This window comes from Clarias gariepinus, chromosome 5, assembly GCF_024256425.1.
Source record: "Clarias gariepinus isolate MV-2021 ecotype Netherlands chromosome 5, CGAR_prim_01v2, whole genome shotgun sequence".
Lineage (NCBI taxonomy): Eukaryota > Metazoa > Chordata > Actinopteri > Siluriformes > Clariidae > Clarias > Clarias gariepinus.
In genome coordinates, this window is record NC_071104.1 from 997,501 (window position 1) to 1,065,000 (window position 67,500).

Genomic DNA, 67,500 nt, shown 5'->3' on the forward strand with positions numbered 1-67,500 from the left:
CAGAGACAGCCGCGCTGGATAAAGTGGGAAACAACCTTCTACTGGCCTGGGTTTCTGCATCTGAGTTTTTATCAGGAGAAAGATTCGCACCTCACAAGCCGAGACGAGACACCGCGCGTGATTAAAAGGACCCGGGAGGGACAGAAGACAAGACCATACGCGTTAGCTCGAAACATGAGCACGGTGAAGTGACCGCCTGAGGGGGAAAATATACACATATACTTTTTCTCTTGAACATTGATTGGAGTGGTTTATAGTTTCGGAACTGATACATATACATCAGGGTCATGATGCAAATCTCTGGACGCTTCAATATAACAGCAACACAAAAGTCAACAATATAAAACTTGACTAATCATGCTAATGCTAACTCTTCTGTCCAAAATCCTCAACAACCTCAACACTCAGTATTTTAAAACTGCCAAGCGTGCTAAATCGTGCTAACAATAAAGCTAACGCTAAAGCTTAAGGCTAGCTGAAGGAACGAAGCAAAAGGAGCGGAAGTAACACTTCCGCTCGCTTCAGTTATTCTGGTCGACTGTGACTTCCTCTCATCTTACTGTGTGTGTGTGTGTGTGTGTGTGTGTGACATGCCTTTCACATTTGCTACATTAGTCTAAATGCTAACTTCCTCTTTTTGCACAGAAGCTGGGTGCTGAGAAAAAACATGAGCGATGTTCGTCTAACACAGGCGGAAATAAACGTAGAGAAACTTTAGATAAACGATATTTAATCATTACTTATTACGTGAATATGAAACGTGTTTGTAGAAATAACTAGCAGATAATTATGAAGCGCAGCAGTGTGTGTGTGTGTGTGTGTGTGAAAATTGTTTTTAGACAAATTCATAAATAACTATTTAAACCAGTGTGTGTGTGTGTGTGTGTGTGTGTGTGTGTGTGTGTGTGTGTGTGTGTGTGACAGCTCTGCCAGATGGCTGCACAATACACAAAGGCCAAATTTTTAACAATTATTGCTCTGTAACACACACACACACACACACACACACAGACACACAAATCTATTGTTTTAACAGCACTCTGTTTAAATAAAGTGATTTATGATTATGATTCATATTCATCTCCCTAATTTCTTTGGATTCTGTAAAGCTGATTTGTGACAATGACCGTTGTTAAAAACACTGAAAATAAAACTGAATTGAATTAGCATCTAGCATGAAACCTAGCAGTGTCTCACACACTGTGCACACTCCACACACTTTCATACAATCTTCTGCTCATCATGTGCTGCATACATTATATTTAAAGGTGTCTAAAGAGACTCGTGGAGGATTTGGACGAGAGTCCTGACGGTGCAGCGCCGTGTCCAGAGCGTGGAAATCCCGACGGAGTAAAGTCCTCTTCAATAACTGTCTACTTTAGCATTAGCTAGCTCGAGCAATGTTAACTGTCCTGACTGGGAGCTCACATCAGGTGTGTCACGTCACGTGTTAATCTTCAGCCCTCAAAAGAAGATGGAGGGGGAAACTATCGCTGAGGCTAGCAAGGAAGATGCTCTAACACTAGACCCATGTTTATGGAGAACTGTCTCATGCTGGGGCGCGCCATCGGCGCCTAAAGAGCGCTAATTGACAATAAAGTGTGCAGTTGGCTTTACAGGTAAGAATGACCAAATGGAAAGCGAAAAGGGTCATGAACTTTTATAACGAGATAGAAACCAGATAGAATCCCATGTTAGAACACAGACGCTGCTCAGGAGGGAACAGAAGAAAAGTGTCATCAAACAATACAAAAATAGCACCAGGACATCATGCAATGGCTGAGCTCTGGGCAATGGGTGGGAATTGAACCCAGGCCTTCCTGAATAATAATAATAATAATAATAATTATTATTATTATTATTATAATAATTATTAATATTTAATTAAAAAGATTTTTTACTAAATTGTAAACAATAATAAAGCAGATACACTGGTGCTGTGCATCTAAATACGTGCTGCTTATCATACAAAACTAATAAGCAGAAACTCATAATAAGGACAAAATGCTACATACAAACTTATATTTATTTATTTACTTACTTATTTATTTATTTATTACAAATGTAATAAATGAAATGTATAGGAAGGTCTTGTTTAAATAAATGCTGTGTGTGTGGGTGCGTGCGTGTGTGTGTGTGTGTGTGTGTGTGTGTGTGTGTGGCTCATAATGAAAGTACTGAATAACCACAACCAACAGGAAGTAAGAGACAGCGCTGCATGAGATATAAATGTCAAAAATGTCATTACTGCAGGACAAACAGATGATGTGGTGAATGTGCTGACGTCCAGCGCTTTGCCTGTGTGTGTGTGTGTGTGTGTGTGTGCTTGTGTGCATGTTTGTCTTTACCATCACACATAAAAGGAGGGGAGGACATTAATAAATGTGTCAAAAACATATGAAATGTCTTTGGTGCATGTCACCAAGCCAAGGTCAAGGTCAAACTTGAACGGTGTTATATATTGTAGTGTATATATACAGTATAAATATATATAAAACCTCAGCACTTAGGGTCAGTTAAACTCGGTGGATGATGATTAACTTTGTTAAACTGTGGATGGCATTAATTTTGCATTTAGATAAAATACACATGAGGAAACATAATCATGAGTACCAAGGCATATGTTCATAAGGTCTTCATTTTAAAGTCTCTGTATATTGTAAATACTATCTAAACACTTTTACCTCTTTTTAGTCACCAACGATGTACAAAATGTTATATCTATTATATGATACATTATACGTACATTATATAAAATATTACAACATAAAAAACGAAATATGCCACGATTTAAAAGACAAAAGCCGATATTCCGCTGATTAGCTCTTTTATTTTTAAACAATGTTGTGTAACTGTCCTGAGGAAGTACTGCTCACTGTTACACTTAGATAGGAAGTCCAATACAGCTCCGGGACTGAATGGCGTCCAGTCAAAGTGTACAGTAAACACTATGTAGCGTCGTCCTCCCCCAACGTCTTCCCGGCTTCCCTTTAAACCAAGTCAGCTAACACCGCCGCGTCCCCGGGATCCCCCTCGCGATTTGGAGGTGCAGTCTTGCGAGAAGAGAATGCGCAACTAAATCACCACATCTGTGTGTTTGTTTTTAATGCTTTACATTGTATACTTGTGTCAAAGATTTTGTCGGAGTTACTCAGTGCTCTCGGAACGGAACTCGTTCGTAAGTCAGGGATCTTATTGTACGTGGAGTTATCATTACACGTACTGCAGGGAAAATGGGAACTGCAACAAGCACTAAGGAATGAGGCCCACTGGGGCAGGGCTCACGCTGCCCCGCAATCCCACTGCGAATGATTTCATCTGAGGAGGACGAGCAGACAGAACAAGTGAGGACAAACTGACATGAACGGGATCCATTTCTACAAACAAAGTGTAAAGACTGCAAGACTGAAAAGAGTCCGAAGTGTCTGGACATCAGAAATGTGTGTGTGTGTGTGCCACAGTGACACGTTTCCTCACACGTAAAAAGGAAGTAAAACCTGTATCCTTCTTCCAACACTCGAATCCTTTCACTAGTTTTACACAGAGTACGACAAAAGTGGAACTGAAAGGGAACTAGCGGAGAGTGACCTCTGGGCTTCGGTGGACTCAGCACGACTCGGTTCTCTTTCGGGACATGTTTTTAGCACTGATGAGATTTCAGACCACTTGTTCTTCACACCATAACGCCTACAGGGTATCGTGGTGGAAGTGCTAAATGACGCTGCATCATGGGTACCATGGCCTCCAAAATGGCCGCTTGGTTAAAGAGACGATCCACATGTCAAGCTTGCACTGTTTTACAGGCTCCCGGGTTTATTTCTTATTGCACAAAATACACTGCGAGTCATGCAGAGAGTGAACGTTTAATAAAAGAATGATGATTGATAAGTTAGATGACATTGGTTAAGCTCCAGAAAGCCAGCTTCTGTTCCAGTGTGATCCAGCTGAGCTCTTTATATACCGGCCTCGCTGCGTCTTAAACCTCACCAGCACACTCACAAGGAAATGAATGCGTTATAAGAGAAATCTCACACTAAATTATTTGTAATTAAAAACCCCAGCTTTAGTGAAAATGGAGGTTTTATTTATCCACCAGGATTAACAAATAATTCTAAACTGTTTTTTTTTAAATCCATCTTTTACATCTAAGAAAAAACTGAAACCTTCACAAAAATTAACAGGTTTTTCTTTTCTTTTTTATTTGCATAAACAAAATATTGTGCATTCCAAGGTTTGAACTTTAGATTACAAAATAATCTTAAACATTAAATTTTAAGGAGAAAAAAAAATAAAAAACACTGCATGATTTTCAACATCTGACACCAATCAGCCCAGGTCTGGATAGTAAACGTCCCAGGAAGCTGTCAATCAAACCCTCGGCCCCGCCCTGAGGCTGAAGCTCCGCCTCCTCTTCCTCCTCTTCATGACCTCCCACGTCCATCGTTCTTCGCAGTGGTGCGTTTTCGTTCATTTCAAATAACCAAACAAAAATGAAATGGAGGTACGGGCCATTGGATGGTGGTTTTGTTTCGTCCAATCAGAACGCATCTTAGGGTTGGTTTTGTTTTAACAAATTAAACTTTTTTTTTTTTAAGAAAAAGATAAGGTGAAAAGATGAAGGCAGTGCAGTGCATAGTGGAGTCTCGAGAGGAAGTTTCATGACGAGCTTGCCTGCTTTTCCTGTTCAATAGCTGAGGAGAGAAAAAAAAAGTGTCAGTATATTAATAATAAGAATGTGGAGGTTTGTTCTTAAATAATGCGTGGGAGATTTATGATCTCTGTAGTGTATATATTATATTATGTAGTAGAAAATGTTTTAATGGATTCTTTAATTATCTACATGCAAGCACACAATATAAATTAAATTTATTTATAATTTCTCTTTTCCTTACTCTCTGCAGACGGCAGAGGATTTTTCTCCTGCGTCTCCGTCTTCTTCAGCTTGGACTTGTCAAATTTTTCCACTTCCCCCAGATCAGGTTTGTCTGACATGTTTGTGGTTGATTTCTAAAACACACAGAGACAAACAACAATGTTATCGTTATATTGCTTAGCATCGGCATGTAGCCTTTAATAACCTTAATAATAATTTTGCTATTTCATTATTAGTTTCTAAATTTTTCCTGCTGATGTCTGAAACCCGGAAATGGCCCCAAAAAAATAAAATAAATAAAAATCTTAACCTGACGTCTTGCACGATGAATTCTCATATTGCGATATATTTTTTAAATAATATTCTTTAAGGTATCATTGTATTTTATTTAGCAAGACAACTGCATTGTGACCCTGTCTTGCAAACGGCACCGCCCTATGAGCACTGTCTAGACGTTCAGTTATTGTCCATTAATTATTATTATTATCATTATTATTATTATCGTCATCGTTATTAATCCACATCTCCATTTTATTTATTGACCCATCTAATAATCTGTGCATCACTTCGTTCTGCATCACACAGACAGGGATCTGAACAAAGAGCGCTCGGCGTCTGCTGCTGCTCTGTGCCATGTAGTCAGGTCACACTGTTAATTCATTAGAGCTATAACACTGTTATAACCTGCTATAACCAACAGAAACACGGCAACGTCGGTTTAGTGGGATTTTACAAGATCATGCAGAATAAAGGCCGAAAAGTGAAAATAATATTTATAATAATAACAACACTGTGATTTTTTTTTCTGCATCACTATGAAATAATAAAGCAGTTTACTGACAGAGAGTCTGGTGAATAATTAAGAACAGAATGATGAGAATATAAAGATGTTGAATTAAACATACTCACCGGAGCTGAGATCAGAGAGACAGATGTGAGGAACACAAGGCGCTGTGACGCCGAGCGCGCGGGCTCTGCCTTTTATACGCCCCGTGCCAATGACGTCACGGCGCTGATTAGCGCACAGCCAATGAGAACACAGCAAGCCAACGCCCTAGAAAAGCCGCGCGAGCGCGACATCTGGTGGACATTGTGTGCATAACAATATTATTATATTCTTAACTGCTGCATTAATAATCCACGACTAACAAAATGTTTTTTTTCCACTTATTTAACAGCAAAAATTATTTTTCAATTAGCAGATATTATTATAATATTTATGAATTAATTATTATGCTAATTTATTTATTTTAAAACATGTATTTGGGTTGTAGGTGGCACAGAGCTGTAGTGGTTCGGCCTGTCGGGTGAGTGTGTGTGTGTGTGTGTGTGTGTGCCCTGCAATAGATTGACACCCCGTCCAGGGGTCTAAGTCTAAGACTCCGGGTCCCCCCGTGACTCTGTACACAGGATTAAGTGGTATGGACGATGATTGAGTGAGAGAGGGAGTGACTGTAGGGGTCGAGGGGTGAGTGAATCCAAGGTGGACCCGGACTGGAGCATGTCCCAGGAAACACAGGGTACTGTAAAGGACTCAGCCCACACGGCCCAGAGTACACAGAGGAAACACACCATGCACGGGGAGAACGTGAAACACACGTGATTCGAACCTCCAACCCTGGTGGTGTGAGATCGCAACATACTGTACAGTGTCTCCTGCTTTTATAATATTATATACCGTATAATACAGTAGTTAGATCTGAATGATATCTTAAAAAGAACAACAAAAACAACAATAAAAAGAATGATGAAAACAAGTCAAAAGGAATAAACAACAAAAAGTAAGAAGAATATATTAATAAAAAAATAATAATTCAAGCAAACAAGTTGTAATGTAAACAAATTCTAAAATTTTATTAAGAGCAAAAAGAACAAATGTTAATGATATCAGCTAAAAAACAAAAAACTATTAAACATACAAAAACATTTTCATTTGAATGAGATTCTCAGAGTTATTATGTAAAAGTGTGTAAACTCTCACTATCACTGATCACACATCTGGTAGAATGTTTTCACACATCGCATTAAATTCAGAGAACCATTATTTAATACAATACACACACATACACACACACACATACACACACACACACACTGTTTACAATCCCAACCACATTGGAAACAAACCTTTCCCAGTACAGTACAGCGTTCCTTCTGATAGCACGGTGTAGAGAAACAACACGCTGCTGAGAGAGAAGGGCTTTAAAGCCACATTTCAGCAACACGTTCACAATGTTTGGTTGATTTCAAACAAAGTCCAGCCAAGACACACATCATGTCTGAAGGTTGGATTTTTTTACAGCAAGTTGTGGAAGCCCAGAACCCCACTAGCACATCGGCTAAAACTTCCAAAAAGCAGCTGGAATATAACACTTAGCAACAACATAGCAACCATCTACAACACCCTGGCAACAACTGTACTATCATAGCTAGCAACTAACTAAATACCAGCACAATCCACTGGACAATATCATATCATACCATATTGACTAGTTAGCAACAGTCTAGCAACCATCTGGGAGAGCAACACCCTAGGAACCAACTTGCAAAAGCTCTACTATATAAAACATAGATATAACACATCTGTTAACTGGAAAGGGAATATAAAATACATGAATCTGAATGTATTTTTTGTCGTTCATTGTTTCTCTCGCGGCCTCTTTTTGATAGTAAAGTATCTGGAGTAGATGTTGTTGTACATGACTTTGTTCTCGACCCGAATTGCGTTTCTCAGACACTGCCAGAACCAGGGCTCTGCGGCGGGCGTCCGGGGCCACTCCAGCACGCTGTGGCTGCAAAGACGCCTCCGTAGACGCAGGAAATGCGAGTTCTGTAAAACGGGCTCAAGTAGCAGCAAGACGATCACATCATCACTTTCGTCCAGGAGCCGCTGGTGCGCCAGGTACATGGCCATCTTGAACGAGCCGCTGTCCACGTAGGAATTTGTGAGGACAAAGACCGTCTTGCGGCTCTGGCGGATGCTTCGGGTCAGGCTGTCCAGAATGGGGCAGCCAGGCAGCCAGTCACGTTCTTCCAAACAGACTGGAAGGAAGTGATCACCTTGTTCCTCCAGTTGAACCCGGAGATGGTTCAGGACCCAATCAGACACCTGCGGGTCTTTGGTGTCATAGGTAACAAAGGCATCGTAGACATTGTCTCTAGAGCTCAGGTGCTGGTAGCCTTTAACTTTAGCCCTTGTGTAGTAGAACACGTATGAGAGGTCCCAGTAAAACAAGTGCATCAAGGTGGCTACAAAAGTGACGCACACAATGAACAAAGTGGTGACAATGTAGATACAGGCAACGTTAGGGTCAAGGCACTGTTTGATGTCAAATTCTATCAGCCTGCGACCTTTGATCCCTTCAGGGATGTTGCATTTCAATGAAGTGTACAGTTTGGGGATTTTCACCTTGCTATACTTAATCCAAAGGATAAAGTCCAACATGTCACATGTGCAGTGATAGGGGTTGTTATGAAGGCACAATGTTTCCAAATGAAGTGCCTCATTGGATGGGAAGGTTGAATTTCTAATGATGCTTATTTTATTAAAACTCAGATCCAGCTCTTTAAGATTAAGAGCATTTTCAAGAAACCGATCTGCCAGCTGATAGATCTTGTTATAGCTCAGGTCAAGGTAACGTAATGATGGAATATTCAGGGTTATGTCTTCAGAGACAGAGCTCATGATGTTGTGGCTGAGTATGAGCTCTTCGAGGTGTATGAAGTTCCTCATCAACGTCCAGTTGAGACTCTTCAGATTATTGTGGCTCAGGCTGAATCTTTTCAAAGTGACAGGCAAGTATTTGTAAACGTTTGTACGTATCGTCCAGATGTAGTTCGACGATATATCAAGATTTGTCAGATTTGTTAAGTTCCAGAAAAGTTTCTCGTACTTCTCATCTTTCCAAAGCTTCCCAAGTTGATTGTCCTGGAACTGGAGCTCGGCAAGTGAGTCGCTGCACATGTACCTGGTCGTCAGGGTGAAAATGCCGTTGGAGCTCATGTTTAGTACCCTCAGCTTAGGTAGATTCTGTATGAAAAACAAATTATGCGTCACCCCAGGCACTGTGAAGTAATGGGAGTTACTGCTGATGTCAAGCACCTCCAGCTCCCTTAATTCTTCAAAAGCATAATTGTAGGCCAAATCAATCTTATTGTAAGACAAGTCTAAATATTTTAGGTAAGGCAGTGTTGTGAATTCTGTCCCATTTAACGCTGATGCAAAGCCGTTTCTGGACAGGTTGAGGCAGGAAATGTTTTCATAACCTTCAAATTGCTTTGGGGAAATAAAAAACAGATTATTTCTGCTCAGGTCCAAGACGCGGCCAGCAGCGTAGCACTCTGGTTTGATGAGCCTCGGGATAGGCTTAGTAAAAGGATCTGGTTGTTGTTGAGAACTAGAATCCATCAGCCCCGGGAGGTTGAAGCGTGGCGGCTTCACGTTATTGTCTGCCGTTCTAACCTCAGAGTTAGTGATAGGATAGAGACGGTTTTCTGACAGATACAGCAGCTTTAAATGATGAAACTGCTTAAAGACATCTGGATCCACATGCACGATAAAATTTATTCCTAGATCTAATGTGGACAGATTCTGCAAACCATAAAGATGTTGCAGAGAGTCTTTTTCAATCTTTTTGAAAACCAAACCTTGCATGTGCAGCGTGCGAAGACTGGACAAGTTGGCAAAGGACGAGGAAAGGTTCACTGTTTCTGGATAAGATTGTAATCCATAATTAAATGAGAGATCGAGTTTTCTCAAAAAACCTAAATTATTCAAAAAAGTTTCATTTCCGATCTGATTGCTTAAAAAATTGTAGGAAAGGTAGAGTTCCCTCAGATTAGGGAGGTTATTAAACCATTCTTTATTAATGAAAGAAATAGAATTTCCAGCAAGATGCAATAACGTAAGGTTCCTAAGGTGGTCGAAAGCTCGTTCGTGAATATCGATAGAGCCATTTGCACATGGAACGCAGGGATACGGAGCATTGTGGCAGCGTGGACAATTTCCCTGGATTTTAAGAGTTTTGAGGTTTGAGAGCTCTTTGAAATCATCTTCTCCGATGAACGATATCATGTTGGAAGCGAGGTCGAGTGTTATTAGAGAGACAGGTAAGTCTCTGGGAACATGGGAAAGGTTATTATATGACAAGCTCAGATGTTCCAACCTGTCCAAGCTGGAAAAAGTTCTGTTCTCAATCTTAAAGCTCCTGAAACAGCTATTAAAATAATAACAGTTTTTGGACATGTAAAGATGGGTCAGCTCTCTTAATCGTGAAAAGTTTCTGGAACTTAATGAGATTATTTTGTTCCTGTCCAGTCTCAGTTCTCTCAGGGTTCTTGGGAGTTCTGTAGGCACCTTGGACAGGCCCAGGTCATTAAGCGTTAAAACTTTCAGTTTTGTCAAATTGGCAAAAACCCCCTCAGCGATGGTTACATTCCGATTTTTGCTTATCCTGTCTAGTTTGAGAATTTCCAGTTGTTTACAGTCTTTTAGCGAGTCCACTGTTAGGTTGTTGATTTCATTGTATGATGCATTGAGAATGGTGGTGTTCGGAAAAATGTCTGGGATGGAACGCAAACTTCGGCCACTGCAGTAGAACGTTACTATCCCGGTAGTGTAATTCTCTTGCATGTCACATGGATGGAACCTCAGTTGTATTTTATCTGTGCAGATCGCTAAGCTGATGGGAAGCGTGGTCATCACCCAGCATCCTAGCAGAAGCCAATGTTTGCTAGTCTCCTGTAAAATAAAAAAGATTGCAAATATTTCAATATTATTTTGATAATATCTGTAAATCTCTCTAATTTACACACACACACACACACACACACACACACACAAAAGTGACTTCACTCCTCTATTTTCAGCAAACATTCGAATATATATTTTTGAAGGACAATACTATAGAACTGAAACTTGGATATATTTTAGAGTGGTCAGTTAGAGTTTAGAGTGTCAAAATAGATGACAACAAAGGGGTGAGTGCACCCTAAGTGATAACAGCTGTACATCTTTAACCATGCGAAGTCACATGACCTATTCATCATGTTCGTGTGTTTGTCAGTGGACGAGTCTGTCTCCAGACCCGAGCCCTATTGAGGGACGTCCTCAAGCGGAAGGTGGCAAAGTGCTATGTGTGTCTACCGTCCAGGAGCTCTGTGATGTCATTATGGAGGATTGGAAGAAGATCCCAGGAACAACATGTGCAGCTCTGGTGAAGTCCAGGTCCAGGAGGATTAAAGCCGTGATACAGTAGATACCAACAGAGCTCACACACAATACTGACACTTTGGACACAGTTTTGACATGTTCACTCAGTGTCTACTCACTTTGCCAGTTTTTTTTAATCTAAAATGCTGGTCAATATTATTGGCACCCCTGATTAAGATATGTTCATAGGCTTATTATAAATAAATTTTTTTTTTTATTTAAATTTTTTTCCATATAGAGCCACAATGCAAAAAGAGAAGAAAAAAAAAAATCCAACCCTTAATTGATGTACAATTTCAATGGAGAAAAAAATTACCATATTAAGATTTTTTTTTTAACGTAAAATCATGTGTGCCACAATTATTGGCACCCCTGATTTTAATACTAACCCTAAGACAGCACTGAATCCCCTCCTACCACATTTCACAAGATTGGAGAATACAGATAGAGGGACCTTTGAACATTCCTCTTTGCACAATCTTTCTAGATCATCCAGAGTCCTGGGTCCTCTCTTATGCACTCTCATCTTCAGCTCACCCCACAGGTTTTCGGTTGGGTTGAGGTCTGGGGTCTGAGATGTTCATGAGAGGAGCTTGATTTTGTTTCTGCTGGACCATTTCTGTGTAGACTTCACAACATGTTTTGGACCCAGCCGAAAGACCCAATGAGTTCATGTTCAAGTTCAAGTAGGCTTTATTGTCACTTCAACCATATACTGTTAGTACACAGTGAAACGAAACAAAGTTCCACCAGGACCAAGGTGCTACATGCAACATAAATTTACAACATAAATTAACAGAAAAACTAACTAGCCAAGGAAGACACCATAAAGTGCACGTGCAAATGTGCAAACAAAAGCAACAAAGTGACAGTGCGACAACATAACATAATAAGGTGTTGAGGTGATGACACCTTATTAACGACCCATCTTCAGCTTTCTGACAGAGACCATCAGGTTTTGATTTAAAATTTCCTGGTATTTCAGAGAGTTCATGATGCCGTGCACCCTAACAAGGTTCCCAGGGCCTTTGGAAGAGAAACAGACCCACAGCATCACAAATCCTCCACCAGACTTCGCAGTGTGCATGTGCTTCCAAAAAGCTCCATCTTAGTCTCATCTGACCACAGCACATGGTCTCAGTTTTAGTCCCAGCAAACGGCAGGCGGTTATGTTTGTGATTGAAGGTGAGAAAAGGTTTTTTTTCCTTGCCTGCTTGTTTGCATATAGATAACATCTGATGGTTGTTATGGAGAATTTGTGATGCCAAGATGCCACTTTCTGACACAGTTCTCTAACAGTGACTGTAGATATGGTTGAGTTTAGGCAAGCGGCTATTTTCTATCCATTTCCTGGCTTATAAAGGTCGACACACATCTGCCTCGCTCGAATGGGGTGTTCTCCTGTCTTTCCCATGTTGAGGAGTGAATAAGAGAAATAGGCCTCTGAGTCATGTCATATTTATACCATAGGAAAACAGGAAGTCATGAATTATTAATGAAAACTTTTTAGATACTCTGATCAACTTTATGCCCCAATTACATTTATTTTATCTGAACTGTTAGGGGTGCCAATAATACTGAACAGGTGATTTTATAAAAAAAAAAAATTAAAATATGGATTTTTTTCTTATTCACTTGAGTTAAAGGTTAGATTCTTCTGCAATTTTCACTGTAAGATTTTGCTTCCATAATAAAAAATAAATTCATTAGAAGCCTAAGAACACATCTTAACCAGGGGTGCCAATAATTGTGACCACATGAAAAGTTTTCAGACTAAATAATGACCAAGTTTTCTCCTTTTTTTATGTTTTACACTCATTAAAATCTTTTTTTTTTCTACAAAGTAGAAACAGGTGTTTGGGATGTTTTTTTAAAATTTCTTGAAAAATAAAGACAGAAACATGGAATTTCCATAAGAATTCAGACTCTCTGTTACAACACATGTAGTTGAGCTCTGGTGCACCCTGCTCTTATCAGGGCTCCTTGAGATGCTTCTGGAGTCCACCTGTGTCGTAGGATTATTCCAACAATCTAGAATAATCAACAGTCCACCCTGACCTCTCCACTGGGTCGAACTGAGTTACGGGTAAACTCTAACTCTCCATATATATACGGGTCACATTTTTAATGAATAAATTGCAGGATTTTTCCAGGACTTCAAACTAAATGATCAAGACTTGATTAAAAATACGTGTTTTGTTTCACCCAGTCAGGGGAAGCGATGTACAGGGTGATGTGATGTTCACTTCCCGACACCGTTACACACGTCCACCCCATGTGGAGGCTGTGGCTTTTACTGCATATAACGTTACAGATATTTATATTTATTTTGTATTTCCTTCAGATACACAATATTAATAAAGCTGCATGGTTTCTTTTTTCATCTGGTCTGATCATAATGAGCTGGACGAACCTGGTTTAGATTATCTGCTCTAAACAACTGCATTCGATTTTTTCTTGTTTTAAAAAAAAACAATTACAATTTCACAAATCAAATCAGTTCTCTAAAAAAAAAAACTCATTTAACATTTTGTAGTAAAATTAAAACTGAGAGTTGATACACATGGGTTTGAGATTTTATTTTTGCAGGAGTTGTGTAAACGCAGCACCACTAAAACTACTGCTGTGGCTTTTTTTTCATTTTTTTTTTTTTTAGCATCCAAGCTAACATCGTTATCCAGTTATTAAGCGCACAGAGACCACAAGAAACACCCGAGTCCACAACGTGTCCACCACGTCCACAGGTCAAACTGAGCAGCCTACACCGAACCAAAAGGTTTGGAGCCTGTTAGTTATTTGAGGTAGTGAAGATGATCGGCGGCGTAACACACACACACACACACACACACACACACACACACACACACACACACACACACACACAGAGGTACAGGAATGTAATATTACACACAGAAAAGTGATCATCATTATTAAAACACAAAATGTTAATTGAAAAACTAATCAAATTTTTTTTTTTATTCCAAAACTTATTTATTTTTTTTCAGCTCTGGAAAATGTGATTTCTACTCTCCAGGATTTTCACGAGCGTATGAACCCTGATAAAGCTTCTCTTTGTTAAATCTGCTACTAAAGAGCAATACATAATAAACAAATAATAATTATAATAGAACTAGAGAAACAACTGTGTAACACAATACAGGTTATAAATGACAGAAGTGTGCATGTAACTCTGATTAAGAAGAGCGATTCTCTTATTAGGTGTAAATCTGTCTCTCACCATGTTAGCGATTCCATATATAGTTCCTTTACGAGCCGTCAGCTGAATGAGTGATGTGAAGAGATTCATACACAGCTGCATCTGTGGGAAAAAAGGAAGTTTTGCTCAAACTGCCAACCAGCACTCTTTCTCCTGCGGTGTGTGTATGTGTGTGTGTGTGTATTAATAGGAGGTGAGATTTTCCCCATGAACATTGTGTTTGGTTTTCCCCAAAGCTCCTTCACTGCTTAAAGCTGTTCCATCAGACCAAATCAATGCATGTATTTTGCCGTAGCTGAGCTACAGTATAGACTATAGGGTTTTATTTTTTACATCTCTGTGTCTATGGAGGAAGTGCTGAGAATTCACTTCCCTTTTCTCTCTGTTATTTGGTTAGTCAGATATAAACCAGATAAAATAAGAAAATAAAGACACCCTTTTGTTGTGCAACCTGATTCACATTTAAAAATGTAAAGGTACAAAAGAATCAACAGTACACTTTACACTGTTTACACAGTAGAACAACAAGCACGATTACGGAGAACATGATGTAGCTGAGATAGAGGAACAGTGAGAGCCATAATTCATGCATCATAATGATTCTGCTGACACTTTCACTTTTATTGTGGGGATTTTAGAGGTTTAGAGGTAAAATAAAATAATCACAATAAAAATAATGAATAAAATAAATAAAGGTTTAGGCTTTGCTGGACTCCAACGTACACAATATTGTCTTATCTAACCTGTTCTGCTAATTTTAAAACATCTTAGTACTATTTAACATGATTGGAAGCAAGTTTAAAGGAAGTAGCAGATTTTATTTTTACCAAAACAATGACTAATTAATAGATGTGTTGAAGAAGCATGAAACAAGACAAATTCTTATGCTGTAATTTAAACCCTGTTGATACTAGTGATGGGAAGTTTGGATCATTTTATTTTTTGGTTCTTTGAATCTCGTATATAAAAAAATAAACAAATCTTTTTTTCAATCAATCTGTTCTTGATTGTGTTTTGTCAGAAGGCATTCAGTATTAATACTGCTCTTCTTATTGTTTCTATAATGACAGATCATATTTTTTCATCAGTAATTATTGATATTTAACATTGATGACTTTAACATTTAACTACCTTCGCTAATGTTAAAAGTAAAAATTAATTGAATAAAAAAATGATGTCCTTCTTTAAAACAATACTATACACTATATAAACATGTTTTAGGATATCATAAACAATAATCAGGATTGGTTATAGAAAATAATCTTATGGTGATAACAGCAGTTGCAAGACATTTGGAAAGCATTTAAAATAAAACAAAACAAAAAACATGACACTCTGAGCCCAAGTCTTTATACACACACGACTGGTCATAAACCAGGGATCTTTTTTTCTTAAAAAAAAAAAAAAAAACTCTATTCAACAGGGCAGTCTAAGCATGCCAAACAGAATCCTGAAGAAAAAAATAAGTTCAAGTATTTCACTTGTCTTACATGCCGAAAATGGGTTCTCAAAAAAAGTACATATCTTCACTTTAGAAAAAGTTTTCCAAAATGTCCATTTTTTTCAGTGACCTTATTTTCTAAAAACACCTGTGTACATGATGATAAGCAAAAACCCCATCGTGACTGTTACAGGGTCTCCTGGAAGAGCTTGTTGTAGTGCTGCTGGCTTTCAGTGGCCATGACGCTCCTGAGAGAAAACCAGAAATATTGCTGCGCTTGAGGGTTCCTTGGCCACTCAAGCACAGATCTTCTGTACAATCTCTTCCTGAGTCTAAGGTACTTGGAGTGACTGGAGGAAAATCTCTCCAGGAAAATCAGGATGATGACATCGTCTTTCTCATCCATGAGCCTCTGGTGTGCCAGGTAGAATGCGGTTTTGAACTGACCGCTCCGGATAAAGTGAGTGGTCAGGATGAATATGGTACGCTTGCTAAGCTGAATGCTTTGAGAAAGGTTCTCAATGAGAGGGCAACCTGGAACCCAGTCACGATCTTCCAAGCAAAGATTGAGTCTTCGTTCACCACGGTCCTCCAGCTGAACACGGAGCTCCTGCATCACCCAGTCACTGACTGCTGAGTCGGTTTTATCGTAGACTATAAAGGCATCATAGACCATGCTTTCTGAAATTAGGCGTCGATAGCCCTTGATTTTGGCAAGGCAGAAATGGTAGATGTACCACACATCCCAGAGAAAGAGATGGCTGGAGATGGACAGGGTGAGGACACTCAGGATTACAGATGTACTCAGGATACTGATAATGATGGACAGAGAGTTATACTGGCAGGCTTGGAGGTTGAGAGAAATCACACTCTGGCCTCGCTGCGTGCCAGGAGAAGCACAGTTGACGTCGGTGGCTAGTCGAGGAATGTTCACAGACGTGCGATTGATCCATCGGACGAACCACGTGGCGTTGCATGAGCACACAAACCGGTTGTTGTTTAAGAACAGAACCTCCAGCTTGTCTATGATGCCTTCAGGGAAGCTTGACTCTTCAATGTACTTGATTTGATTGTAACTCAGATCGAGTTTCTTTAGGCTAAATGCATCTTGGAGGAACTCTGTGCTTAGGCGCGAGATTTGATTCTTGCGCAAAACCAGTGTCTCGATAGATTTCGAACAGTTGGAAAGCTTTAGAGGAACGCTTGTTAACTGGTTACCACTAAGATCTAACACCATCAGGTTTGGAAGAAACCTAAGACCATCCCAGTAGAATGATTTCAACTTGTTGTTTGTGATGTTGAATTCTTCAAGTGTTTCCGGAAGGTTTTGGAAAACTTGATTGGGAATAAAGTTAAGATTGTTGTGAGAGATGTCGAGCGATTTTAAGGCCATCAATTTTTTAAAATAGCTGTGATACCTTGTATCGCCATCTCTCCATAACAGATCAAGGCGGTTGCCTTTAAATTCCATATATTCCAGAGATAAACTCTGCATCTCCATGTTGGTGGACGTGGATATTTGATTGTGGTTCATTATTAACTTGGTCAGTTTGTTAAGATTTTGGGTAAAATTTAGCATGTGTGTCAACCCCTCGGCTTCGAAGTAGTAGTTGTTGTGACTGATGTCCAGCACGACTAAATTGCTCAGTTCTTTAAAGGCTGAGGAGAACATTAAATCCAGGCGATTGTGAGAGAAGTCAAGGTATTTCAGATTTTTAAGATAAATAAATTCAGAACCATTTAAAGCTTGGCTCATGGCATTTCCTGATAGATTGAGACACCGGAGCTCACCGAGATTCAAGAACCTTGAATGTAAAAAAAAAATGTTGTTTCTGCTGAGATCTAATGTTTTTCCAAATGAGCTACATTGTGTGTTGAAAGGACTCAAAATCCCAAGTTCTTTATCTTTACTTTTGCAGCTTCGTGCATATTCATCGTATCTAAAATAGTGAATCTCTCTCACTTCTCCACTTTGGTACTGAGCGCCTCGTGACATTGGGGAAGTGCCGTCCTGCTTGGGAAAGCCACGTGCCATCGACAGCGCAGCTGCATGTTCGGCCTCCGACGGCGAAGAGATTTTGTTGTCTGATAAATTGATGATGTGGAAACTTTTCAGCCCTGTGAGGATGCTAAGATTAGTTAACTTGATGAAGTTTGTGCCAAGGTCGATCATTTCGAGATTCTCCAAAAGAGTCAAAGGATGAACATCTTCTTGTTTGAGTTCCTGGAACACAAAGCCCCTGATTCTCAGGATCCTGAGATACTTTAGTTTGGAGAAAGCCCGAGACAGATTCAGTGATGAAGGATACCGCTGGAGCTCATAATTAAAAGAGAGATCTAGTTCTTCTAGGAAAGGCAATGAACCAGGAAAGGAGGTGTGTGTTATATCTTTTGCTAAAAAGTTGCTTGAGAGGTCCAACACTTGAAGTTTTTTGCAGCCCTGAAACCAATTTGGTTGCACGGTAGTGAGAGAGTTGCTGTGAAGCCGCAGAATCTTAAGTTTGGTCAAACTGAGGAAGGTGTTTTTGTCAATCTGTAGAGGAGAATTGTTAGGACAGGGAACGCATGGAAAGGGTGCGTTATAGCAGCGGGGACAATTTCCACTCAAATCCAGGATCTCTAACTCGGTCAAGTTGTGAAAATCCTCAAGTGTTACCTTCTGTATGTTATTGTTGTATAAATACAGCTCCTTAAGACTCGACGGTAGTTTGTGAGGCACATAAGACAAATTGTTTGACTTAAGCGACAGCAAAGTGAGTTTGTTAAGCTGCAAAAAAGCGCCCTCCTCGACATGATACGACCTGTTGCACGGGTTTCGGAAGTAACAATTCTGGCCAAGGTACAGTATCTTGATGTTGGAAAGCTCTGTGAGATTTTCCTTCAAAATTGAGAAAATGCTGTTGACCTCAAGGCTGAGGAGCATGATGTTTGGAGGGAGACCTTTAGGAATGCTGGGCAGCTGATTACCGTCCAGGTAAAGTGATTTAAGAGTCTTGAGCTGCCAGAAACTTCCATTGTCGACTTGAACACTTTTTGTGCACACCTGGTCTTTCGGGCCGATCTTGATGGGCACGCAGTTGCAGCGCAGGTCGATCTCAGTTATGTTGTTCAGACCGAGGAAAGAGGTTTCATTGATGTGAGGGATATGGTTGATGGTAAGCGTCAGGTTGGTGGTATTGGATGGAATTCCTCTTGGAATTGAAGTTAATCCTCTACTGGTGCAGTCCACCTTCACTTCAGTGTCGTTGCTAATTCTAGTCACATCACATTGCAGACTTTTCGGGTACCATGCAGATTCTGAGCATACAGATGGACAGAAAAGGAGAAGGGCGGCTATTTTAAGGAGGAAGATCCTTCTTCCCATCTACAGTAAGAGGAACAATCTTTGTATTAATGGTTGCAAAATATTAACAAGCTGTGAAACCAGCATCAGGAATTAACTGGACTGCAACATGCTGGAACTAGGAAACTTTAAACAGACTAATATTTGGAAGGTAAAACTTAAAGAAAAAGATACAATGAATAACTATGCTGAGGATAATACATATTTAAAACTTACCTTCATATTGCGCTCTGGCATCACAGCCTGCTGACTGCGCTGCGTCGTTCAAACTGTGACTCCGGAGGTGAACTTTCATACATTCATGTTGTTTTTTTTTTCTTTGACCAAAAGAACACAAAAACCATAAAGGCAAGTGAGAGTGGTTATATTTAACTTGGTCAACTTCCTCATTATTGAACAAGCTACACGCAGGTACAACCCCGAGCCAGAAAAGAAAAGACTAAACAAACCATGAAAAAAGTGTCTGGATATGAAATAAATATATACTGTAAATAAATGAATCATATTTCAAATAATCAATCATGAACTATTCTTGGTTCGCATATACAATTGGAAATCAGGTCCACTTTTAGCGGGTACCTTTCAATTCCCTTTTAATGAGAAAATTCTGTCAATTTATAAAAAATTTTTTTTTAAAAGTGCAGTCATGTGCAGGATTTACGCATAAACGAAAGCAAAACCACACGAAAAAAGGGAAATTCTTTTTCAATATTTCCCTAGAGTCACTGCTGATGATGCTTCACACCACTTTTATTGCCCCCCCCACACACACATACTGTACACACACTGATGTTTAATCATATTCACTGATAAAAGAATAACCTACTCAGTGTGACCCCCAAATAATGACACCAGATGATAACAATGACTCGAAATATTTAATAAGATTGATAATGCAAATAAACAACATCTTAATTTTGTCTGAAGATTTTGTCATAAATATGCAAAAGTTGTTCTTTTAGTTCTATGACTGAAGCTTTTGTACATAATTAAACAGGCAACAAAGCTGCAAGTGTGCTGTTTCTGAACATTCAGATCACATTGTATTTTTTTATATCATCACTGAAACGTAGGCATAACCCAAGCGATAAGAACGATAGATTTCCTGTTTTAAAAATCTGATGTGTTATATAATTTATTTTCTTTACAGGTTACATAAAATATACACAAGGCATGGATTTATCAAAGCACACTTTGCCCAGTTAAATGGATTTCAACTGACCACCACCTGATGATGTCAGTGATGATCGCGGGTCAGGTTATGGCTTTGAAGGCGCTAAAACTCAGCCACATCCTTTTCTTTTTTTTCTCCAAGGATGAGATCAAATGGCTGCAAATCCCACATGAAAATGTCAAATGTGTGGAAAAACGAGCTGCTTTGGTCATCTGTATGGGACGTCGCAGCTTCTCATGGGCTCATCCCTTGTCACGTTTCTCGGTTTATATCCTTGTGCTGAAAGTTTTTGTTTTTCTTACTGTGCTGCAAAGGATATTTTGTCCAGAACGGCACACTAACTGCCTTTTTCAGACAGAAACAAGCGTTAATTAGTATCAGATGCTGGAAATTGCACAGAAGTTCGCTTTTTCTGTGAGTCAGAGAGATTATTTCCCGTTCTAATTTCCCACTTTTGTAAAATAACTATGTGGTCATGAGTTGATATCTTTCATGAGAGTCACTGTGACAGACGGCCAAGAAATTCTCAGGATTTTTCTCTCCCTCTCCTGCCAATCAGAGAGAGAGAAGGCTAACGTTTGCTTCCTCCAAGACTCCAAGACTAAATAAACAGTGTGCTGTATCTTTGCAAACTGCTGTGCAGGACATCTGGAGGAAAGTGCTATCCACCCTCTTCCACAGACATCAGCTCTGAGGAGAGAGAGGCGTCACAGCAGCACTCACACAATGTTTTTGTCGTTGGCTCGTGGTGACATTGTGTCCAAGATCTCAACTCAGGACCAAAGAATTCTTTCACGATGGTTGTTGGCTGAGCATCGTACACTATAAAGACAAATTACAGCAAGTTACAGCGAAACCGGAGAGTTATTACAGTATATGAAGTCCTTACTACTCCAAATAAAAGCAGGTTTGTAATAACTGTCAGTGCTCAGGTGGATGCGAGCTGGAGAGACTTTTAACATCCTGCCTGATTTTTCACCACGTTCCAACCAGGTTAATCTTGGCCTGACTTCATCTTCAATCACAAAAATACAAAATACCAATCTGAGTTAAAAAAAAAAAAAAGAGAGAGAGAGAGAGCTGTTTAAAAGTTCCAGTAAAGCTCCCTGAGCCAAAATAGTGAAATGAAAGAAAAAACTTTTAGCCATTACTCTCAGCCACTGTTTTCCATAAAGGTTGAAGAGAAATTTCATCTCTGCATCCTTCCTGCAGCAACCAGAGAGTGAGTCTGAGACCTCTAGAGACGTCTGGTTTTGGCACATAAGACTTTGTACCATGCGTGAGTGGGCTGGGATGGTGTCGATGCGAGTATATGGCAAGACTTCTGGGTTTCTTTTGCACTCTGTCAGCAGCTACACTGTGATAGGAGGAAAAAAGAGACAGAAATGTGTTACTGAGGACGGTCACCTACAATTCAATCATAACCAAAAACGTGAAAGGACATATTTACATATTTAATAATTATAATAATAATAATAATTATATCATAATCTCAACCTAATCTCAATACTTAAACATGTCTAGATGTTTAAAACAGGATTAAAAAAAAAAAAGACGCTAAGAAGTTTTCTCTGAGAAGGTGTTTACCCAACATTTATGGAATATTGATTGTAACAGTCAAACAGGTAAAACATTGGTTCTCACAATGGAAAAACTCTTCAGGTCGGAAGAACTTTTGTCTTCTAGAAATAAAAAAAAAGAGGGTTTTACGATATCACAGACTCATGCTAACTTTGTTAACTCTTAGCTCTATGCTCCAGTAGGTCTGTATTCACATGATGCTATTTTCAGCTACAGTATCTGCTTGCCTTTACTCTCAACCTTTTTTTAGTTTTAGTTTCACACTCCCCTCCAAAAGTATTAAACCAGCAAAGCCAATGCTTTTGTTTTTGATATACATTTTAGACATTTGGGTTTGATATCAAAAGATGAATGTGAGATGACAAATCGTGTTTGAACCCACACATGTCTTTCAAATGATAAAAGGTGTCAGAATTTGGCGGCTGACAGGTGTTTCTTGTTGCCCAGATGAGCCCTGTTCCACTGATAGTTTAAACATTTAATAGCTTTGAATGTCCCCTCTTGGTGTGAACACTTGGTTTTTACCTGGAAAGACTGCATTTTTAACACTAGAAGCGTCACCTACTTTTAACGCAGTTCACCGGTCATTTGACCGCCCATTGTTTTGAATGGGAAGCTGTCACTGACACACAATGATCGCTAGATGGCGCTTTCACCCAAGACAAATAGCTTAGCTACAAGATCAACTTGCACTTGGACAATGCGGCATTCGTTCCCGCGTTGATAATCAGCGATTTTTTTTTTCATATTTAACTAAGAAAACCTACTACTAGAGTCTCTAAGGGGACAAAGGAAGAGAAAAAAACGGCAAAAAAAAACAAGTCATGTTTTGCATTATAACCCAAAATGTTTGCGATATAACCCAAATCTTTTGACTTTTTTTCTGCCATTTTTTCTCCTCCTTTGTCCAAGGGGCTTCGTACTATTAAAAAAACTAATGTTTTTTTGGTGCGACAGTGCTTTGGATGGAGCAGGAGCAGCAATTTAGTTCTGAAATAGCTTCCGTGAAATTATCGCAAAATCAATGTAATGACCCCTTCTAAGGATATAAAGCTTTATTATTTATGATAAGTTGATAGGTGTATGTTGTCAAAGTATTTGTAGACATATATGTAATGACGCAGCTCATGTGAGGGGCAGAGCCGCGCATAAACTGCATAAAAGGCAAAGGCGTGAACATTTATACAAACGGTTGCCAGGCAACGCCGCCATCAGGCAATCAGCCTGAATAAGCCGCACCACGTGTTTATATAAAGGGTTGAAATACCGCGACACTCCGTGTGATCATTTGATCGCACCGGTAAAAGGTGTCAGGGCCAAAGACAAAGCGCACTGAAGAAAACAAAGCCCAAGCCCCTGTCTGTTTAAAACACCGGCGAGAAAGTGAGGGAGAGCGACACGCATCAGCGTTGGCTGCACAAAGCCAAAAAACTTTTTATCAGAGTTTTCAGGTCGAATTAATTTGTAGCACTTTGAGATTTGCTTCAAATATAAAGTGCATTATAAATAAAATGTATTATTATTACAAAGCACAAACTCTACTCTCTCTCTCTATAAATCCTCGGTAAGGGCATAAGTGATCTTTAGTTTTTGTTTAAGTTTCCAGAATCCCGTCTGTTCTCACGTAGACGGCGGAGCTCTGTTTATTTTGTGTTTTCAGTTTTCTTTTGGTTTTCTTTAAAGTTTTTTAATTAATAATCCCACGCTATCTCCAAACGGAAAGATCTTCCCGTGTCGGTCATAAGCTCTCACAACAACTCCTGTTTCACTGACCCCCTCTAAAGGGGGCTCTTATCATCAGTAAAACAGCATCAGTAAAACATCTTGTGTTGCGGCTCCCCACACTGTAACAATATAATTAGGAGAAAAATTTAAATTAAGGATGTCTTGAAACATAATGCAGTAACTCTTTAAGCAATTTCCCTTTGGGATTAATAAAGTTATTTAAATCTTGAATCTTAACTCTTTATTCATTTGAACACGGTAAAGGTGTTAATGTTTCGTACATTCCTTTATTCGTCCTTTCTGTTTGTGTTTAGGTTTCATTGTTTTCCACATACATAAAACGTTTGGACAACAATGTTCCGGAAGCGATATTAAATAAGTAAAATACACAATTTTGTTTCAATACAGTTTATTAAATATAGAATATAGCAGACAGTATATGGCAAATAATCACTGGAATAGCTGGAATGTAATTGTGTATTTATGACTGAAATAAAGCTGTTCATCGGCGTGCGTGAACCCGAGCCTCGTACTTATCAAAAGGCTGATAAACACGTGCGATTTATCAATAAAATGCAGACATATTCCACCAGAAAGTCATCGCCTCTTGCAATAACGCAGATCAAACATAATACACCTGTCCATAAATAATAAGGAATATTTAAGCATTTACGCAAAAGATATTCCACTTAAACATTACAGATTAAAACAAGGAGATTACAGTATACGTGCTGAGCTTCAGTTTATTGTGATGCGGACAAATGGTCTAGGAAGGAAACAGGTTTCGTATATTCAGTAAATTTATGAAATCCAAGTATCAAATCCAACAAGTCTGGTCTAATTAGTAGCATTAAACATTTTATTTCTATTTATGTTTATGTTTTGCTGGCGAAATACATTTTAGGCATACATTTTAGAGACGGCTACTCTGTGTAATTCGCTTTAAACCCCTCAATTCTGTGAATCCCTCCATCAGCGAAACCGGTTTGATAACTTCACACCTATCGTGAATGAAAGGTGAAAAGAGGGATTACAGTAACTGGTGTTCTGTGGGTGCGCGTCACCTCAGAGTGCACTGACACGTTGTATTCAGCGAATAAACTAAAACAAAATCATGTTCGCTTCAGCATTGGAAACAATATTGTAAACGCGCAACTTTATTAAAGATTATACACTTATGTATTTTTTGTCGTACTCCGTCTTTTGCACACACCTGCAGACATCTTTAAATTTGAACAAAAAATAATAGTAGGCTGGTAGGAACGTTATTTTTCATAAAACTTAAATGGCTGAATGAAGTTACACCGTGTTCCAAATTATTACGCAAATGATATCTTTCTCTGATTTTCATAATTAGTCAATGCAAATGTCACTATAATTTTCAAGTCATCAACCATAAGTGTATAATTCAAATTTTATTGAACAAACCTCCTAATGATAATATTTTTATTAAAAAAACAATATTCCAAATTATTATGCACGACAGAGTTAAAACATTTTATAGGTTATAAAGAACTGAAAATAGGCTTTTGTTGAATTTGCAGCATTATGAGGTCATATTTACTGAAATCAAAAGCTATTTAAAATCAAAAACATCCTAACAGGGCATGTTACATCTTAACATAGGACCCCTTCTTTGATATCACCTTCACAATTCTTGCATTCATTAAAGTTGTGAGTTTTTGGACAGTTTCTGCTTAAATTTTTTTGCAGGATGTCAGAATAGCCTCCCAGAGCTGCTGTTTTGATGTGAACTGCCTCCTACCCTAGATCTTTTGCTTGAGGATGCTCCAAAGGTTCTCAATAGGGTTAAGGTCCGGGGAGGATGGTGGTCACGCCATGGGTTTCTTATCTTTTATGCCCATTGCAGCCAATAACACAGAGATATTCTTTGCAGCATGAGATGGTGCATTGTCATGCATGAAGATTTTGCTACAAAAGGCACGGTTCTTCTGTATATACTCTATATACTTTGCCGAGGTCATTTTCACACCTTCAGTGACCCTAAAGGGACCTACCAGCTCTCTCCCCATGATTCCGGCCCAAAACAAGACCCCACCACCTCCTTGTTGACGTCGCAGCCTTGTTGGGACATGGTGGCCATCCACCAACCCTCCACTAGTCCATCCATCTGGACCATCCAGGGTTGCATGACACTCATCAGTAAACAAGACTAGTATTTATGTATGTCTGAGTCTACTGCAACCGTTTCTGCTTGTTAGCATTGGTTAAGGGTGGCCGAATAGTAAGTTAATGCACAACTGCAAGCCTTTAAAGTATTCTACACCTTGAGGTTCGAGGGACTCCAGAGGCACCAGCAGCTTCAAATACCTGTTTGCTGCTTTGTAATGGTCTTTTTTGCAGCTGCTCTCTTAATCCAATGAATTTGTCTGGCAGAAACCTTCCTTATTCTGCCTTATCTGCACGAACCCATCTGTGCTCTGAATCAGCCACAAATGTCTTTACAGTAGATGATAACGCTTAAGTTTTCGTGAAACATCTAATGTTTTCATACCTTGTCCAAAGTATTGCACTATTTGACGCTTTTCGGCAGCAGAGAGATCCTTTTTCTTGCCCATATTGGTTGAAACCTGTGGCCTGTTTAATACTGTGGAACAACCTTCTTCAGTACTTTTCCTTTAATTGGGCTCATCTAGCAAACTAATAATCACAGGTGTCTGAGATTCATTTCAGTGATCCAAAGAGCTCTGAGACAGAGGATGTCCTCACCGTCCATGAGTTTAATTTAAAAACCAAACATTTAATGTTTATGACACTTACATCCAATTTGCATAATAATTTGGAACGCAGTGTATATATACACAATCAATTAATAATTGCATTTGCTTTACATTTAAGCACTAATGTGTAAATAGCTTTTTCATTTTATATTCTACACTCTTATATAGTACATACAGAATATATATGCACCATGAAACATTAATTGAAATGCAATTCTTATTCATAGAAAAAAATTAAATACACAGCAAACTGTGTACTGTATATATATGGATATGGATTCTGAATATATCGAATGGATTCTGAATATATTAATTGAACCATGACGTCATCGAAACACAGCACAGACTTTAGAAAAGGATGGGTGAGTCAGCGAGAAACTTGGTTGCTCACGTTAGTGAGTGTGTGTACGGCCCAAAGTGGTGCCGTAAGCCGCACTCAATATCAGATTTCCACATTCGAACACGTTTAAACCCGCCACGAGTTGTTATTACTTTTTCCTCCCTAATGTGTCACAGCTGCGTTTGGTTTTCCCAGTTAATTTGCGTTGTATTTAAGCCCAGCGTTTCGTCGTGAAGTAGGCTGTTACGGTCAGTTTCTTTGTGGCTTGCTCTAATTAATTTCGCCCTCTGTGAATGTTCTTGGCTACGAGCTCGCCTTATGCCCAATTCTGTTGTTTGCACATCAACTGGACTCTTAACTGCTTTGGCTTGATTGTCTTTGTTTTTGGTTTGAATACGAATCAGCGAGTGTAACCGTCTTCACTCTCGCTACCAAACATCGCTTTATACAACACTAGTGTAAGTACTCGGACATGGAAAAGAGGAGAAAATGGACTTTGGGACGTACACGCACTCACTAACGTGTTGATCATCTCTTCATTTTTCAGAATCGCAATAACCAAGTTTCTCGCGAACTCGCTCATTCTTCCAGAAGATGGCGCTGTTTCAAACCATATATTTAGAATCCATTCAATAAATTCAGACTTTTCATTCAATATATTTAGAGTTTTCATTCGATTCTCGAAATATTTTATTTATTTTTTATGAAGGGATGGCGCGATCCCTTGCGCCATCTGCTGGGAGAAATGAGAGTCGCAGGTTGGAAAAGGCAGAAAACAGCATGACCGGCGCGCAGCTGTCAGCAATTTCACGTAAATAAGAGCAAAATAGCTTTATACTGGCTTTTACTGGTGCGATTTAAAAAATTTAAGCATACAGGGTGATTAAGCTTACAGATCTACGAAAAGTCATGAAAGGAGGGTCCTGGAATTTGATTGTGTGTGAAGTTTTTTTTTTCCCATTGCGGTCAAATGACTGGTGCTCGGCGCTTCTAGTGTTAAAAAAAGATAAATCAACATGAACACCAGAGAAGCTGGAAGAAAAGCAAGCCTTTCTAAAGGAAACATTCATTAGACCCTGTGGACAAGTTTCAGGAAGATGTGGAGAAAGATGTGGAGAAAGAAAGGATCTGGTGATGATCCAAAACATACACGCTGATGGGTGAGGCACAGTGGAGGTAGTGTCTATATAAATCTCTATATAAATTGTATTGAGAAGTGTCATGACTTGGGCTTGGATGGCTGCCTCTGGAACGTTTTCACTGAACTTTATAAATGATGGAGCTCCCGAATAAATTTCAGATTTTACAGAAACAGTCTGTCTTAACATTTACTGAGAAATGACTCCAATCTGGCCCCCGAGTGGAGCTAACGACTTTAAATCCCAATGAGCCAGGATGACAGCCATCTGTGGACTGTCGCCCAAGAAAGCAACATTGGCAATGCTCTCAGGAAGGAAGGCGTGGCATACTCTCTTTAACCCTTATCAATTACACAGACACTAAGCATGCATTACAAAAAAGGGAAGGATAGGCAACTAGACATGTGATGTGTCTTAAAGTAAAGTGATAACTTTAGGAGTCAGGGGTAGCTTAGCGTTTAAGGCATTGGCCTATGGTTCGGAAGGTCCCAGGTTCAAATCCCACAACCACCAACTTGTTCCTGTTGGGCCCTTGAGCAAGGCCCTTAACTCTTTAGATGTATAATGAGGTAAAATGTAAAATGATGAGTGGCATGTTCAAAGTTGTTAGCATAGCAAGATATAAATATAAGAAAATTAAATCTGAACTTCTTATTTATTGTCTCATACTCATCTTTTGAGCTTAATCCCAAACATTACGTATGACTTTTATTGTTGCCTGGACACTGTAGGGGTGGCTTTTTAAAATAATGGAATCATATTTGGACTAGGGATTGTGTCAAAGTTTTGTTCATTGTTTTAAGGTTACTTGACCCAAAGTTGACTAGCCAATGGCAAGATCCTTTTCTATAAATTTTTAATATGTTAGGAAGCTGGGGTCAGAGCACAGTCAGCCAGGATACAGTGCCCCTGGAGCTGATGGTGTTAAGGACCTTGCTCAAAAGCTTAACAGTGGAAACTTGGTGGTGCTGGGGCTTGAACCCCCAAACAATTAATAACATAGAGCCCTAAGCCTTTGAGCCACTATAGTATTGCCATCCCTGCTCTCCACTGAAACACAACCTAATGATGACATTGTTTAGTGATGAACAGTAAAAGAGTTGGAAGAGTTAGGTTTTATTATTTGGATGAAAAATGCTTGCAGAAACAGTTTAAAACATAATAGGGCTCCGGTCCCCCGGGCGGATGATCCTGTCACAAGTTTCTGTTATGAACTGTTTACTATTATTACTATATTACTATTACTGTAGTGAACTGACAATCGGTGTCAATGTGTTAATGTTATGGCTGATTGATGTATACATACATAGGAATACAACTTAGTTTTGAGAAGTGAGACCAAGATTCTATAGAACATACCTGTAGTTTCTCTAATCTTGGCAACCCTTTGGCATCCTTCACGTCCCAAGCTGGAGTCTGTACCAGCCGTAGCATGGTGCTTCCGTAAAAATGCTGGATCTAACGTCTGATGGATGAGTTTGCGATGTGGACTTTGACTGTAGCCTTTTTCCTCCATGGTGGGGTATCCGAGGCCTTTTAAAGAAGATTCACCAATCAGGTGGATGTTCTCTGCAGTGCACAGTGGTGAGTCCATGGGGGTCACGCAGCTGCTGCTTCCTGTACTGCATCCCGCATCGATGGATGAGCACTGAGAGCTCTGCAGGGAATGAATCCCTTCGCTCTGGAGCGAGGACATCCTCTTCGGCAAGTGGTACTCGTACAACCGTGTCACTTCCTTCTCAGACAATGGTGCTTTACTTTGCTGTTCCTGTGTGGTTTGCTCATTTGTGTAAGCTTCTTCTGCGGCTGAGCGAGTGTTCAGGTCTATCAAAGATCCTCTGAGTGTACCTGGAGCTATGGTGTTGGAGCTACCACACTTTGGTGTCTTAGTAAACACATGCTCCTCTGCTTTACAGTTCAGGATCTGTTGCGATTGTGCATTCTTTTCCTGAAATGGAAAAGGTGTCCTCTTAAAGTCAAACCCTATGTGAAGAGGTTCTCTTGAATTGACACTGTTGTACCTCCCAACAACGTCCTCGACGTTCGAAGCCACCGTCTTCATTTGTGACGATTCGTTTTTGCCAGCGATTCCCAATCTGCAGTTCCCCTCATCGACTTTTACCTGTCTCTTGGCCATCATGGCGTCCATATGCATTTTGTTGAAGTAACCAGACAGCGATTTGGTCTCCATGGTTTCAGGTTCCATCTCCAAGTGGTCTGAATGGAGGGCCTGACATGACGCTACAGCTGTTGACTTCAGTTCTTCGTCCTGGTTTCTAGACGTGGCCCTCAAACGAAACTCGGTTTTCTCTGCATCAAGGGTCTGATACCCTTCAGCCGTGGCCACAAACATTCTCAGTGGATTGTCTGAGAGTTTTTGAGCTGCTGCTAGCTCTGAGCTCTCTGTCATTTCCGAGGAATTGGTCTCGTTTCCGGAATCTGAAGCTGACTCTGGACTATAAGTTCGAGAAATTTCTACACCTGTGTGTCACAGAAAGACAAATGTTTAAGCCAATATTTGACATTGTAACTGTGACATCATGACAAGTTTTTAGACAATACAAGTCATTTTGCTTGTGGTTTAAAGCTTTTATTTGTACAAAAAAAAAATCATGGTAAAGACAATGACGCCAACAAATGTGTTTATAACATTAACAATGGAACAAACACAACAAATATTTCAGGAAATAAAAGCAACATTTCAAAGCAAAACAATGAGTTAACTTATTTGTATGATGAAAAAACAAATATACAGAACAATATGGAAAAATAAATATAGGAATTGAGTGACCATTTAAAAAACAATAACAAACAAACAAAAAAAACAATATCAATGGCTGGAGGACTTCATCAATGAATAAATGTTACGATAGTGTAAGAACCTGAACTATTGTCCGGCTGTGGCCGGGACTGGTCTTCAGAGGCCGCCAAAGCTTCTAGTGCTTGCAAAGTGGAAACGACAGCATCATCCAACACTTCCTCTGTCCCTCTGTCCATGCCCATGGGCACAGAATCAATTAGCGACACTGGGATGTCCAAGTTTCTGTTCCCCCTCATTTTTTCTCCTTGGTGCTCATCTTCATCTGAGCTGTCCCTGAATCCGGGTGGTGGAGCAGCTATGGCTAGGTTTAGAGACTGCAAAAGCACATCACTGTCTTCTACATCGTTCCCCTCGGGTGGCGGTGGGAGGGAAGTCAGGTCGATGATATCGTCGCTGGACTCCGACAACGAGAGCAGCGACAGAGCTCTTTCTCGAGAATCCGCCATCGCCATCATCGACATGTCATCCTCGCAACTGATGTCGTCTTCATCCTCTGCATCATCTGTGGTTTCGGCATAGCAGATGTCATGCAGAAGCGGCTCTTCGATTCCCTCGGCGGTGCCAAAGATTTTCCCCTCGCCGTACACTATGTGAGTCCCATACTGGAAGCCATCCAGATCCAAACAAGGATCCAGGGGTTTATAGTCATCCTGATGCATATAAAGAGCCCGCTGTTCATCCAAACCCTCCGGAACGTCCTCCATTAATCTTTGGTACCCCAAATGCTGGGGATTCACGCTATCCAACGGAGCGTCACCGAATATAAAAGACACCTTGGCGCTTTTGGGCGAGTCATCAGTCGTGCCCCTGAAAAAGGGCTGTGCGAGGGCATGGGTTTGCACACAGCTGCCTCTGCTGTCCCGATGCGCTTGATGGAGCTCAGTAATATACGTGGGGGCAGAGTCTGGTTCAGAGAGTCTCCCACTGTAGTCCTCACACCCAGTACAAGAACTGTAGTTCCACTCAATGGCTTGAAAGTTGTGCTTTTCTCGAGAATCGTTGCCTAACAATAGAAAAGTGGAACATCAGGCAGAGTAAAAAAAGACAAACAGACAAACGGTACATGCATCTGGATCTTTGACTCCACCCTTACCAGATGTGCTGTTGGCCATGTTAAAGATAGAGCGCCGTGAATCCACCAGCAGTCTGTAATAACCCGCAGTGAGACATGCCAGGTTCATTGCATCACTGGACTCCATTATAAGCGTGATGGGCTGAGGAAACAACAACATCCACGGTAAATCGAGCTCAAAAGCAGAATAAACAAACAGTATCAGTGAAAACATTTGCCAATGCAAATCCAAACATACAGCAGCGCATGGAGAGCCATCTTGGTAATCATCTTCTTTACAGTGGAACCTTGGATTACGAGCATAATTTATTCCAGAAGCAAGCTCGTATCCCAAAACACTCATAAATCAAATCAAATTGTCCCATAAGAAATAATAGAACCTAAAATTATTCATTCCACAGCCCCAAAAATAAATACATAAAAATAATTACCACACAATATAAAGTAAAAACAAATTAACCTGCACTTTACCTTTAAAAAAAAATTAAAATAAATGACAGATAAGTGTTTCCGTTTGTGCGCGCAGGCATTGTGTGTGTGTGTGTGTGTGTGTGTGTGTGTGAATCTAAAGGAAGCTCCCCTCTCCCCCTCCTCGTCTTACACAGTTATTCTTTCTCCACTCTTTTAACACACACGCACACAACAGAAACACTGTTTTATCGTAAAAAGAAATCTCTCTATGAGACTTGATTGAGCGACACACTAACGGAATCACTGCTGTAAAGTAAAAACCAAACAAATTAACCTGCACTTTACCTTTAAAACGAATTGTAACAGAGCAGTATTTCTGTGTAGAGCAGAGAGAAAGAGTGTGTGTGTGTGTGTGTGTGTGTGTGTGCGCGCGTGTGTGTGTGTGTGTGTGTGAAGGCGAAAGTATGAGGGGTCTGCGTGTGTGTGTGTGGGGGGGGCACAGTGTCCAATGACACGTGAAAACGTTGGCTCAGTTGTAATCACGTGACGCTCGGCGTCAAAACTAAGCGCATGCGTGATACATGATACTTGATACTCGTAAACCAGAACTTGTTCGTTTTCCAAGTGAAACTTTATGAAAAATCTTTGCTTGTCTTGCAAAATGCTCGCAAACCGCGTTACTCAAAATCCGAAGGTTCCACTGTATTTCGTTTCCTGCACCAAACCACGTCAAGGCTCAAATCATTAATCTCCCACACCTTCATGTCCATCAATTTAAACTCCAACCACTTCTTCTCAGTAAATAGAATATTAAAACTTCTCAACATATTCATCCACCCATCCATCATCCACATGACCCTAAGAACCTTACTAAAACATCCCAATCTGTCCAACCTTTCTACTCTACCCTGTACCCTTGCATTTATCAGTCCATTCAAACACCTCCTCATCAATCCATTCACCCTTTGTACTTTTATGCTCGTCCCATGACCCTCATGACCGCATTCAAACACCCGTCTATCCTACAGTACACTGCGCAGTACAAAGCAGTGACATCTGGACACGTAAAAATGATCAAAAGCACTCATACATACAGTTAGCTTGTTTTACCTGCTGGTGTCAACAGAGAACTCCTCAACAAACCTGCAGCAGATCAGTTAAACACTACGTCCTCATGTCCAGCGACACCACACGGAGGAGAACACGAGACACGTCTGACTTTTATATCACACACTCCAATCAGATGGATCAGAAGAATCGAAAATAGAACAGATTTTTAAAACCCTGTCACAGCCTCGGGTTTCACACATCTCCAAATCCATCCATTCAAACACTTTCCCATCCACCCATTTAGTCATCCAACTATTTACCAAAACAGCTCTCCATTCATCCATCGCTCCATCCATCTATACAACTGCCCATCCATTTCTCTTCAGGCAACTACATATGCAAACACCTATCCACTATCCATTTGTCCATCCATTCATCTATTATCCATTAATGTAAACAACTCCCATCCATTTATCAATACAAACACCTATAATAATATATCCATCTATTTTACCTTCACATCAAGCACGTGGAGCTCTACTCTGACGTTCCTCTCGTCCTCTGTGTACATCTCGATGCGGTTAACATGGCTGAAGTCAGCCAGCAGAGCCACCATGTTGGTTTTGGTGTTGATGACGTGGCTAATTCCATGGCGTGGCCCAACTAGGAGTGTCACTTCTGTGTGTTTCTCCCCTTGCTAATTGCATAAGCACGCGCACACACACACACACACACACAGGCTATAATTGCACCATAACAGTGTGTTTTCTTCACAGCACAGATTTTTATCTCAGAGTTGTGACACAACAGATATCTCAAAATGTATAATATTATTAAATAGTAATGATCAAAGGAGTGTGAACTATTTAAACCTGAGAAAAGTCTGTTTGTAGTGAAAATAATTTTATTCATGTACACACTGTCATGAAAGAAAACACACACTTACGAGCAGTACAGATTTAAACACTCTTCCCCCATACAGTCTCAGGTCAGTAAGATACTTCAGGTAGTGAACCTTGGCCTGCAGCGCTGTCAGCTGCAATTAATCAATCAATCAAATTAATTAATTAATCAATTAAATTGACATACTTCAGGGGAAATGAAGTTAAAATTGTACTGTAAACTGTTATTATTATTATTATTATTAGTAGTAGTAGTAGTAGTGTATTTCACTACTACTATTTCTACTATTTCTATTTCTATTTCTATATTTCTATTTCTATTTCTATTTTTATTTTTAGTTCTATTTTTCCTAGTTTAATTTAATTTTGTAATTTAATTTCTATCGTATTTCTTTTATTCATATTTATTTCTTATTTGTAAAATTTTACTCTCTTTTAGGGTCAATGGCAGTCGTATAATACATTTCACTACATTTCGTACTGTGTATGTTTGTGTATGTGACAAATAAAATTTGAATTTGAATTTGAATTTGAATTTGATTTGAAATTTGCCTTGTACCATACATGTGCAGTGACAATAATGTTAAATCTAATCTAATCTAATCTAATCTAATCTATTATTCTTCTCCCTCTTCTTCTTATAATTGTTTTTTTTTTATTATTTCCTCTATCACTAGCGGACAGTATACAGATTACATCACCCTACCTTTTTCCCAGGAGGCACCAGGTTCTGATTAGTTTTCAGAATGTGTGCAATGGCCTTCTTGATGTTTTTCTCTTTCATGCTGGACAGAACCGCCGGAGGAAGAAACAGAGCCAGTCCCCATTCTTTGCTGCAGACAGAGAGAAAGGTGTTTCTTTCTGCGCTGACCGTGTGCAGACGTGGGATGTTTAACTATATGTTGAACCAGTCCAAGTCCCAAGTGACCCTCGCATCACAGAATACAACAGCTTAAATATGGCCCTTTTGTTCAACTCTTTCAACTGACCCTTAAAATCATCTATACAGTGAGTCCCTGACTTGCCGTTCCCAGGAGCACTTTCGTAAGTCGGATTTGGTGGCAAGTCCGACAAAGTGAGTCTTATACACTTTTGACACGAATATACAATAAAAAGCATACCAATCCGAATGTGTATGTGACAAATAAAATTTGAATTTAAATTGACTATATCTCTGTCCCCCTTTCCCCACACTGCCATCATGTGGCCAAAAACCATGACGGCGTCTAAGGAAATGAATCTCCCAGTGAAATATAACAATGTTGCTGTTTTCCACTGTATTGGACTGTGAACTCTGTTTTGTTGAGGATTTTTCAAAATTAGGATTAATCGCCATCAGGACTTTTACATTTCCGCATTTTTATGGTTAAAGCTGTAGCTGAATTGCATGAAAAGACGACAGCAGCGGAGGACACACTCCTCACTGGACATGACCAGCGCTGTCTCTGAAACAATTCTTAGAGCTGGTCAAATTAGGACAGCTTTACAGGACAGACATTTTCTATCATCGTCTCCCGAACTAATTTCTTCTAATTTCTACTGATTTTATACATTCACGTACACACTGAAAATATTGTACATAATTGTAAATATTGTATCTGGTGCACTGCAGTGTCTGTTGTTTGTACAATACATGTGTGATCTGTGATTTGTTTGCATCTACGAATGTTTGTAGAATTGCGGTCCGTTCATATCAGTGGAAATTCGTAACTTGAATGTTCATAAGTTGGGCACTACCAGTAACAATTAAGAAAAAACTAATGCTGAGTAAAGGCGTTCATAATCTGTTCTAAGGTTACTTTGGCAAAGCCTGGACACATACATACATCTGTCACGTGCCCTCTCAGTGCCATCTACATCATTGTCATTCAGTCTAGGAAAGATGATTAGGTGGGAGCATGCTAGCCTGTTAGCTACTGAAGAAAGAGACATACAGACACAAAAATAAGTGAGATTAGAGACACTCACTCAATGTATTTGAGAGAGACCTTCTGAGTTTGTTTGGTGCTGATGGTGAGGATGTACATCTGAAGAGCAGCGAGACGAAGAGCTGTGTCATATTTCAGCTCTGAACCGAAACGCTCCTGAACAACATCCTTACAGCTCTGAAAGAGAGAAGGAGAGAGAAAAAGACAAAATAATGAAGAAAACTTTAATTTAACAACCTTCCAGTCTCCTGGTCCACTTTCAAACTCTCAGAACCCACCGCCAACATCTTAGAACCCAATACATCCTCTTAGACCCTTGCTACACTTCAAACGTCCAGACCACTGCCTCATCTCCAACATCTTAGAACCCTATACTAAACTCCCAGACGACTGCTCCACCGCCAACATCTTAGAACCCTATACTAGACTCCCAGAGCCAGGCTCCACCTCCAACATCTTAGAACCCTATACTAGACTCCCAGACCCCGGCTCCACCTCCAACATCTTAGAACCCTATACTAAACTCCCAGACCACTGCTCCACCTCCAACATCTTAGAACCCTATACTAAACTCCCAGACCCCGACTCCACCTCCAACATCTTAGAACCCTATACTAAACTCCCAGACCCCGGCTCCACCACCAACATCTTAGAACCCTATACTAAACTCCCAGACCCCGGCTCCACCTCCAACATCTTAGAACCCTATACTAAACTCCCAGACCCCGGCTCCACCTCCAACATCTTAGAACCCTATACTAAACTCCCAGACCACTGCTCCACCTCCAACATCTTAGAACCCTATACTAAACTCCCAGACCCCGGCTCCACCACCAACATCTTAGAACCCTATACTAAACTCCCAGACCACTGCTCTACAGCCAACATCTTAGAACCCTATACTAAACTCTCAGATCCCGGCTCCACCACCAACATCTTAGAACCCTATACTAAACTCCCAGACCCCGGCTCCACCACCAACATCTTAGATCCCTATACTAAACTCCCAGACCACTGCTCTACAGCCAACATCTTAGAACCCTATACTAAACTCTCAGATCCCGGCTCCACCTCCAACATCTTAGAACCCTATACTAAACTCCCAGACCCCTTCTCCACCACCAACATCTTAGAACCCTATACTAAACTCCCAGACCACTGCTCTACCGCCAACATCTTAGAACCCTATACTAAACTCTCAGACCCCGGCTCCACCTCCAACATCTTAGAACCCTATACTAAACTCCCAGACCCCGGCTCCACCACCAACATCTTAGAACCCTATACTAAACTCCCAGACCCCTTCTCCACCACCAACATCTTAGAACCCTATACTAAACTCCCAGACCACTGCTCCACCTCCAACATCTTAGAACCCTATACTAAACTCCCAGACCCCGGCTACACCACCAACATCTTAGAACCCTATACTAAACTCCCAGACCCCTTCTCCACCACCAACATCTTAGAACCCTATACTAAACTCCCAGACCACTGCTCTACCGCCAACATCTTAGAACCCTATACTAAACTCTCAGACCCCGGCTCCACCTCCAACATCTTAGAACCCTATACTAAACTCCCAGACCCCGGCTCCACCACCAACATCTTAGAACCCTATACTAAACTCCCAGACCCCTTCTCCACCACCAACATCTTAGAACCCTATACTAAACTCCCAGACCACTGCTCTACCGCCAACATCTTAGAACCCTATACTAAACTCCCAGACCCCGGCTCCACCTCCAACATCTTAGAACCCTATACTAAACTCCCAGACCCCGGCTCCACCGCCAACATTTTAGAACCCTATACTAAACTTCCAGACTACTGCTTCACCTCCAACCTCTCAGACCCCTTGTACCAACCTTCTGGACACCTGCTGTACTTTCAACCTTCCAGATCCTTGTTTTACCTTCAATTCCTCTGAACCCTCTGGACCATGCTCTACCTCCAAACTTTTAGAACCAACCTCTCAGTCTCCCAGACCCCCTCTGTCCCACTGCAGACCTGTACCTCTTAGGCCCCTGTACCAACCCTTCAGAACACTGTAAGACCTTTACAGACCTCTTTAGCCCAAAGAGAGCTTTCTCATCTACATAATAAACATCGGCCACTGACCTTATTATTTTTTTCTTGTGCAACATTTTTAAAACAAGGTTATTTTTTGACCGAAATGGTTGTGTTTTGTGTAAAATAAAATAAATTAGTCTGCTGGACTGTGAATTATAATGGCTCATGTTTGTTGACGTTACCTGCACGTAGAGATACTCAAAGGTCACAGGGTCACGACGGAGAAGATCCACTGGATCCCTTGGTACAAAAGCAATGCGAAATAAACACCTCATCTTATGAGAGCCTGGTTGTTGAGTCACCTGAAAAATAATATGACATACGCACAAAACGCTAGAAATAATCTTGTATAACAGATTTGTAGGGTTCATTTATACACTGTAGTTGCGCTCTAGTTATGCCACTAAAATAATCTTTGTTAATGTTGCAAGATTTAATTGAAAGACTCACCCGACTGAGTGTGTCCTGCTCGTGCAGGAGCACCAACTTCGTGTTGGAATTTTCCATCTTCTGCTCCAACATCAGAGAAAAATGCTCAATGCATTTAATGGACAGCTTCTCCTGCAGCGTCAGCAGGACGTCCTTCCCAGACACACACACACACACACATGCGCGAGCGTGTAACACCATTAATGAGCTGAAGCATGTTAATTAATGCTGCACAATTAAGCGCATAAAAATCTAAATGGTGATACGGACCCGTGTGATTATTTAATAGCTGCAGTTCATTACAGTTGATGTACAGAACAACAGAACACACATTCAGTAATTCATGTAGAGTTAGTCAATATTTCAAATGTTAGTTTCTTTGTATTTTAAATACTTTTGAGGTGATAAATAAAGATTGGTGAGATCATTTGTGTGGTTATTTGCTGTTATCCTCGATAAATATGAAGTAAATACATTTAATACAGTTTAGAACCCAATCGGGATCTGTGTCAAAATAATCACAAAAATTTATTCAAATCATGCAGCCGTGATATTAATCAAATGGATCCAGTGGTTATCTCTGGGAGAACCCTCAGCTGAACAGTGTTTTAGGGTTTTTGTCAATTATATTGTATATTAAGCTCTGACCTCATGACGGTGTTAAACCTCGTCCTCTTTTAGCCTCACAAACTAATTCTCAGGAACTTAACAGCATTGCATCGGTAATGAAGAGATTAACGTTTATTTATCAGGGTCTAAATACCTTAATTGAGGTGTTGCTGTCAAACTTGAACGATTTCGTCTGGCCGTTTTCGAGGTACACTTTCAAGACATTTGGCATGAAGAGAAGTGAATTATCCTTCACCGTCTCCTGAAAGCAAACACAATTATAACACGTGCTGTTCTGTAATTAAGTCTGTAATTACAATAATACATAATCTATATCTACTGTATATATTCATAAATCTAACATTTGGTCCTTCTATTGATATTAACGTTATTTTACACTAAACGGAAATACAAGGCTGAAATAGTGCTTTTTAAATGATTTATTTTTAACTTACAGGAATCTGTCCGTTAACAATGACCTCTTCGGCGAATCGAACCTTCACCGGGTTCGATTTCAGCTTTGCCTTTTTGGCAGCGCTCATGAAGGCAGACTTGGGCGACTGGAGAAAAACAAGAAAAACAACAAGAAAAAAAAGAGACAATGCAATTCTCAGACGAAAAACAGCATAAAATTGGGCAGAACTGTGTGTGTGGGAGGGAATCGTCTTAGAGTTTCAATAAAGAATCGGTGTACAGAGTGTGTGCTGATCACAGGAAATGTTTTATATCATATCGATTCAGAGACATCTTGTGATTCTTTGGTGTGGCAGTTCATGTATTTATTTAGATATACAGGAGGGTCAAAAATAATATAATTTTTTTTGACATGCTCTCCTTCCTTTTTAATAAACTTTGTCCATCTGTTCACAAGCGTTCATATTCTCTCGTTAATAAAATGTTTTATTCCGGGCTGCGAGCCACGAATGCACCGCTGTCTTCACTACTTCATCAGAATTGACTCTTCGTCCTCGTAGGGCTGCTTTCAGGGGACAGAACAGGTGAAGGTCTGATGGAGCAAGATCAGGACTATAGGAAGGACGTCCTCGGATATCAGTCCACTGTGTTTAATCTAAAGTTTAGACTGCGAGTGGCGCAGTGGTAAAGTGCTCGTCCTATCATCCGGAGATCGCTGGTTCGATTCCTGGGTGATGCTGTTACCTCTCACAGCCGGAGGTCTAGAGGGAGCTGATTGGCCGAGCTCTGTCAGGGGGGAGAGATGAGAGGTACTTAGTGCTCCCACATTAATCACGGCTCTACAGCCAATCAGGGGCGTCTGTGAGCTCGCGCACGCGGAAGGAGCGGATAGCGCTTTCCTCCGAATGTGTTACTCCGCTCCTAACGGTGCGTGAGCGAGCAGTTTGAAAAGATGCGGTCGGCTGGCGTCACGTGGTTTAGAGGAAACACGTAAGAGTCTTCCCCCTTACGGCTGAGTGGTAGTAGTAGTCTTAATGTGGGAGCCCCCTAGTGACGGGGAGGAATTGGCTACACGACTAAATTAGGGAGAAAATTGGGAAAAAAGAATTTCCCGGCTGATGGTCGACTTTTTAACTTTTTCTGGGTCAGTGATTGAGGATGTTTCCGTTCCAGACTCTGCCGTTTACTCTCAGGCTCGTAGTGATGAATCCGTGTCTCGTCACCGGTAATGATTCTCTTTAGGAAACTTTCGCCTTCCTCAGAGTATCGGTTAAGATTTAGTTCACAGATTTCCAAACGCTCCTGTTTATGCTCTTCGGCACCGGGTGCACCGGGTACACCCTCAGACCCCAAAATCAAAAAACAAAAAAAACACGCTGCATGCTGCTCTTCTTTTGTACAAATCACAAGCAGGGTCGTCTATTTTTCCTCACACTGCAGTTACAACAGAACTGATGTAACACGTTCACACACACCTGCACAGCAGTGAGTGAGGAGACAGGACACTCAAAAAAGCACTGATAATATAACTGGATCATTTTTCACCCACCTTCGTGTATATTATATATCATGTTTATGTTACTGTAAATATTTTAAGAAACATAATTTTAGAAATGAAGAAAACAAGCTTGCCTTTGATCTTTATTCTAGGAAGGGAAACACTTACAGGGTACGGCTGGATGACCGTCAACACGATGGCCTCTTTACAGCTCCTACAACAGAGAAGGAAACAAATTGTGAGAGAGTTTCGGTGTGTACAGCAGCACTGTGACTCCCGGTGCGTCTCTGAACGTCTCACTAGACGAGCGCTCACTGAGAGGAATTAAATGTAGACTTTGTAACTTGAATTGTATAATTTCTATAGCTGTAATAATCTGATTTAATTAAAAGAAGACCCACGCTGCACCGCTGCTCTTCTCTTCGTTACATTTCTGCGTTTTAATGGTTAAAGCTGAATTGCATGAAAAGACATCAGCAGCAGGGGACACACTCCTCACTGGACATGACCAGCGCTGTCTCTGAAACAATTCTCTGGCCTATTCACTGCGTGACATGAGGAAATGGTCCAGTCACAGTGTGAGAGTCAGTGTGTCCCCGTGTCCCCGTGTGTCCTGTAATACCTGACCAGGTCGATCACTCGCTCTCTGGGAGCGCTGCTCACTGGTTCATCGTTGATCATGATGATTTCATCTCCAGGAACCAGTTTCCCCTCCGATGGACCTCCTGTGGTGGACATGAAACCCTTGACAGTCTGCTCCACACGTACAGTACAGCGTACACCAACACTCCCTCTCTCTAATGTGCTCGAGACACTGTAACTATTACCTGGAGTGACAGAACGCACTATGACGGGCTTCTCGCTTCCTGCCACGAAACCGAAGCCCAAAACTGGATCTCGTCTCATTTCAACTTTCCGAGGCGCGAGCTTATCGCCTTCCAGCCCGAGGCGCACTTCCTCCAGAGAACTCGGCTGGGAGACGTGACTGTGAGAGAGAGATAAAGACAGAAAGAAAGGGAGAAACAAATAGAGAAGGAGACAGAGAAAGAAAAAAAACATTTAACACAACTTCCCATTTAAATCTTTGTAAATTAATTACAGTTTAATAAATTATTAAACACCCTGAGGATAAATTAGTGTTGCTCTCTGTGTGTTTTTGGCTGTTTGTAATCAGGGCATTAAGGTTGACTCTTTTACCTCCAGAAGTCAATAAATCGACACATTGTTGGATTAAATTGTTATTCGACTCTTTTTTTTAATTCTTGGATAATTTTTTGGCAAATCCTGGCATTTTGGAATCATATAATTTTAAGTGTAACCATTTTTGTTTCGCCTTTTTTTAAAGATCAACAATTTTCACATCCCATCTGAGCCTCCAATAATGAACTGGACTCCATATGAACTTCTCCACATCTCCTGTTATACTGAACTTCCAGCCTCCTAACACACAGTATGAGTGCAGATCAATCCCTGCTATCTGTTATCACCCAGATGAGGATGGGTTCCCTGTTGAGTCTGGTTCCTCTCAAGGTTTCTTCCTATTACCATCTCAGGGAGTTTTTCCCTCAGCACCGTCACCCTCGGCTCGTTCATCAGGGACCATCTGATCATTTTGATTCACACACACCATTTTCCTTCGATTGTGTAAAGCTTTGCGACAATGATGTTGCTACATAAATACAATTGAATTAAACTGAATCTCATCTCACCATGTGTTTTTTTCCCTCTTACACAACAAAATTTTTTTAACATATTTATTTTTATAAATTACAATAAATATAATGTTGTTGTAATGTAGCATCAGTGGCGCAGTGGGTCCTCGTCTGCCACGCGTAAGGCCTGGGTTCGATTCCCGCTCATTTTCCCTCTCGTCTCTGTATAGATGTATTTGGTGCTGATGTAAGGTTTTCTGACACGCTGTAGTTTTTCCTACATATTGTTTTGTTTCACCTTTAAATGGAGACAGATTCTTTTTCCTCATCATTCTACACACAACCCTTCACAGTTACAAAATAAAAACAGGTGTTTGTAATGTTTTCCTTTATTTATTCTAAAAAATAAATATCTTATTTCCATGAGTATTTCTTATATCCCTTTTTATGATGCTTCCTACTGAGGTCTGGTACACCTCACTCCGGTCACTGGTCCTTGAGATGGTCCTACACATCGACTGGAGTCCATCTGTGTCTAACTAAAGTTATTGGACATCATTAGGAGAGACACACACCTCTCTGTGTGAGGTCCTACAGTAGATTGTGCAGGTCAGAGTGGAAACAAGCTCAGGAGCTCAGGAGAATTATCTGTAGACCAGCGTGAGCACGATCACCTCCATCAGTCTCAAATGGAAGAGATTTGGAACAGCCAAGCGTCTGCACAGCCCCGTCCTCCCAGTCAGACCGAGTAATCAGGGATGAAGAGCCTGGGTCAGGGAGGGAACCAGGAGCCTACGGGTCAGTACAAATGAGATCCTGACTCCCCTTGTGGAGACGAGAACAGACGTACAGAAGGACAGCCGTCACTGCAAGCGCTCCACCAGTCAGGTCTTTATGGTAGACAGAAGACATATCTCACTAAAAGTCACATGACTGCCGGCTGGGAGTTTCCCAAAAAGCATGTGAAGGACTCTCAGACCGTGAAACAAAATCCTCTGGTCTAAGGTCATGAAGGAAAGCCCTGCACATCAGTTTTTTGAAACCCGTCCCTGCAGTCAGAAACGGTGGTGGTAGTAGCATGCTGTGGAGCGGGAAGGTGTTTCTGAGACTGGGGGTTAGTCAGGGTTAATGGGACCAATAGATTCAGACAATATGTCCTCAGTTCGACAAGAAAACCCAAGCGTGGCTTCAGAACAACTCTGAGAAAGCCCAGGAGCGGCCTGGCTCGATTCCCGACCTGAATCTGATAGAGCACCGCTGGAGAGACCTGAAAATGGTCATGCACCACCGCCGATTCTGCCCAGAGGAACGCGACAAACGTCCACTGTGTCGGGTCGGTAGCATCACTCACTAAATCAGTGCAGCTAAAGGAGCTTCAACCGAGTACTGCACACCTTACCGTGTGTACATGGAACATACTTCAGTCTTTAATTTATAAACTGACACAACAGCTGAAAGATGCAAATCCATTTAAGGATGAGTGTAAAGGTTCTCCTGCAGACCCGTGTACCAGGAAGTGGTATGAAATGGACATGTTCACTCTCGGCTCGTCGGACATAAAACGTTTTAGAGTAATTTTAGAGAATATAAACCTTTTCACTCATACTGTTTTTGTCATCTAATTTAATCAATACAACACCTCAGTGAAATAAAGACACTAAAAGTCTGCATTGTGCATGTGTGTGTGTGTGTGTGTGTGTGTGTACAGAACGCTCCCGTGTGTTCCAACTCGTCCCTGTTTAATTTCTCAGTAATTAGAGCGGTGGCTGTGTTTAAATCAGCAGCGCTCCTGACGTCCGCGCTGAAGGCCTGCAATTATCCCCTCACGGGAGGGAGCGAGGGCAGAGCTGGTCCTCAAATCACTAGAGCCACACACACACACACACACACACACGTTTACAGAAACAAAAAGCCCACAGGTCCTCTACACCCTCGCCTAACAACGCCGAGCAGCACGCCGGAACATGGCGACCGTTACCGCGTGGAAACCTGCAGCATTAATGCACAACCCTTGATTCAAAACGTCTATTTTTTATGTGCTTTTCTCTCCTTCTCTCACCTCCTTCATTCTCTCTCATCTTTTCTGAAGCTACACAATGCAGTAAATCATTTTACAAACAATCACACACACACACAGAGGCGCATCCAGCTTGTGTGTGACATGTGCTCTTTAGCATGAAGACGTACTGTATGTTAGACCGTGCTAGACGTTGCACCTGCTAAACAGGCTACGCCCACCCTCATGTACGTGTCATTAGCGTGTCTGAGTCAGGCCCGCGGGGCAGAGCGCGTAGCATTCGGTAACTTTAAAAAAAAAAATACATTAGCACTGTTACAGCACGACTCCACCGCCTCGCCGCTCATCTTGTGATAGCAGATGAAGTAAAAACAGTCCTCGGGAGACACTCGGCCGCGCGTCGCGTGACACGAAACGGAGCTGAAGCGACGGAAGGCCTCGCGGTAAAGACTGTAATTTCAGATCAGCCTTCGCCCACGTGCTGTCCTTTACGCTGATTATGGGTCTCTTCAGACTCGCGTTCATACGAGCGGAGCCATTGGGGGCAGGGCTCACCGCCAACAATACACACCGCCGCCTGCCGCGACGCACAGAACAGGACCCGAGTGAGACCACAGCCGCGTTCCGTGTTCAGCCTGCATGGCGTGATGTGAAGATTTTGTTTAAGTTTCGTCCTCGCCGCTAGTGACCAAATTATCCCTCAAAAAAAACAAAATAAACAAAAACAACAACATTATGACATCATAACAGAGTAGCGGCTAATCACAGAGCTGTAGACACCGAGGAAAACACCACGCTGTCGTATATAAACGGACTCACTCGATGAAGCAGTCGCGCTCGTCTCTACTGGACGCCGTGTCCCATCCGTCTACAGGACCGTGAGACGAGGACGTCCATCCGCCCGAGGCTTTGGTCCTGTGGCTGCAAACATGAAACAGACGGGGAGAGGGGTGTGAAGTGTGACCTCGAACCCTGCTCAGGAGCCTCGATGCGAGTGTGTGATCAGTGTGTGTGTGTGTGAGACAATAGTTTTAGAGTAAAAACAAAACAGTGGCTATTCTGATGTACTTTACTTTTTTAATTAATCATTTAAATAGGGATTTATTTATACTCAGTGTCACCTTACACACTGCACACTCGTTCCACGCTCTCTCTCACACACACACACACACACACACACACACTTGGTGCACTTCCCAGTGTAGTGGAAATATTTCTATCCTTGTTTATTTCTTCTCTTTTTTTGTTACAATAAAGAGTAAAATTTCAAGTTAATATTTAAATCAAATTTTTTAGTTATTTACTTTTGGATTGAGATCAAGTAAATATAAAAGGGAATTAAAAATAAACAAAATAGACATTCTTTCACCTTAAAGCCTGCACACTAAAACTCCATACACCTTTTTCTTTTTCTTTTCATTTTTTACATTTTATTTTACGCGGTAACAGTTTGCGTTAATAAAGAGTATAATACTGAAAAGCAGAAGACACACAGTATATAAGAAGAGACTTTATAAATATCATTATAAATATTTATAAATAACTATAACACAATATACCAAGCATGGTTTGTAACTATCATAATTTTTAGAATAAAGGCGAGCGCTAACACTGGTGAGTTAAGTCTCTGTTAAACAGTGTTAGCATGTAGACCCCGGCGGGCTGGGGATGTAGAGCTGGAGGTGACTCACCGTTTGAAGTGGCGCATGGTGAGGTCGGGATGAACTCATGTTCCTCTACAGATGTGTGTGTGTGTGTGTGTGTGTGTTGTATGATTAATCCTGTGAGTGAGCCTCTCTGTGCTGTAGTGGCTGGTCTGCAGCACACTGAAACTGAACACGCTCCACAGTCATGAATAAATGACATAGCGTGTGGAGGAATGTGCGGTGAGCATTTAATGACCAGAGGAACCTTCTCCTTCTGCTGGCTCCGCCCACTAGCTTAATCTCACGCTCTGATTGGCTGATGTAAATCCCTCTCAACTGATCTCATCTCTCCATCCAATGACACTAGTCAACCTGGGGCCGTCCGTTTATCCGTCTATTTATCTAACCCACCATTCACTCATCCTTCCATCCATCCACTCCACATCTAGTCACCCATCCATACAACCATCCATCTATTATCCATTCGTTTATTTACTCATCCAACCATTTATCCATCCATCCTTTTATTTACTCACTCATTACTCCATCTATTATCCATCCATCCATCTATTCACTCATCTGTTTATCCAACTGTCCATTCCTCCGACCCACCATCCATCCCTTAATCTATTATTGGTTCTTCTGTCTATTCACTCCAAGTCATCCATCCAAAAATCCACCCACCATTTTATCCAAACCACCATTCAGCTATCTGTCCATTCATCCATCATTAATTAATTCATCCGACCATCCAACACAGAATTCATTCATTCATTCATTAATCCACCTATTTATTCATCCATCCATGAGACCATTTATTTATCCATTATATTTTTATTCCTTTATTCATTTTAGTTTTGTTAGTCTGAATTGTGTTCTACATTTAAAGTAGATTCTGCTGTATTTAATGTCTTTGTGTTCATTTCTTTGTTGTTATTGTGTACTCTCTACAGCAGGCTGTGTGTCTTTTCTGCACTCGTCCTGTAGCGTACACATTGGTGTAGCTCTGTAGCTAACGCTAACATTTGGACGAGTGTTACACTTCCTCTGATTGGAAGTGGTTTCCTCTGGTTTTAGATCCAGAGGTGGGCGGGGCCTCAGTGATGGCTGAAGGTGACCTGGATGGTGATTGGTGTCAGTGAACAGGATTCATTTCACCCCAGTCTCGGGCACGGCTGTGTTAAATAATTTAGAAGCACACAGTGATACACACTCTCCAGGTGAAGTGTCGGTACACTCGGGCTGAGAACTGTGTGCTTTGTATCGGCGAAGTAATTACACCGAATGCATTCTATCGGAAATTAAATATTAAACAGGGCTGCATACTGTACTGCCATTCTGAAAATCTGAGAATAAGAATAAAAAGTGAAGCACGACATTAGACAGTAGGAGCGGGAATCATCACCTGATACAATATCATCACGATACCCAAGTGCTGATTCGACTTGTACTGCGATTCTGTAAATATCACGATTTTATAAATGTCCAAGTGTGATGTTATTTTTTTCAGATTTTGTTTAATTAAAAAAAAAATTCTTAATAATTTGCCCTCTCTTACCACACAGAATGCCATGCTGGCTGAGAATGTGTGAATAGTTTAGAGCACCACCTGTAGGATCATAGGGGAATTGCGACGTTTCACCACCTCAAATGCAAACATACACGCAAGTAAAAAAATTATCGATTTTGGAGTTGGTGTAGCGATACATGAAATAAAGACAGTACTATAAGTAAAAAAAAAAAAAAAAAAAACAAAGCGAATGACAAGAACCCAAAACAGAGAAAAGTTCAATGGTGGGGGTTTAATCTAGTATCATACTACGGGATGATGATCTAGCGACAGTACAGTTAGTTAATGGGTTTTGTGGAGGAAAACATTTTCAGAGCACACTATCAAAACAACCTAAAGTGTTTTTAGATGAACATGGCTCTGGTGTGAGCGGTAAACATTGTCCCGCAGTGGGGTTGAACAATTGACATACAGTGGTGTGAAAAACTATTTGCCCCCTTCCTGATTTCTTATTCTTTTGCATGTTTGTCACACTTAAATGTTTCTGCTCATCAAAAAACGTTAACTATTAGTCAAAGATAACATAATTGAACACAAAATGCAGTTTTTAAATGAAGGTTTACGTTATTAAGGTAGAAAAAAAACTCCAAATCTACATGGCCCTGTGTAAAAAAAGTGATTGCCCCCCTTGTTAAAAAATAACTTAACTGTGGTTTATCACACCTGAGTTCAATTTCTGTAGTCACCCCCAGGCCTGATTACTGCCACACCTGTTTCAATCAAGAAATCACTTAAATAGGAGCTACCTGACACAGAGAAGTAGACCAAAAGCACCTCAAAAGCTAGACATCATGCCAAGATTCAAAGAAATTCAGGAACAAATGAGAACAAAAGTAATTGAGATCTATCAGTCTGGTAAAGGTTATAAAGCCATTTCTAAAGCTTTGGGACTCCAGTGAACCACAGTGAGAGCCATTATCCACAAATGGCAAAAACATGGAACAGTGGTGAACCTTCCCAGGAGTGGCCGGCCGACCAAAATTACCCCAAGAGCGCAGAGACAACTTATCCGAGAGGCCACAAAAAACCCCAGGACAACATCTGAAGAACTGCAGGCCTCACTTGGCTCAATTAAGGTCAGTATTCACGACTCCACCATAAGAAAGAGACTGGGCAAAAACGGCCTGCATGGCAGATTTCCAAGGCGCAAACCACTTTTAAGCAAAAAGAACATTAAGGCTCATCTTAATTTTGCTAAAAAAACATCTCAATGATTGCCAAGACTTTTGGGAAGATACCTTGTGGACCGACGAGACAAAAGGTGAACTTTTTGGAAGGTGCATGTCCCGTTACATCTGGCATAAAAGTAACACAGCATTTCAGAAAAAGAATATCATACCAACAGTAAAATATGGTGGTGGTAGTGTGATGGTCTGGGGTTGTTTTGCTGCTTCAGGACCTGGAAGGCTTGCTGTGATAGATGGAACCATGAATTCTACTGTCTACCAAAAAATCCTGAAGGAGAATGTCCGGCCATCTGTTTGTCAACTCAAGCTGAAGCGATCTTGGGTGCTGCAGCAGGACAATGACCCAAAACACACCAGCAAATCCACCTCTGAATGGCTGAAGAAAAACAAAATGAAGACTTTGGAGTGGCCTAGTCAAAGTCCTGACCTGAATCCTATTAAGATGTTGTGGCATGACCTTAAAAAGGCGGTTCATGCTAGAAAACCCTCAAATAAAGCTGAATTACAACAATTCTGCAAAGATGAGTGGGCCAAAATTCCTCCAGAGCGCTGTAAAAGACTCGTTGCAAGTTATCGCAAACGCTTGATTGCAGTTATTGCTGCTAAGGGTGGCCCAACCAGTTATTAGGTTCAGGGGGCAATTACTTTTTCACACAGGACCATGTAGGTTTGGAATTTTTTTCTCCCTAAATAATAAAAACCATCATTAAAAAACTGCATTTTGTGTTTACTTGTGTTATCTTTGACTAATAGTTAAATGTGTTTGATGATCAGAAACATTTAAGTGTGACAAACATGCAAAAGAATAAGAAATCAGGAAGGGGGCAAATAGTTTTTCACACCACTGTATGTGTACTTGCAATAGAACGTTCATTCAGCTCAGAATTTCCAAACCAGAAAATGTTTAGATGTGATCCGAGATATGATTATAATGTAACATGAGTACTGATTTCAGTCCGCAGCAGGATCACTGTAATTTTCATGAGAAGCTAAAGATAACTAGACCATTGAGTAAGAGATGAACCCACTCTGCGTATCCACACTTTTCTGAGATCTCTAAAGCTTTTAGGTTAGAATTCGTAAAAATCAGTTTAAAACATTCTGAATTCAGAGAACGATGTACTGCAGCATCAGTAATCTGCTTTAATCCTCTACTAGAATTTTCTTCAGGATCAATAAAGGTTCTATCTATCTATCTATCTATCTATCTATCTATCTATCTATCTATCCAGTCCATCCAGGTATATCACCTCTTCATCTGTCCAAAGTCTTCAACTTTCCTGCTATCATCACTAGGGTTGGGTACCAAACATATAACCGGTAGAGCATTACCCACCCCCTCTGTTATTCCTGCTGGTATACCCCTATCTCACCTGTCCAGTTGGAAGCCAAAACTCGCAGTAAATCATAATGAACCGTACTTACGGCCACCGAGGCTAAAACCAAGCAGGTGAGATAGGGGTATTAGTAGTTAACAGATTATGGGCCAAACTTCACTGAGTGATGATGGGCCAGGGGTAGCTCAGTGGTTAAGGCATTGGACTACAATTCGGAAGATCCCAGGTTCAAACCCCACAACCACCAAGTTGCCACTGTTGGGCACTTGAGCAAGGCCCTTAACCCTCAACTGCTCAGATGTATAATGAGATAAAAAATGTAAGTCGCTCTGGATAAGAGCGTCTGCTAAATGTAAATGATAGTAGAATAATAATAAAGGTCTTGACTAAAACAACATGCATGAGGAATCACAAAGGAGTTTTCATTTTCTGCAATGAAAAAGTACTCAAACTAGTTACTTTTATCAGCAAGTAACTGTAATGTAATGGATTACTTTTTAAGGACAGTAATTTTGTAATGTATTTAGTTATCATAAAAAGGAAAGGCCCCCAACACTGTCGGTATGTACTAGAACCGAATCAGAATACAGATTTTGGTGCCACTGCATGTAAAAAAATTATTTTCCGCCTGAGAAAACGCACATGAACGTGACTTAGAAACCTCTACTGACACAAATCCAACTGATGTTTGTAGTCATGCGAGTATGCATGTTGTTTTTGCATTCGGAATTAGAATTTGGGAAATGAGAGCATGTGCGTGAATTCAGTGGGTGTATGCAGTAATTTCACTTGCTTTGACATCAGCAGGTACCATTAGCTCGCTAATCTAATCGCGCTTAAATTGAAATTCCTAAAATGTTCTAAAGTGTGGCTGTAATTTACAACAAAGAATTCCAACAACGCAACATGCTCTGTGTTTAACTGTTCGCTGACATCAGCCGGCAGTGTGTGCGTCCCCATCCCAAGTGAGACCAGCACTAGCAAAGTTAGGAGAGGTGTCGTATTTTTGCAAAGGAATTGCTAAAATTTTAAACTGGTTTGTAGCAGACCAGAAATACCAAGCTGTTAGTGGTGTTAAATTATTTTAGTTGCATTAGGCAGTATGTAAATTAGTTGTGTTTTGTATTTTAGTTATATTTATGTATACTTTAAATATATTGTTTATTTATTTCAATAAAAAGCTGTTCTTTGATGTTATCCAACATTTTTGTGGCTTTATTTTTTAGGTGTCAGTTTAGGCACGGTTTAGTCACCAGTACTGTTTTAAAAGTATCGATTTGGCATCAGTATCGTAAAAAAAAAAAAAGAAAAAAAAAACACAACACTAGTCATCACGCTTGTCGATCGCCCACCCTTTCCAAGACGAGTGTTTTCTTCAACCGTTTACACAAATGTCTCCATTACGCTTCTCTACAATGGATTTCTAATTGACATGATGTCGAACGTCGATTCAAAATGCTAAGTTGTTTGTTTAAGTACTAATAGTAAAAGTTGACTGTTACTGAACATTCTGCATACGAAGCATTTTTGGCACACGAGTGACCGAATGAAGCCGAATCGACCGACCAAAAGTCGCGCGTATGCTTGGGAGCTGTTCTTTGTGTCAGTGGAAAGCCAAGTGAAGTGAGTTTACATATTTTTGTGGGTATTTTCCATATCGTGCAAGATTTAGTGAAGACATAACAGCATGGGCCCCAAGATTATTAACAAGGACGGTAGCAAAAAGAGAAGGGAGCCGCTTTCACCTTGGTGTTTAAAGAATCTTAAATTAAGGTTAGGTGGGATCTATTGTCTATTTATTTAATATTTTACTTCATTGACATGTCTTTGTTTGATTGTTTTTATATGCAAAAATATGACCATAGTGTTGGAAATTAGTAATATTGGTAATATTTTGACCAAAACGGATTATCTGCATTTACATTACAGTAGGTCCCCCACATACGAACTTTCGAAGGAACAGAGATGCGTTTGTGCATGTTTAAATGCGAAAGTAAGGTCGCATGTCAGGTAGTTTTGTATCAGAAATTTGCTTTACTTCTCGTATCTACTATCCACCATGTAGCGTTCTGTCCGCTAATCAGATTAGCAACCGCGCAGCACAACTAACTCCTGACAGATTAAATTTTTTTTACATATAGCACGAATAGTGCGAACATCTTTATTTGCTAACGTTTAATGTATGTCAGGCTGTAACTGTTATATAAACGCTGGTGTTTGTGAAGTGAGTTTTGACGCATTTGTCTGTAAACGCGGCGCGTGCAGGGAGAGCGAGAGAGAGAGAGCGGGAGAGAGAGGGGGGAAAGAAAAAGGCGGGAAGGCTGAGGTGACGTAGCCGAGTCGCGCGCGCACTCACTCAAGCGAGCTGAGGTGAGTCAGTGCGCGCGCGCATGTGTGGAGACCCCTCTCTCTCCTCTCCGTGTTTTCGCTGCGTGTGTGCGCGCGAGTGTGTTCCTGTCAGGTTCTTACACATACACACACTGCAGGGGAGCGCGCGCATTAAACACACACGGGCCGAACGAAACGCGTCTTTTTATTTAAGACGCGCTGAAAATAAAACAACACTAACAAGCCCGGTGTCACAGTGTAAGAGCCGAGCAGACACACTGATTAATCCCTCCCGTCTCCTCTCCGTGTCCCTATGTGTCTCCGTGTGTCTCTCCGGCGGCGGAAGATGGCGGACTCTCTCTCTCTCTCTCTCTCTCTCTCACTCACCCTGACAGCTTGGGCATCCTGACGAAGCTGAACACGTCCATCAGGTCCGCTCACTCCGCGCCCATAGTCACACACCGGCAACCTGAGGCTCCGTGAGCGGGGACACGCACTCACACACTCCACACCTCTGCCCCGGCGCGCTGCTGCTGCTGCTGCCCCCGCAGGGCATTCTCTCGGGGCAGTTCTCCCCGCCACTAAACGGGCAGCGTGGCAGCGTCAGTGGCATCCCGAGGCATGGTGAGGGAGGGGAGGATGGAGGGACACAGGGAGAGAGAGAGAGAGATGATGATGATGATGATGGAGAGAGGTGCTCGAACTGTTCATGTGAGAGGGGGATGAGGAAAGAAGAAAATAAAGAGAGAGACAGGGATGCAGAACAGAAGGTAGCGTGGGAGGATAGAGAGAGAGAGAGAGAGAAGGGGGAGTGATGGAGAGACAGCATGAAACGTGCAATGAAGCGCTTCAGCGAGTCGACGCTCTAAATGATTCGACTCTCTAAATGATTCAACTCTCTTAAGGACTCAACTCTCTGAACGATTCGACTCTCTAAATGATTCGACTCTCTAAATGATTCAACTCTCTTAAGGACTCAACTCTCTGAACGATTCGACTCTCTGATTGATTCGATTCTCTGAATGATTCAACTCTCTTAAGGACTCAACTCTCTGAACGATTCGACTCTCTAAATGATTCGACTCTCTAAATGATTCAACTCTCTTAAGGACTCAACTCTCTGAACGATTCGACTCTCTGATTGATTCGATTCTCTGAATGATTCAACTCGCTCAATTTTTAAAGGAGTTTTATTATAAACATGGAAATCATAACCCAATCAAATAAGCAACAAAAAAGAGGGAAGGAGGAAGAAAAGAAATAAAAAAAATATACATACATATACAGTACACACACACAAACACACACACAAACATGTGTAACAATAAAACAATTAAAAAAATTACAGATTTTACAACCTAAGAAAAAAAGGAAACTGGGAAGCAGTTTTTATCGTAGAGTTTATATGTACCTGTCTAGATCGTTTTTCAATACAGGAAAAAAAAAGGGTTTAGAGCTAGTAAATGTTTGTTTATAAATATGATATTTAGCTAGTAGTAAACAAATAAATTATGTAATATTTTTCCATCTTCTCTTTTGATTTGCTAAAATATTCGAAGAAAACATCTTTAAAACAGAATGAAAAGTCGCTTTTAAAGTAAGATTGAATGAATATTAAGAATTTAATCTAAAAAGCCCAAACACGTGAGTAAAGTTTTCTTCATCAGAATGACAAGAAGAACAATTCACTTTAATGTCTGACTTATATTTCCTAAAAAAGGATTTGGACAGATAACATTTGTGAAATAATTTGTATTTGATTCGACTCTCTCAGTCATTTGACTCTCCTGAATTTTGAATCCGTATGTATTAAAGATTCAAACTGTCCAGATTTGATTCATTTGAATCGAATTGAATATTTCAATACAGTCTCTTTTTTTGTTTTCTTTTTTAATAATTTGTTGAAAAAAAAAATATTTGCTTAACAGGATCTGTGTAAGATTTACAGATCTGTGATTGATTTGTTGATTTTTTTTCCCCATTGTATGCAATTGCTCTATCATTTGTTTCATTTATTTGGATTTGATTCATGCCTAAATGAACCAGATATAACTTTTACTTACTCACTCACTCATGTCTATACCGCTTTATCCTGTATTCAGGGTCACAAGGGCAATGTTGCTTATTATTACACAGCAGTACCTCAGCATATGAATTTAATCTGTCCTGGAGGCAAGTTCTCAAGGTGAAATGTCATATTGTGAAACACATTGTCCCATAGGAAATAATGTAAATGCAGATAATCCATTCCAGCCTCGCAAGAATATTATTAATATTACCACACGTGGAATCCCAGTGACACAAGGAGTTTGGCTGAACATGAGAAGCCACGAACATATGTATCCGGTTTTCCCAGCACTGCATAAGACTATAAATCTTTCTGTCCCTTTGTGAAGACATTGAAATTGGATTCCTTACCATTGGGACAGTATTACAGGACAGCGTTTTCTCATCATTGCGCTCCCGGGTTGACTCAAAAAGTCTTTGAGGCCAATACAATACTCCTGCACACACACTATATACAGGACCTGGGACTATGTATATCCATTCACATCCACACCAAAATTTTGTGTATAGTTGTAAATAGTCTTATTTTGTGCACTACGTTGTCTGTTGTGTATAACACACATTTAAGTTTGGTATATTGATTATTGTGGGTCTTTTGTGTTTTGGGGTTTGTTAACACCAGCAGATGAGATAAAAGTCCAGTGTTCGTGCGATCTCGGTTAATGAATTAATACAAGCATTACGAAAATTCTTGGGATCCATGGTGCTATGTCTTTACTAAATCTGGCACAAAACACAAAAAAATATGTACACTCGCTTGGCTTGGCTTTCCACTAACGCAAAACAAGTTCTAACTAGCTACCGGAAGTACGCAAAACAGGAAGTACACACAACTGACTACAATGAAACTTTACGCACGGTGAAGCAAAATTCAGCCAAAATTTGGGTTTGCAAGTTGAAAATTCAGTGGCGAATCAAATGCAGAGGGTTTACTGTATTATTGTCTTGTAGATAAGATAATGATGTTATGTTCAAACTCTTCACATGCTTAGCATTTTTTTTTTGCAAACAACATAACTTATATATCTCGATGACGATAACATCTTTTACAACTGAATGTGGAAGGAATAAAAATGTCATGTCTACCTTTACATTTACAACCTAATACACTGAAGGAAAAACAACATCAGAGCTAATTTTAAATAGTTATATGTTTTCAATATTAAGTACTAATTATGGAGTTGCTTATCAGAGCGATTATCAAGCGAATGCTGTTGGTGCTACATGATTCCATAGCCTTGATTCAAGGATTCAATGTAAATGATTCAGTTTGAATGAATCTAAAACAAAGATTAGATTAGATACACAAAAAATGAATCATTTGTGAGTCATTCATATCTAACAGAAAGACAGATGAGTGTGGGAGTGATAAAAATGAAATGAATCTATCTATCTGTCTGTCTGTCTATGAATCCATTGAGTTTAAATGTACAGTGTTACAGTGAAACTTCGAGAGATCCACACCTCTTCGAGACCAGATAAAATCAGAAATAAAAGCAATGAAGGAGAGAAAAGCACTAGATGGAGGACATGGCTGAAACCTTTTTAACCTTTTAGTAAATCTGTCTGATCGATTCGGCCTCACCACCCCAGACTAAACAGATTTAGCTCTGATACACACACATTAACCTTCATTTTAAGAAAAAAAAAAAAGAAAAGAAAAAATAAACACTTTATCAAGTGTCTGAAATGTTCTCAGTTAGGGGGCAGTGGAGGAAAAGAGAGCAAAGGATTATTAGTATTAGGTGGCTAAGAAAACATGTTTCGAAAACAGTTACGTCAAATGTTTTATAGACACGCCCCTAGCACCACTTCACTCCGCCCATCACAGCTACAGCCTGGCTAAACATAATGACCCATATATAACGTTTTAGTTTTGTATGTACATAGAAATAAATGGCATTTTGTTGATTGGTTTCTTTTTAAGCCGGTGAGTTGCCTACTGTGTAGCTTACAGTGCTAACAATCTTAGCGCTCATTGCACTGCACATGAAAACACAACAGTGAGAAAATACTCTTGATCCGACTCGTTAAGACAATGAGGTAGTTTGTGTGTTAACGGGGTAAAACCAGGGCACTGTGGGTACAGTACTACAGGGGGTAGAGTACTACGGGGGAACAGTACTACAGGGGGTAGAGTACTACAGGGGGAACAGTACTACAGGGGGTAGAGTACTACAGGGGGTACAGTACTACAGGGGGTAGAGTACTACAGGGGGAACAGTATACAGGGGGAAAGTACTACAGGGGGAACAGTACTACAAGGGGTAGAGTACTACAGGGGGTAGAGTACTACATGGGGAACAGTACTACGGGGGGAACAGTACTACAGAGGGTAGAGTACTACAGGGGGTAGAGTACTACGGGGGAACAGTACTACAGGGGGTAGAGTACTACAGGGGGAACAGTACTACAGGGGGTAGAGTACTACGGGGGAACAGTACTACAGGGGGTAGAGTACTACAGGGGGAACAGTACTACAGGGGGTAGAGTACTACAGGGGGTACAGTACTACAGGGGGTAGAGCACTACAGGGGGAACAGTACTACGGGGGAACAGTACTACAGGAGGTAGAGTACTACAGGGGGTAGAGTACTACAGGGGGTACAGTACTACAGGGGGTAGAGTACTACAGGGGGAACAGTATACAGGGGGTAAAGTACTACAGGGGGAACAGTATACAGGGGGTAGAGTACTACAGGGGGAACAGTATACAGGGGGTAAAGTACTACAGGGGGAACAGTACTACAGGGGGAACAATATACAGGGGGTAAAGTACTACAGGGGGAACAGTACTACAGGGGGTACAGTACTACAGGGGGTAGAGTACTACAGGGGGTAGAGTACTACAGGGGGAACAGTATACAGGGGGTAGAGTACTACGGGGGGAACAGTACTACAGGGGGTAAATTACTACAGGGGGAACAGTACTACAGGGGGTAGAGTACTACAGGGGGAACAGTACTACAGGGGGTAGAGTACTACAGGGGGTACAGTACTACAGGGGGTAGAGTACTACAGGGGGAACAGTATACAGGGGGTAAAGTACTACAGGGGGAACAGTACTACAGGGGGTAGAGTACTACAGGGGGTACAGTACTACAGGGGGTACAGTACTACAGGGGGAACAGTACTACAGGGGGAACAGTACTACAGGGGGAAGAGTACTACAGGGGGTAGAGTACTACGGGGGAACAGTACTACAGGGGGTAGAGTACTACAGGGGGTACAGTACTACAGGGGGTAGAGTACTACGGGGGAACAGTACTACAGGGGGTAGAGTACTACAGGGGGAACAGTACTACAGGGGGTAGAGTACTACAGGGGGTACAGTACTACAGGGGGTAGAGTACTACAGGGGGAACAGTACTACGGGGGGAACAGTACTACAGCGGGTAGAGTACTACAGGGGGTAGAGTACTACAGGGGGAACAGTATACAGGGGGTACAGTACTACAGGGGGAACAGTACTACAGGGGGAACAGTATACAGGGGGTACAGTACTACAGGGGGTAGAGTACTACAGGGGGAACAGTATACAGGGGGTAAAGTACTACAGGGGGAACAGTACTACAGGGGGAACAGTATACAGGGGGTAAAGTACTACAGGGGGAACAGTACTACAGGGGGTACAGTACTACAGGGGGTAGAGTACTACAGGGGGTAGAGTACTACAGGGGGAACAGTATACAGGGGGTAGAGTACTACGGGGGGAACAGTACTACAGGGGGTAGATTACTACAGGGGGAACAGTACTACAGGGGGTAGAGTACTACGGGGGAAACAGTACTACAGGGGGAACAGTACTACAGGGGGAACAGTATTACAAGGGGGTACTCAGCACGCGCTGGTAGCTCATAAAGTGGGAAGGCATTCATAATATTAATAATAGCACGAAGTTCAGCTTTCTGACTGCAAAATAATGACACCTGAGCAAGTGAAAATATCTAGAATCTAGTATCTTAAATTTTGTAATATAAGATTAAAGTAGAGCAAAAAAATATATATAATCAGTTCACTGATGGATCATGATTCTTTTATGTGGTGATTCATACTGTATATTGTGATAAATTGTGTTAATTTTATATCGAGGGGTCTCTGCTGATTCTCACCCAACTATATGTATATATATATATATATATATATATATATATATAGGTTTTTTAGACCTACTTTGATTTTAGCATTTATTTCTAAACATCAGCAAAATGATATGTCAGTACAACAGGAAATACATATGTCTATATATAGGCCAAATAAGACATAGATAAAAAAAGTTTTAATAAAAGTTATTTTCACTTATACGCATCTTCTGTATTTTACTTATCTTACTGTATACTGCCACCTGCTGTATAGGAGAGTATAGACACATAAGTGCACTTGGGGGCAGAGCAATACTATGATTGTGAAATATTGCGATTGGGAAAGCTGGCATGTGGGGTACAGAAGGGGGTTTGTACCAGGGCACAGCACAAAGATCTTGCACCTAATGTAAAAGGGCCAAAAAAAACATGGCAATGAACAGCCATTACATTTGTTCTTGTCATCCTTTCATTTGGTGAATTTTCCTCTATAATGTTTGCGCAGTGTTATCCCAGCCCATTCCAATTAAATTTCTATTCCTGGATACAAAATTATGGCTGGGTAAAGGTGCAATGTCAGTTCGATCGGTTCATTTTGTTCTGCTGTGGCTTCAAGCACAATGAAGGAATACTGAATCAGCAAGTGTAGAATAAAACACGAGGCTGCTGGTAGCAGTGGTGTGTCCTGATGTTGAACTTTTCAACGATTAGGACGTTTCATTCTATTCTTGATGTTTCATTCAATTGGCAACCATGTTAAAATATAAAACTTTTTTTCTCTTTGTAAAAAAAAGGTGTATTTGGGTTACCAAAGTTCTTTAAATCTTCCCAGGTTTTGGAAGAATTTTTTTATCTTGAGGATGAGCTTTATCCGACCTCGGTCATGGTGGATCTGGAGTCACATCTCCAGGAACAATGAAAGCAGGACAGGAGATCCCATCCCACGCTCATTCACCTCGAGGGGTAATTTAGCATGGCCAAGCTGTCTGTTTGCAGATATTTTGGACAGAAGAAGCAAGCAGAATAGCTTTAAAATGTGTATTGATCAACAAATTCATTTATGATTATTAGCTATGAAATAAAATCTTATCTGCAGAGTATTAATAACCTCGTCCAATCTGAAGTAAAAAGTGTGACCATGTCATCCCTGGCATTAAATATCCCGTCTGTGGCACTTTCTCTACTGAAAATATAATTTTTAGTATAATCATATTTTTATATTAAAACACTCGTATATCAAAGCGAATTTTCCTCATAAGTAAAAATAAAAACTCAGATGATTCTTCCCACAACCCAAAAATATTCATATAAAAATAATTAATGCAAAAAAACAAACAATTCCAGGAGTCCATGTTTGCAGTAGTGACCGGGTCACGCCCGCTTGGTCGCAAGGCTGCGGATTCTTCTGGCGTTTTGTAAACTCTTATGTGTTTTTTTGTGTGTTCACATCAGTTACAGTACAATGTCTTTTTCTTTCATAATGATCTTTTAAAGGTCCCACACATCCCATTTTTTTATTAAATGTTAATATGATTCTTTAGGGTCCTAATGAAAAATTTGTGATATACTTTAATAAAAAATTCTCAATGGTTGTGTAAAAACACTACTTTTTTTACCTGGTAAAAACTAGCTCTGTTCTCGGCAACCTGTTTCAGTACATGCTCCTTTAAATGCTTATGATCTCTGCTGAGCCCGCCCCCCCCAGTTCTGTGGGGCGTGTCTTCACAGCCACGGGAGTGTAGTCCAGTGCGGGCAATGCTTTGTGGGTAATGCAGTCCAAACTGGAAAACGCTGGAATATGGAGCCCGAGTCTGTTTTCTTCAGTCGTTTTTGGTTTGATTTAAGTACGGAACCTACGCGGAAGTTTGTAATATCGCCTGAAAACGCAGAAATTAAAAGAATGGACATGCATCGACTCGATTTGTCTTTCTCATCACTGCATGGGCATGAATTAACGAGCTTTACGCTGCCGCGAGCAACAACAACATAAAGCGGAGAAGCTTACTGAGAGAGATACGGACGTGATGTGTTTACTGATGTGTTTACATGACTTCTTAATCTTCGACAGACATCGTTATAAACCATCTAACGTTACAAAGGTAAGCGTAATATAGTTTTCCGACTACGTAAACAGTTTGCAACTAGACAATCACCTTAATGCATTGTTTATAATAAACGGGCGATTAGGAATTATATAGAGACGGATGTACATAGAGAAGAAGCCATAACCATGTTCTATGAGAGTATAAGTTAACTTACACTCCGCATTCATCGTGATTATTAGAAAAGGCGATCTGCAAAGAGTCATAGTAAAATAAATCACACTCACTGAGCCTGGTGAAGATGAAGCAGGAACACGAAGCGTTAGTACAGATCCATTTTTAGGAGCAGCTTCCTAGTAAAACCTGCTTTATATTGACCCGCGTTTATAAAGCAGTCTGGTGAAAAATGATTATCGCAAACATGAACACATTTAGGTAGATCGACAGCTTCTTCTCACTCGGGGCGGGTCTTTGCTAAAACAACAGTGTCAATCAACTATAGTAGGAGCGGCCTCTTGTGGTGTGGCGTCACATCGACAGGCATTTGCGATTGGCCTGATTTCAGAAGGGGGATGTTATTGTAATAAATGAAAAGAAAACCACTGGGCGGCTCTTTATCATCGTAGAGTGGTTGTGTACGCACTCTCCTAACACACAGTTCAGTCCAAACAGCTTGAAAAGGTGCATGTAGGCCTGTATGACCCCTTTAAGTTTAAACCCTATTATATTTTATATGTGTGCTGCATGCATTATTCAGACTAGCAGTGGTAGCAACTAACTAGTGTAACTTCCAAATTAATGAAAGACGCTAATAATGCTGATCGCCATTAAATGTCACTTAACTCCACGTACATCCATGTTATCAACAGCATCGAACACAACTTCAATTATGTGTATAACACATAAAAAAAAATTGTTCTTGTATGTTTGTACTTACAGTTTGGTTAGTTTAATTTATTTATTGTCATGTGCACAGTAAAAACACCATTTTAAACAGTAAAATATTCTTACTTTGCCTGGCTCCCTGACCACTCAAAAAATACAAAAACATAAAAACATACTTATAGTACATTTTAGAGCATATACCTGTAAAAAAAAAAAAAAATGAAGTAGTGTACACTTGAGTGTACTACTGCCACCTATGGTGATTCTTGCCCTAGTGGGATTCTGTTAGTGCTTGTTGCAGTTCCCATGTTTGACCACTAGGTACAATAATAACTCTAGGGATCTACATGGTACACAATCATCATCCAACATCTACAAAAGTTTATATATAAGGCTTATATCTGTCAAACACCGGCATGTTTTATGTTAATGAGAGCTGTGATAGACTGGGCTCCCACCTGAAGTGGATTTCTTTACTTTAAGTTTAATATATTTATTTGTATAAACATCAAAGTACTATCAATGCACAGCAGGTTGCTAATGCCTAGTCTGGCGATCCGGGACACCAAATGATGGACTGTGCTGAGGGTTGCAGTGAGGACTCACTGAAAGTACAAACACAAGGATCGACATAGGAAGTCGACTTTTAAAACTTGTGTACACGGGCATTATTAACTTCAGTCTCGCCGATCTTAACTAAAGTTAGAGTGAACAACAGCACTAGCCAGAAAATGTCACTGGTTAGGTAACGTGTGATCGGCTCTGCGTTGTTTCCCACAGGAATAAAACACTGCGTTTGTTTGCGAAAATCGTACTGTTACTGCTCAGAGGTGAATTATTTTCCCATAACAGCGTAAAGTATTTTATTTCACTTATTCCTCTTGACTTTTAAAAAAGAGGTCATATTTATAAAAGATTGCACAAACAAACAGCTTTGAAGTCTTATTTCTTAACTAGATCAAAGCCATAAATCATATCAGTCCCGGGGGTATAGTAATATAAATTAAGAGTGAGACTGAAATAAATCTTTACTTACTGTATGACTGTGAAGATGTCGAGTTCATCGTGAGTTTCCATTACGTTCTGTCTGTGTGTATGTGTATGTGTGTGTGTGTGTGTGTCCTCGACTCGCACCCTTAGATCCTGTGTTGGGGTTTATTGTTTTCTCTTTACCTTAATTTTGGCTCTTTTTAGCTTCATTTTTGGTTTTTTGATCTGGTGATGTTCTGGAGTCCAAGCGTGCTAGAAAGAAAACTAACACACAATGTACTTTAATTCACCCTAAAGCAGAGCGAGAAAGAGAGCGAGAGAGAAAGAGAGAGAGAGAGAGAGAGAGAGAGAGGAGCTTCTGCCTCAGTAATGAAATAACTTCACGGTCCACTGCTTGGTGAATCGATGTAGAGCATCTGCATTCTGATTTGTGGAAAGCTAGAACAAGAGAGATAGAGTTGGAGACAGAAAGAGAAGGGAAAGTGGAGTATAAAAAAGGAAACTTACTCTCGGGTCAGCTTGTATCTGCTGTTCTGTTTTGGAAAGTTAAGAATGTGTGGGAGAATGAAGCAGCATGAAAGTAAGAAGAAAACAACAAAGAGTGAAGACCAGGAGCATGACTTGGCCACCCTATTGTGTTTAAAGGGTTTGTGAGCCCCATTGATCTTACAACTTACTGTATACTGCTGAAGAGAATCGCTCCTAGTAGAGGTTCCCAAGACAAACTCTTACTAGTGAAGAGATCAGACCAATACTGACTATTAGTTTTCCAACAAACAAGGAGTCAGAAACCTCTCCCAGAACAAGAAGGCAAACGGAAGTCACGCCTTGGAGTCAGGCCTGGAGAGGGAGGCTCTCGGGGAGCACCTGGAGCAGTGTGGATTGGGTGGCAGTCAAATGCAGAGGCCTTCACAAGCCAACCCTGGTTACAGAAACTGGTGATAGGATCATAGAATGTGGTGTGAAAGGAGTCAAATCTAGTGTCGAAGGTGGAGAGGTACTGTTTAGATATAACCAGACTTACCCCAATGCACACCATGGGCTCTGAAACAAACACCTGGATAGGGGCAATTTCTTTCTGGGGTTAATAACGATCTTTGAATCTTGAATTTAGAGTAATAATTTAGAGTAATTTAGAGATTCCAAGATGGCGCCGGTGAGGTCGGCTGCCGTCACGACACTCTTGTTTCTATTGGTGTACAATGTACTCACAATTCAACAGTTTTAACTCCGGATCCGAGCTGGCCGAGTGAGATCCTGAGAGAGAACAATAGACGCGACGCGAAGCAGCGGCCTCGAGGGAAACGAGCTGGCGTCAAGAACAGGCTGAGAGCCTGTGCACACCTCACACCTCTGCCTAGCATCCTGCTCACCAACGTCCAGTCTCTGGAGAACAAGCTCGATGACCTCAGGGCCAGGATAAAGTTCCAGAGAGACATTCGGGACTGCAATCTCCTCTGCTTCACCGAGACATGGCTGAACCCAGCGGTGCCGGACCACGCCATCCAGCCGGCCGAGTTCTTCTCGGTTCACCGCATGGACAGGACACGGGACTCGGGGAAGTCAAGGGAGGCATCGTGTGTTTAATGGTGAACAGCAGCTGGTGCAACACCGGGAGCGTTGTTCCTCTCACACGCTCCTGCACACCAAACCTGGAACTACTGTCCATCATGTGTCGTCCTTTTTATCTACCTTGGGAGGTTTACATCGGTCATAATCAGCGCCATTTATATTCCACCACAAGCGGACATGGACACTGCCTTATGCGAGCTGCATGAGGCACTCACACAGCACCAAACACAGAATCGGGACGCTGCGCTTATTGTGGCGGGGGACTTTAACAGTGTCAACCTCAAACGCGCAGCGCCGAACTTTTATCAGCACATCACCTGCCCCACCAGGGGCGAAAGGACACTAGATCATTGTTATACAACGGTCAAGGACAGCTACAATGCACAATCTCGCCCTCCGTTTGGCAAATCCGACCACGCCACCATCTTCCTCATGCCAAAATACAAACAAAGGCTGAAACAGGAAGTTCCGGTTCAGAGGGAGGTCGCGCGCTGGACGGACCAATCGTTGGCCGCGTTACAGGACGCACTCGATGACGCAGACTGGGACATGTTCAGGAACAGCTCCGATGATGACGTCAGCGTGTTTACGGAAGCGGTTGTGGGATTCATGCGGAAACTAGTGGATGATACCGTGGAGAAAAAGACTATTAGAACGTTTCCCAACCAGAAGCCGTGGCTGGATAAAACCATCCGCGATGCTCTGAGATCTCACACCACTGCCTAAAACACGGGACCCCGCGTCGAGGGGCCATGGAACCGTACAAGGCTGCGTCATACAACGTCCGGAAGGCAGTGAAAGAGGCGAAGCAGCGCTACGGGAGAAAACTAGAGTCACAACTCCAACAGAGTGACTCTAGGAGCCTGTGGCAGGGACTAAGGACAATAACAGATTATAAAACACCAACATCCGGTATGACGAACGCGGACGTGACTCTGGCAGAAGAGCTGAACACTTTCTATGCTTGCTTCGAGGCTGCAGCTAAAGACGCTAGCAATGCTAATGCTAGCAGCGTTAACGACTGCAGACAGGAAGACACTGCCAGAACTGGAAACGCCCTCGTGAGGAGACGTGAGGAGAGCCTTCAAGAGAGTGAACACCAGGAAAGCAGCAGGACCAGACAGCATCTCAGGCCGTATTCTCAGAGCCTGCGCAGACCAGCTAGCACCTGTGTTCACTGAGATATTTAACATCTCTTTATCTCAGTCGGTGATCCCCACATGCTTCAAAGAGTCCATCATTGTTCCTGTCCCGAAGAAACCTCATCCTGCTTCTCTCAATGACTATCGCCCTGTAGCTCTCACCTCAGTAGTGATGAAGTGCTTTGAACGCCTGGTCAGAGACTTCATAATTTCTTCACTACCAGACACACTGGACCCACTACAGTTCGCTTACCGTCCAAATCTTTCCATAGACGGGAAACATCTCAACCTGGTTCAGGAAACAGCACCATGCAGGACAGATGAGCTCTACAGAGGGTGGTGAGATCAGCTGAGCGCACCATCTGCACCGAGCTCCCTGACCTGCACTTAATCTACAGCAGGCGGTGCTGGACCAAGGCCAGAAAGATCGTGAAGGACCTCAGCCATCCCAACAATGGACTGTTCTCTCTGTTGAGGTCAGGAAAGCGATTTCGCTCCCTGAAGGCCAACACAGAGAGACTGAGGAGGAGCTTCTTCCCGTAGGCGATACGGTCTCTCAACCACAATCACACCACCACACAGTACTGACCCACACATATGGTTTTTACACACACACTGGACATTCTGGACATTCATTTACACTAGTGTCCACTGCACAACTTCACTTCGTGGTCATCATATCACTCTGTCACAAGTCACTTTAAATAAATCACTTTAAGCATATTTGCACTGCACAAGACACTTTAAATATGTGGATTGCAACACTGGACATTACCATTTTTTATTACCATTTATTTTAACACCATTCCACACAAAAATTACATAAATATATACCTACCCGTTCTGCTGCTCTTATTGTTTCATATTTATTCATACATTCTCAGTGGTAGGTGTTTCGCTTGCTATGCGGAAGGCCTGTTTTCGATTCCCAGCCATTGCCCAAACCAACCCAGCCACTGGATGCTGTGCCTGTCCCAAGCCTGGATAAATGGGAGGGTTGCGTCAGGAAGGGCATCCGGCATAAAACCTCTGCCAAGTTGTTGTGCGGACTGGGTATTCCGCTGCCGGGAGCAGTGGCGACCCCTTGCCGGGAGCAGTTGAAAGACCACCAACACACCACAACAAACACCATGTCCTTACCTAATGGTGCACATGGAAATTTTTGCTTAAGCATGTAGCGAGGGTGTGATGTGAGTATTTTGGCAGAGGCCCCCGTTTGAGAAATGTAGTGGTCATAACGTCTCGCTTGCACTGAGATGGTTGGTAGCTGATTGTGAAGTGGCTGGGATGAGAGTCGGCACCTCTAAATCTGAGGCCATGATTCTTAGCCGAGAAAAAGGTGAGTTACTGTATCTGTTTCAGGTTGGGAACTTGATAGTGCTTCTTGCAGAGGAGGGTCTAGTATGTGGGGATCCTGTCCACCAGCAAGGGCAGAGTCTATTGAAAGATCATTAGAAGTACAGCAACAACCGTTACGCTGTACCGGTCTGTCTTGCTAAAAAAGAAGCTGAGCTGAAAGGTGAAGCTATTGATTTACTGGTTACGCTATGTCAAAGCCCTGACCTATGGTTATAAACTCTAGGAAATAATGAAAAAAATGATGTTGTGAATACAAGAAACAGAAATTAACTTCCTCCAGAGCGTGATTGTGGTCAGGGTAAAGAGCTTGGACAATCGGGAGGAGCTTAATTTAGAGTCTCTGTTTCTGTGCATTGAAAAGGCCCACTTGAGATGCTTAAGGCATCTGGACATAACAGAAATAACCAACAAGATGTGACTCGTTCACGACTGATCAGCTCCTGTGAGTTATCTGAAGCACTGAGGCTTTAAACTGATGAAATTATACAACTCATTTGTTTTGATTGGTTGTCTTACGAATGGGTTTGGCCAGCAGTATCCTGTTTGCCTGGCTTTACAGCTCATGTGTCTTGTACAACTAATTGTTCATTTCTCTCATTACTGGACGAATTTAACTAGAAGCTTTTATTTAG

The 67,500-nt window shown here is 41.1% G+C and overlaps 4 protein-coding genes across 4 annotated transcripts; all 4 read right to left on the bottom strand.

The window, feature by feature from the left end:
* Positions 1-4,174: 4,174 nt before the first annotated feature.
* On the bottom strand, positions 4,175-5,887 carry tmsb4x (thymosin beta 4 X-linked). Its single transcript, XM_053497427.1, has 3 exons — positions 5,783-5,887; positions 4,893-5,007; positions 4,175-4,691 (listed from the first exon to the last, which is right to left on the bottom strand). Exons 2-3 carry the CDS (start codon positions 4,990-4,992, stop codon positions 4,657-4,659), a joined length of 135 nt encoding a protein of 44 aa, XP_053353402.1. The 5' UTR covers positions 4,993-5,007; positions 5,783-5,887; the 3' UTR covers positions 4,175-4,656.
* Positions 5,888-6,598: 711 nt separating this feature from the next.
* On the bottom strand, positions 6,599-14,550 carry LOC128524706 (toll-like receptor 8). The gene is made up of 2 exons (XM_053497426.1): positions 14,323-14,550; positions 6,599-10,613 (listed from the first exon to the last, which is right to left on the bottom strand). Exons 1-2 carry the CDS (start codon positions 14,401-14,403, stop codon positions 7,512-7,514), a joined length of 3,183 nt encoding a protein of 1,060 aa, XP_053353401.1. The 5' UTR covers positions 14,404-14,550; the 3' UTR covers positions 6,599-7,511.
* A 1,141-nt stretch (positions 14,551-15,691) lies between these two features.
* tlr7 (toll-like receptor 7) lies at positions 15,692-19,659 on the bottom strand. Its single transcript, XM_053497425.1, has 2 exons — positions 19,302-19,659; positions 15,692-19,106 (listed from the first exon to the last, which is right to left on the bottom strand). The coding sequence occupies exons 1-2, from the start codon at positions 19,320-19,322 to the stop codon at positions 15,930-15,932; spliced, it is 3,198 nt and encodes a 1,065-aa protein (XP_053353400.1). The 5' UTR covers positions 19,323-19,659; the 3' UTR covers positions 15,692-15,929.
* A 1,736-nt stretch (positions 19,660-21,395) lies between these two features.
* frmpd4 (FERM and PDZ domain containing 4) lies at positions 21,396-53,468 on the bottom strand. Its single transcript, XM_053497196.1, has 17 exons — positions 53,117-53,468; positions 45,481-45,582; positions 41,820-41,977; positions 41,615-41,717; positions 41,161-41,206; positions 39,536-39,640; positions 39,235-39,342; positions 38,493-38,624; positions 38,225-38,344; positions 36,010-36,146; positions 34,748-34,874; positions 34,086-34,175; positions 33,654-33,836; positions 31,700-31,820; positions 30,668-31,609; positions 29,145-30,266; positions 21,396-21,616 (listed from the first exon to the last, which is right to left on the bottom strand). Exons 1-17 carry the CDS (start codon positions 53,155-53,157, stop codon positions 21,612-21,614), a joined length of 3,642 nt encoding a protein of 1,213 aa, XP_053353171.1. The 5' UTR covers positions 53,158-53,468; the 3' UTR covers positions 21,396-21,611.
* Between the last annotated feature and the right edge of the window lie 14,032 nt (positions 53,469-67,500).

Coding starts and splice junctions, on each gene's coding strand:
- tmsb4x (XM_053497427.1), bottom strand. CDS start 4,992: ATGTCAGACAAACCTGATCTGGGGGAAGTGGAAAAATTTGACAAGTCC. Junction 4,692..4,892: donor TCCTCTGCCGTCTGCAGAGA/GTAAGGAAAAGA, acceptor TTCTCTCCTCAG/CTATTGAACAGGAAAAGCAG.
- LOC128524706 (XM_053497426.1), bottom strand. CDS start 14,403: ATGCAGCTGTGTATGAATCTCTTCACATCACTCATTCAGCTGACGGCT. Junction 10,614..14,322: donor TATATGGAATCGCTAACATG/GTGAGAGACAGA, acceptor TTTATTTTACAG/GAGACTAGCAAACATTGGCT.
- tlr7 (XM_053497425.1), bottom strand. CDS start 19,322: ATGCCAGAGCGCAATATGAAG. Junction 19,107..19,301: donor TGCCAGAGCGCAATATGAAG/GTAAGTTTTAAA, acceptor CTCTTACTGTAG/ATGGGAAGAAGGATCTTCCT.
- frmpd4 (XM_053497196.1), bottom strand. CDS start 53,157: ATGGACGTGTTCAGCTTCGTCAGGATGCCCAAGCTGTCAGG. Junction 41,207..41,614: donor CGAGTGATCGACCTGGTCAG/GTATTACAGGAC, acceptor TCTCTGTTGTAG/GAGCTGTAAAGAGGCCATCG. Junction 34,875..36,009: donor GTCTCTCTCAAATACATTGA/GTGAGTGTCTCT, acceptor CTCTGTCTGCAG/CAAAGAATGGGGACTGGCTC.